Source organism: Callospermophilus lateralis, chromosome 10, assembly GCF_048772815.1.
Source record: "Callospermophilus lateralis isolate mCalLat2 chromosome 10, mCalLat2.hap1, whole genome shotgun sequence".
Lineage (NCBI taxonomy): Eukaryota > Metazoa > Chordata > Mammalia > Rodentia > Sciuridae > Callospermophilus > Callospermophilus lateralis.
In genome coordinates this window covers 102,749,454-102,821,542 of record NC_135314.1, presented here as the reverse complement: position 1 = coordinate 102,821,542, position 72,089 = coordinate 102,749,454, and the positions used below count along the sequence as shown (strand labels likewise).

The 72,089-nt window shown below is 37.5% G+C and overlaps 1 long non-coding RNA gene and 1 pseudogene across 1 annotated transcript; both read left to right on the top strand.

Moving 5' to 3' along the window:
* The first annotated feature begins 35,414 nt into the window (after positions 1 to 35,414).
* LOC143408639 (uncharacterized) lies at positions 35,415 to 69,613 on the top strand. The gene is made up of 3 exons (XR_013092509.1): positions 35,415 to 35,511; positions 61,062 to 61,165; positions 69,532 to 69,613. It is a non-coding gene; the product is annotated as an uncharacterized LOC143408639 (long non-coding RNA).
* Positions 65,134 to 65,696, top strand: LOC143408698 (glutathione S-transferase Mu 1 pseudogene; annotated as a pseudogene).
* Positions 69,614 to 72,089: the final 2,476 nt, after the last annotated feature.

Here is a 72,089-nt window from a genome sequence, read left to right as displayed (position 1 = left end):
AAATTGCTTTTAGAGGTAAAACAATGAACAAAACTACAATACTATCATGAATTTAAGTCACTTGAAGTTATTTTTGAAAAGTCATTAATCTAAACTCAAAGAAGCATAATTGTAGTAGTCAAGAGGTGGAAGCAACCCAAATATCCTCCATAAAATGAATCAATAAAGGATGAGATCACACACACACACACACACACACACACACACAGAGAGAAATATATTCATCCTTGAAAAAGAAGGAAATTCCATCACATGTTACAACATGGATAAATCTTGTTGAAGTGAAATAAACTACTCACAAAAGAAAAATGCTATGTGACTTTACTTTCATGAGGTATCGAGAATTGCTAAACCCATGGACACAGAAAGTAGAATGGTGGTTACCTGGGCCTGAGTTTGGGGAAATATAGAGTTGTCATTTAATAGGATGGAATTTGGGTTCTGCACAACGATGAAGTTCTAGAGACTGGTTGCACAGCAATGCGAATATACTTAACACTCCTGAACTGTACACCTGGGGATGGTTAAGATGGCAAATTTTATGCTATATGTTTTTTTTAAAATGTCAATGAATAAATCCTAACATCAAGAAGGCCAGAAATTTAAAAATAAACTTTAAAATAGTCAGAGCAACATTTCAAAAAAAGAGTCATGAACATTGAGAGTTTCAAGCTGAAGTGGAGCTTTACGAGTTTAATGAAATCACGTGGATATGCCATCCACAGCTGACTAAACACTCCCAAAGTCTTCAAATAATAATGGCTGTCAAGTCCCAACTGGGGTTCCTTTCTTGGCTGTCAGAAGGTGAGGAAAACTCAAAACTGTAAAACTCCATAGAACCTTCTGAGAAGAGTTGACATGTTTACGTTTATTTTTGGCATAAGAGAAATTTTAGTAACTGTATCTCCTACAGTACTTGTGGGAATTGTACATCCTAAAATAGGCTTCTCTGCTTTTGCAAAGAGGGTTCCTCAGATCTCAACACCTAGAGCACTTAAGCTTTCAACTCAAGCTATTGTCCATCCTACTATCCTCGCAAATCCCTCACCAGCTGAGCCTCAGGACACTTCTGCCCTTTTCTTCTCTTCCCCAGCTCTTCCATTGCCATCAAACCCAGACTTACGTCAAGAACCCAGTTACTGTTTGTTTCCAAGGACTCTGTCTGTCTTAGTAGCTAGAAACTTGACCATGAAAAATAAAGCCTTTACCTCATCCTTACCAATCATTATTACACTTGAGGACTCTTCAGAAGCTAAACGCTTATCCAAGGAACAATTTGAGGGTGAAGGTACATTACTGCAATATCGATTTGTCAAGAGTACAACCACTCAACCCTAGTTCCAGGAGTTCTGCGAAAGGGAAACTGGTTGTGTAGGTAGCTGGTCAGTTGAGACCTTTCCAGTAAGATTTTCTATACTTAAAGTGTGTTTTCTTTGCACATTTTTTTTTTGGCAGAGGTAATACTGAACAGGTGTGCTTATAAAACATTTTTTATTTTTGCTTTCTGGTCTCTTCCCCCACCCCCTTCTTCCCCTGCTTCTTCTTTTGGCTTCTTTATTTCTTATTACACAGTCTGGAAAGCTTTGGAGAATGAGCTCAGCGATTTTCTTATTATGGTGGACAGCAACATTGAATTTTCATAGATTTGATTTTTGCGCCAGTAATGATACATCCTGCTGCCCTCACACTGCCCTTGGTGACTCAAGTTTGCATCTCAGTTGTTACTGCTTTTTAGAAAGTAGAGTAATAAATGGAAAGCCAGGCTGACTCCAAAGGTCATGGTGATAGACACAGTGTTGTTGAGGTTCTCTCTCAGCCAATCCCCAGACAGTTCTTGGTTACATTGGTGACACTGTGGGGTGAAGGTGAGAAGGAAAAAAGGCAGGAGTTTATAGATAAGACCAAAACATCTTGCTGCTTTTAGACAACAGAATTATACTAATTAGATTTATATATATATATATATATATATATATATATATATATATATATATGTAAAGATATAAAGTCTTGCTAACAATTTAGCCAAGTATCTTTCTCTTTTTCCTGGGGAGAGCAGTGTGGACATATCAATGCAGCTTCACCCTCCTCCTTGAGTTACCCATTGTGTGGATGTTTGCATTTTCCTAGTGAAAAGGGGAAGGCTAGTGAGCTCAAGTTTTTTTTTTTTTTTCTTTAAAATAGTTAACAATTATTCATTTCCAAAGAACTCTGTTGATTCTCAGAGAAATGTGATGAAGCTAAGGGCAACTGGGCATTTAAAAAATATATGTATTTTCAATGAACATATTTTGTAGGCACTTTAACTATAAGCCTACACTGTGTAAGGGGAAGCATTCTACTCTTTGAAGACACATGGGTTTGATGTCAGGAAAAATACCAGAAGAATCTCTCCCAGACATAAACATATTTAGATTAAAGATATTGTAGTAGGGTGGATGGTGGCCACCAAAGAGATATGTCTATGTCCTGAAAGCAGCAAATGTGACTTTATGTAGAAGGAGGGTCTAAAAATGTAATTAAGGATCTTGACCAGAGAGTATCCTGGATTACCCAGGTTAGCTTTAAATCTAATGATGACTGTCCTAAAAGAGACACAGAGAGAGGGCCGTGTGAAGACAGAGTCAGAGTCATGCCACCACAAACCAAGGAACCATAAGCTGGCAAGGAAGAATTCTCCCAATGGCCTTTGGAGGAAGCACAACCCTGCCAACACCTTGATTTCAGACTTCTACTTCCAGAACTGTCATCTTGGAGTCCAGTGTGCAAGCTATGCCTACAGTCTTAAATTACCTACAGTCTTAAATTATGCCTATTTCAAAGGTGAAGGAATTAATGTCCAAGGTCTTGTGGTGGTCACATGGGAACTGGAAGAGAATCCTGCTGAGGGCTGGAGTGGTAGAGTGGTTGCATACTTGGGTGCTGGGTCTCGTCTGGGGTTGAATGCCACCCTCTGTCCTTACAAACTGTGTTGCCCTTGCTAAGGTACCCAACTGCTCTTAACCTCAATTTCTTTAACTGGAAAACAGAAATGATAATAGAAATTTACATACACTTGCCGGGAAGATTAGAAAGGATAAAACATTTAGACTGGGCATGGTGGTGCATGCCTATAATCCCAGTTACTCAGGAGGCTAAGGTAGGGGGATTGTCGAGTTTGAGGCTAGCCTGGGCAATTTAGCAAAACCCTGTCTCAAAAAATACATACATAAATAAATAAAGGCTGGTTTGAAGAGTTCAATCTCTAGTACCAACAACAACAACAACAACAACAAAAAGGAAGAGGTAAATGAATATTCGCTATTATGATTATTACCACCTTATACTGATATATGATTGCCAGATTAGGAAGACCAGACAAAGAATAAAGGAGAATGAGAAAATTTTCTAAGGCAGAGCATGTGACCTTTATCACCTACTAAATCAGAAGCCAGGTTTGGAAAGATTATTCTTGAGAATGTTCAATTCGGGCATGGCTGCCAGAAGGGAGAACAGAGGCCTCAGCTACTTCTATAACCTCTGTTATTTGCTGAGCACCTCACATGCGCAACTAACTATTCTGAGCATTTTCAATGAACCACTTCATTTCAAAGACAGGAAACCGAGGCATGAAAAGTTTTGTGCCTTGCTTATTTTCAGAAGCCAAGCTGGAAACCACATTGGGAGGCTATCTAGGATTCTCTTGCTCCGAAGTGTTCCTTCTGTCCCATCAACTACCCCTAACAAATGCTAAGCGTCCAACAAGTATTTTTTTGAATAGGCAAAATCAAGCCTCATTATCAATACCTTTTCAGTAATACTGGAATTCCTCATGACATTGTAAAATAAGGAAATGGAGATTTCAGCACCATAAATCTCCTGAAACATCATAGCAAAAAGGAAAGGTTTAGGGAACAACCATTTACAAGATAAATCTATTTCTCTTTGTCCACATTTTTACCCCTTTTCTACTAGCTGATAGGGTGCCCTTACTGTAGATGTAATAAGAGTGGGCAGACAGCTGCCAGGCATGGTGGTGATACACCCTGTAATCCCAAGTGACTATGGAGACTGAGGCAGGAGGAGTGCAGGATCAAGGCCAGCCGGGCCAATTCAGTGAGACCTCATCTCAAAACAGAAAATAAAATTTAAAAAAAAGGGCTGGGATGTAGCTCTGTGGTAGAGCACCTCTGGGTTCAATCCCCAGTATCACATAAAAATATTAATAATAATAAAGAAAAGTGGGCAGGCAGCTAGTGAGCTAGTGGGTCTAGGTTTCTTATCATTCTACTTCCTGTTCTTTCTAAAGACTTAGAATAAACAAAACAAACAAACAAAAAAACTAGAAAGAAAATAAAATGTCCTAATATGAACACTGACCATCCTTACTGTTTTAGTTAACATTGTTGCAAGACAATGTCTTCATTTTACTGTACTTTTCTCCCAAATTGTCCTACTTGGTTAATTAAATGCTTATTTAAACCATATATTCTTCTCTGGTACCAAAGACCTTCCAGGATAAAAAGCTGTTCCATCTAAATAAAAGATGAAGGATGTCGAAACAAGAGCAGTCTTTAAAAGCAGACCTATAAATAAGGCAGTAGCTGGTGCTATGTGATTCTTGCCTTGGCACTTGTGCTGGGATTGGCTTCTAGGTCAAAGGATTCTTCACCCAGAGGCCAAGGACTTGGTTGGGGGAGGGGGTTGGCATGTATGAAACCCCAGCAATTTATACAAAGTTTGCATAGATGAACATTTTTCTGCATGTTTCAAAGGACACTTTGATACTCATGTCTGTAAGCTGAGATCGAGTATTTTGAAGCCTTGTACTAAAGCCCATCGCCACATTTTGCTCCTTTATATCATCTTCAGTGCCAATATAATGCCCAGTATATTATACATGTGTGTTGGTAGCTTACAAGAGAACTAGAAGCTTCATCTTGCTAAAAATGTCATTTCATAGTCAAAAGGGTAGGATTTCTAAAAGTGAGATTCCATGATACAATCAGAGGAGTTTACCTTCTCAGGAGCAGCCAGGTCTGGTTCTGAGCTTTTCTCCTCTTTGGAATGATCCTGTTAAGGTTACTTCTCCTCTCTGGGTTACTGTTTCTTCATCTGTGAAATAAAGATTTAAAAAAATAAAGATGCCTTCAAACTTTAAAACAATTCTGTTCCATGTAAAATATCATTAAACCATTGGGCCAGATAATCTCCCACAAGAGTCTAGAATGTATTATAAAAACAAGGGATAAGCTGGCCTTACTTTAAAAATCATTTTTTAGAGAAGTCACAGTTAAGAACATGGCATTGGCTGGTGATTTCCCAGTCGTAGTCTGAGAAGTATAAGATGCCACAGGTTCCAGGGTTGAAGGGAGGCCCAAGGGAGGCCTACAAGAGAGAGTCTGTGAACACCCTCTCCCTACTTCTGTCAGGACAGCCTGCTTTTACTCTGCATAGTGCATTTGGCTTCTGGGTTTATTTGTAGAAAATATTTCTTGATTTTAATTGTCTATATTAATGTCATGGGACAAAAGAAGGAAAAAGAGAGCTGGGTGTGATGGTGCACACCTATAATCCTAGCAGTTTGGGAGGCTGAGGCAAGAGGATGGCAAGGTCAAAGCCAGCCTCAGCAATTTATCGAGGCCCTAAACAGGTTAGAGAGACCCTGCCTCAGAATTAAAAAAAATATATAAAAGGCTGGGGATGTGGTTCAATGGTTAAGCACCTCTGGGTTCAACCCTCAGTACTGGAAAAAAAAAAAAAGGCAAAAGCGATTAGGTAAATTTTTGCATTTAAAAATCTGTCCTTGGGGACTGGGGGCATAGCTCAGTGGTAGTATATGTGCAAAGGCCCCGTGTTCAATCCCCAGCATCAAAAATAAATAAGAAAAAATTAATAAAAATCTCTTTGAAAACTCACTGACAACAGAAGCCCTAAATCTTGTTTCCTATTTTGTCATTTATTAGCTCTTTCACATCAGGCAGGTCATATAGTTTTTTTTTTTTTTTTTTTTTTGTCTTCCTCTTCACATGTAGTACAATAATTGCATTGGTAATTGAGATAATCAAAAGAGATAACATTAGGGAAAGTGTTTTGTAATTGAGGAGGCACCATAAAGATGGTTAATGATTCTTCAATAGTGTGCCCAGGGCTTGACATTTTTCTTAACCATTATAGAAATTTTTCCCCCCACTTGAATTAAGTCATAGAGAGCATGGATGATCAAATTTGCAGATGACTTCAGGTTACAGGACGAAAGTGTCAGAGACAGAAGTCTGCAGTGTTCAAGAACATCTAAGGGTAAAATTGAGAAAAAGAAAAGGTCTTGTTCTTTAGTTCAAAAAATTAATTGCTCAAGACTAAGATGGGGGGGAAATTTGGCTTCAGCAGATCAAGTAAAAAAAAAAAAGATAAGGGATTTTTCTGGAATTCAAGTTTATGATCACCAACAGTCTTGTGATATGACTGATAAGTAAATAAATAGGTGATTCAATATGCTTGGAGAAGGCCTAGAAGGTTTCATTGGGAAGCTTTGAAACATTTTCAGGGGAGGAACCTGAGTACTTAAAAGACCCAGTGTTCTCAAATAAAGTTACAGACTCTCATGGAGGAGAAGGTTTAGAGTTCGTTCTTTGTCGTCAGAGGTGAATCTCAGAAAAAAATTGGACAATAATTGTTGCCTATAGAAGGATCGGGGTGTAGCTCAGTGGTAGCATGCTTGTCTGGCGTGTGCCAGGCCCCGGGCTCAATCCCTAACCCCACTAAATAAATAAATAATAAAGGAATGGGTTTGTTGGAGAGTCTTTGAAAGCTTCATTAGGAAAATAGTTCAAATAGAGACTAGACAAGGCCTTCTGCAGTTTGCCATGAATCAGGAGGAAGATTTAAAAAAAAAATTTCACCAACTTCAAGATCATATTTCTACAGTAAAATTAAGTGTCTCATGGGAAGGATAGTTTAATTTATTAAAAGCCTTTTTTGTTTTGCCTTACTAAAAGGGTGTGGATTTTGAAATTGGCAAACTGGAACTTGCTCTTGTATGATTTTTCAGGATGCTATCTAACCTTTCTGAACATCATCAGTTATGTCATCAGTAACATGGAGGTGACTCATTGTCTCTGCACTGTTGTAAAGAGGAAGCTACACAACATTGGCAAAGGATGTTTAATTGTGCCTGATCTAAGTAAGGACCCAGAGATAATAATTTTTTATCCCAATTATTATTATGTTTCTCCTATTTTTTTTCATGCATTTTATTTCCTCCCCCCCCCCCCCACAAGAGATTCCTTTCAGGTGACTATTGAACCCCTCAGAGACATGATGTAAGTGAGTAAAGTGGTGACTTTCATGAGTCTGGGAGGAGCAATTTACCTGGAAGAAGTTAGTAGGTCAGGTGGTACAGAATCTTGTTTCATGTCTGCACCATGTTTGTTTCCTCCTAAATGGAGGAAACCTGTAGAACAACTTTTTTTTTTTTTTTGGTTTTAAATTATAACCTGATTTTCCTGCCCATCAAAACCAGAACTGGGCCAACCTGTTTGATTTTCTTCTTAGTTCCGAATTTTAGGCAATAAAACACCCTATTAAAATGTTAAAGCCCAATTTCACAATTGTATAGCAGATGTGGTATCCGTAGTCTTCAGAGTGAGAAGGGGAGGTAATTGGAGTACTGTGGTGAGTAATGTCTTCTTTCTAGGCCTCCTTTTTCTGGCCCCAAGTTAGTAAAATTATTCTTCAATAATGAGTTAATAAAGGAGGAGCAGTTTGCTATTCTTGGGAGAATAGGATCCTATTCTCTCAAGCGTCCTGCCCGATATTAAATGAGACTCTCCTACCCTAGATGCACTGTGTGAGAGTTAGTGTGCCACTCTCCCCACCGACCCCTTGGTAGTCTTTTGGTAAAAAGTTCACATCAAATTTCGTAAGTTTTTCACTCTGTCCTTTAACTACTTTGTTTTTTTCTAAAAATCAAATTTGTACTCCACAGCATTAACTACTCTAAATGAAGACTCTTCCCCCAAACCCAGACATATTAGAATTTTAAAATAATTCTAAAAACAAGAGACACACTAGAAACCATAACTAATCAAAATTGATAAACATTAGAGTGGGGATGATCATTCCAATGCTTAACTTTTAAGCATTGCCTTATTATGATCAAAGATAACTATATGAATAGGTTCCAAGACCGGTTGGTAAATAATTTATTTAAAACACTATAAGAGAAACTAGAACTATTTAACATATATTATTACAAATTCCATGAAAAATGAGTAAGCATTTTTCAAAGCATATAATTTAGTGATGAGTATTGATAATATGTGTGATTATTGGATGTAGAGATTGGGTCATGTTTTTTATAAGAAGTTATTGAATTTTCTATTATACTGTATGGTACTAATAGTAATATATACAAATATTTATTTATGTACATATATACATACATATATACATACATGCAATAAGGTGGTATATAAATTTTTATTTTAAAGAAACAGAATTAATTTATTTTATAGTTTTTAAATAATAAATCAGTGAGGTATGTTTCTTGGAGTTTATGACTGCTAAATACTAGATAAGAAGGCTTTTATTTATTTATAAATTTTGTGTTTACTATAGTTTCAGGCAATATGCTTAGCTTAAGAGCTATTAGGAGAGAACAAATGTGAAATTTTTTAGAAAAAACACTTCTTTATCATTTAACCTTACTAAAGAGATATAGGTCTTCATTATGTGACAAATAATGCTCCTCCCTCAACAGTAATACTTTTAAAAAATTAATAAGACTTTCACAACTGACAAATATTAAATTTTATATATAAATTCAATATTAGTGAAGGAAGGTAAAATAAAGATAGTAGCTAAGTTGGAAGAGTTTGTTGACAACTTTAAGAGAAATATTGTTACTATACAAATTGTCTTTGGTTTTAAGTAAAAGGAAAAATGTGTTTGTTTATTAATGTTCTTGACCACTGTTGAAACCATATTTGCTGTTATGAAAATAAAATATCCCCCTGAAATGTCCCAATAAAAACTTATAAAATAATAATATAAAAAATAGACATCCATGATTTTACCATCTTAAAAAAATGTGTATGTATAGTTGGCATTTTGGATATTTCTTTGCATTTTTAAACATTTGATTGTAATCATAGTATGTGTTTAATTCTGTATTCTGACCTTTAAAAAATAAATTGTCATTATATAGTTTTTTAAAACCACCTTTCTAATGATTGCATTAGCCTAATTTTAAGTTACCAAGATTTATTCAAGATTTATTCAATGCTTACCACAAATATTTGTTGAGCTGCACCATGCTAGGCGCTGACAAATACCTATGCAGACTATGGGAGAATGGCGGAGGATGTGCATACAGTGTATGAAAAAAATTGAAATCTTGGTACTATTATTACCCTAGAATCGAGCACTTAGGTGTGTTGTTCATTTGGTTGCTAATTATCAGCTGAGGCAGGTAAGGGAATATGTCTATGTATTTGTGTAGATACTATGCCAGGTTTAAATCTATTAAAGTTAAAAAAGCTTTTTTAAAATTCTCTCTCCAAACAGATATGTAGTGGTCAAGTCCTAGTGGTAACAACAGAAAATTTTGAGACAAAAGAAAGTTTCTTCCTAGTTAATCAGAGGAGCTTCCATTTATTGTGGACCTGGGCTTGTGTGCCAGGATCCATTCTGGATACTGACACACTTTCTGTCATGTCTGATTGCTGCCAACTTGAGCTCCCAGAGTCATCAGAGGCTTCAGTCTGAGTAATTAATTATTATTATTATTATTATTTTAGTAAGACATTCCCTATAGCATACCTTTAGTTAGGGAGGAACCCAAGGGTATTGTCTCTGACAGAAGTACAGGGAAGCATTAAAGGTACTAGATTTTCATATGACCACAGGTTAGCTTTTCGTGTCATTTAGAAGGTAATAGATGGGTCTATATTAGGAGTCACATGATAATTCTGACTAAAGGTCTTACACAGAGAAGATTATTAGATTTTCAAAAGAAGCAAGAAGGCAATTCAATACCTTTAGTTTTGGATAAGTCTCAATTTCAAATAGGATTTGTTTTCCCTTCACTTTCTTCTACATCAGTGAACATTCACTGACGCTTATTGGGCATGACATTCTGTGAGGCACAATGAGTATGTTCCAGAACTTAAGCACGAATTGGTGCTTTGTATATCCATGGGGGTGGGGTGGGGATAGATGTGAGAGCAATCAGGGTTTTATTGCCCCAGAAAAGTTGCTTTGGACATATCATCTTGAGTTTTTTCCTTCCCTTTTCTTGTCCTTTTAATTTTCTTGTTCAATATGCTGCTTTTATTTATTCCCCAAATTTCTTTTAATCTTTTCACAGATCTTGAACCCAATGTGATGACTTTAGCTTAGAATTACTGACATCCCTTTGATCTTATAATGGAGCTGAAAGGGCTGAGATGCAATACTTGAATAGCAAATTGTCACCCTGGAAGCTGTTATTCTATACTGATAATAGTGTAGATATTTATTGAGCCACTTATGTTCCAGAACTTTGCAAGGCACTTTGTATGTATTTCCTCATGGAGTCCACTTAAAAGAAGGATCATTTCCATACCTATTTTATCAATAAAGAAACTGAGGCATTGGGAAATTTTTTTTAAATGCCCCAAACTTTCATAATAAATACAGAGCACACATTGTTAACAATCTGCCAGGCTGCTTTTCTCTGCAAAGAATTCTGACCACAACCTGGCAGATCATCCATCTGTCTGTCCATCTGTTTATCTTTTCATCTCTCCATCCATCCATCCATCCATCTATCCATCCATCCATCCATCCATCCAGATACCTGGACATCTAGCCATTCAATCAAGTATTTAGCAAGGATGATGGAGGGATATAAATTTTAGTAAAACAGACCTTCACTGTCCTCGGGCCACTTTCTAGAGGAGAAAGGATAATTAAGTGGGCATCCCTGTGTAGTTAGTGCCATGACAGGGAATTTCTGGGTACTCTGAGGGCATAGAAGAAGGATTGTATAGAAGAAGGAGGTGTCAGGACCAGGATAGCAGGTTAGAAAGTTTTTACTCTTATCCCCATCTTCTTCAGCTATTTTGTAGCAAAGGCATATTATGTAACCTCTAAAAAAAAAAAAAAAGTCTTTGAAACTCAATCTTCTTTTGTCTTGTTCCCCCAGTGTCTGGCACATAGCTGCTTATTTAAAATTTGTTGAATAAATGAATGAGAATCCTATTGCTCCACTCTAACAGTGGGTCTTTTGACTTCTTCTATTTTTGCTCTGAACATTCTTAAACACTTCTCTTCCAGCCTTGAAATGAATGCTCCCTTTTGACTTAAAACCTACTCCCGGCTCCTTTTAAGCCATTATCTAAAAAACTGTATTCCAGGAAAGCGGCCACACCCATTATATTTTACTAGAACAAGGCCTTGTTGGGTACCTTTTAAATGAGGTGCCGAGTCGAAACTCTGGGGCCATCTGGTGAAGTGGAGGGTCTCTGGTTGCTTTTCTCCCTCATCCCCCACTCCATTTGTTCCGCTCACTCTGTATTTCTGAAAGATTTGTTCTCCTTTCACCTTTCCCACATGGCTCTTACATTTTTCTTCTCAATTTCTCTTTCATTCTCACTCTTCAAAAGATGTTAGCTTTGGAGAATCGGATTTTAATTGTTTATACACCATCCCCTGGAAGACTCCAAAAATCCATGGAAAAGTTGGAGAAAAAGGGCAAAAGGAAACTGAAAGCCTAGACTGATTTCCCCGAGTGAGAATATTTGTTCTCATGAGGTAGTCTTCTATTTAGGTTGTAATTCTTCAGAGCAGGTGTTAGGTAGGCTAGGGCTTCCTTGTGTCTGCTTGGAATGTTTTGGAGATAACGCAATGTTTTACTTAATGAAACCATGGAATATCTAGGGAGAAAAATAATGCTGGAAGTTGAAGCCAATGGGAAGGGAACACTGAAGCTTTGGGGGAAGACAGAAGTTCATTTGGAAGTGGCAATCCTTGTCGCCTGAGACACAGAGGCCAGCTTTGTGCATGATCTTCATATTATATTATTATAGAATCTTTATTTCCTAGCCTGATCCCATAGTTCAAAATTGTATCTCAATTTTTTTTCTCTTTTATTGGTTCCAGAGTTCTTTTTTCTTTCTCATATACTTATATTCACTTAATATTATTGTTATTATTAATGTCTGAAGCCCCTGCTCTCATTTAAGCTCCTTCAAGTAAGGAGTTTTTGTCTGTTATGTATAGTACTTACCCAGGGCCTAAAACTATCCTGGTACAGTGTAGATAAGCAATAAATATTTGTTAAATAAATAAATTATTAATCATGATGAAGGCAATATCAGCATGGTACACTCTTCAGAGCATAGGTACAGAAGGATAAGCCTGTGCTGGTGAGAATGGAAAATCCTCAAAGTTTCCTGAGCAGGTAAACTGAATCCCTAAAGCTAAGAGCCTGGTTTGATTCAGTTTACTCATAACTATTCTGCAAACATGCTTCCCACCTCGGTGGGACTCTGAGACATATTGACTTTATACTGCTATTTCTGAACAAAGCCTTATCATCCAATTTGATGATTTTTAATGCAGGATCAGGAAGCTTGGGGAAGCTCAAAACATAAAGGATGTATAGAGGAATGAATTAATTATTTAGGGGCTTCCCCTGCATTTGAGATTATCATGATCACAGCAGATTCTTTACAGCAGGGACATGGCAGAATGGATGCTCCCCTGGCTCTTCCAAGATTCCAGCTTTCAAGATCAATCTAGTGTAAGCAAAACTGGGCTCATTTGCATGGAAGATAAGTTCACTTTTTGCTGAGATTCAGGTAACTCCCTCTCTCACACAACACAACATGGGCCATAACAAACTCAACAATTGACTTAAAGAACTGATAAAGGACTAGAGTTTTCTAAAAGCAGGAGGAGCAACTGGCTTCACAGGTCCTAGATTAATATAATGAATGGGTGAGTCCAAAAAGATTTGACATTGCAAGCAAATTCTCTATCGGAATAAAGTAATGACATCTGACTTATTTCCAAATAGAAGAAAGCATGGGCAGGTGTGTAAACATAAGCAAATCATATAGCTATGCAACACCTGTGCTACTTTTAATTATTTCATATATTTTAATGTGGCCCTTTGGGGGGAAAGAAATCCTCAAGTAAACTATTGGTCTAGTAGTACACAAAGATTTATGAACTTCAAGTTTAAACTATTGGTCTAGTAGTGCACACAGATTTATGAACTTCAAGTTATAAACTTATTTGTTCTTTTTATTTCCTGGACAAAATTTTAAACTGCTTTATTGAGATATAATTTACCTAAACTCAATGGTTTTTAGTAGTATGGCATTCACAATTACACAAACCATCACCATAGTCGATTTTAGATCATTTTCATCATCCCCCAAACACACCCTGTACCCTTTAGTATCACTTCCCATTCTCCCCAACACTGGAGTGAGAGGAATCAGAACCACAAAGAAATACCACTTTGAAGTGGTAAAAGTGGTATTTCATTGTGGTTTTGATTTTCTTTGGATTTCTCCCCCACTGGAGTGGGAGGAATCCCACTCTCGCCCTCAGCAATAAGTAATCTACTTTTCATCTCTATAGATTTACTGAGTTTGAATGTGTTATGTAAATTAAATATACAATACGTGATCTTCCTTCACTTAGCATAATCTTTTCACTATTTAGCAATGCAGCAGCATGAATCAGCTACATCTTTTTTATTGCTGAATAATATTCCATCGTTCCATTCCATACCGTATTTCATTTATCTATTCATCACTCAATGGATGCTAGAGGTGTTTCCACTTTCTGTCCTACTATGAACAATGCTGCTGTGAGCATTTGTGTGTAATTCTTGTATAGATACAACTTTTCAGTTCTCTTGCATATATGCTGGGGAGAGGAATTGCTGTGTAATTTGATAAATTTATGTGCAATTTTTTGAGGAACTGCTGAACTATCTTCCACAGAAACTGTATCATTTTACATTCCCACCAGCAATATATGACAGTTCCATTTTCTTTACATTTTTTTTTAATTTTTATTTTTCCCCCTTGTACAAGGGGTTGAACCCATGGTCCTGTATATACTGGGCATGTGGTCTACCTTTGAGCTATATTCCTAGCCCAATTTCTCTAACACTTGCTTTTACATATCTTTTTGATTATAACCATTCTGTTTGGTGTGAAGTGGTATTTAGTTGTGGCTTTGATTTTCATTTTCCTAACAACTAATGATAGTAAGGACCTTTTCATAAATTTATTGGCCATTTGTATATCTTCTTTAGGGAAATGTTGATTTGAATCCTTCGCCCATTTTAAAATGGGTTATTTGCCTTTCTGTTGTTGAGTTCTTTGTCTTCTGCTGTAAGAGTGGGGTGGGAAGAAAGAAAGTCTCAGACTTCTTAGTTGGTCTTTCCTGAAATAAAGCTTGTACAACAACTGCCGAGAGGAATGCATATGGCCTGCTTCTCCTTGGGATGTACTGCAGCTCTAGACTTGGTTCTAGGTTGTGAGAGAGCCCCATGTTCTTTACCAGAGTAAAGCACCATCCAGCCAGCACCATCAAACCCAGCTGGAGAAGGGTAGGGAAATGGGCTGACAATGGGCTCTGCTTCAGATGTTATAAACTCTTGTCTTTCTTACTGAAATGCTAGAGATTGTCTTGAATGGTTATTTCTTTATTTGCTATTTTCCATCAGGCTAATACTGAGATAATTTTTATCAGTTACTTTATAAGGAGTGGGTTCACCTATCTTTTCACACCACTATTCTGGAGATTGAGTCTCATTTGGATACTTTTAAATGAAGATTCTGCTTCTTATATACCTGGTGATCAAATAGATACAGAAGAAACAAAATTTGCTATAGAATGATAAAGGACAGTTTTTATAAAATATTTGCAAATTTATAAATAGCAGATTAGGAAAACCTATGGAAGTTGAGGACTTGTTGACTTTCGGCTTCATATCCACTAAAGTTTTAAACAGTTTGGTTTGACAAACCATTCTTAATTTGTGGTTATTGAATAGTTGTAGAGAAATATTTGAATAAGGAGACCATATGCATTTCATACTAAAGTTTGTTAGTGGTGGTCTAATGATCTACGTACAAATCATCATGGCTGTTGAAAGTCATGAACATGAAGGTTATCTTCACAAGCATAGGAATAATTAAGATGCATACAACAAGTTATTAAAACTTCAAGATTGGGCTGGGGTTGCGGCTCAGTGGTAGAGCTCTTGCCTAGCATGTGTGAGGTGCTGGGTTTGATCCTCAGCACCACATAAAAACAAATAAATAAAATAAAGGTATTGTGTCTACCTACAACTTAATATATATATATATATTTAAAAATTCAAGATTTATATAAAAATTTTAAAAACTCACAAAAATATCATGCATTTCTTAATTTTTGTTTAATTTAAAATGACTACTGCACCATAAAGTCTTTTATAAAAATGACCTTCCTGACTTCCCTGATGCATTTATTTGGACTTTGGAGACTAAGATGTAAATGTTACATTTAACAATTTCTCAAATGCTTTCTTTGAGCATGGACTGGGCTCATCTGTGAATTGACAACCAGTTGAATGCCATTTTAGTTGAAATGAGTCTAGAAACTTCTTCATATTTAAAACTCTTCTCTGTCTAGCCTCATTCCCTTTTCCCACCCTAAGGCAAAGTTAATCATATAGTTCTTCCTGGGCTTTGAAGTTTGTTTACTTATGAATGCTTACTTATGCATCTTTGAGACAATATAATACTGCTTGAAAATCATAAGAAAATGTTAAAATGCATTCCTTTTTGGAAATTCTTCACCGTTTGACAGTTGACTTATTTTTGCTATTGCCTAAAGTAGCTTACTGGCCAAAAAGGAAAAAAAAAAAAAAGTACTATATAGGAGCATGAAACTAGAAAGATGAATATTTAAGAAGGAAACTGCACACCCCAAAGATATTTCCCTGAATCGTTACTAATGAATCAGGCAAAGATAAATAATGAAAAACAATTTTATTTTGGCTGGGAAAGTTTCAATATTAAAGTTCAGCTTCTGTTGAGTGACACATCTTAGTTGCCAACATAGTAAAAGGCAAGTGGAAAAACCCATCCAATTCTTAAGATTGTAATGATGTTAAATAATAAACTGATAAACTGCGTTCAAACTCACGATTACGTCCCCGCTCCCCGCAATAAAGACAGAAATTCTATCCTACTAACTACTTTCCAGTCCAAGTAGATATTTTGGAAGATGCTTACCTCCCAGTCCCCAGTCGGGTGTACCTCCCTGCGGCTTTAGGTGAGCTCGGATGCTTTGGCTCCTCCCCAGCTGCTGCGAGCTTCCCTCTGCGCGGGGCGCCGCCGAGGCTCCGGGAGTTAGGTGTTCAGCCCCGCCCTCTGCACTATTGCTAAAACTCCAATTCTGCCAGACTGATTCCGGTGATTAATTATTGACAAAAGGAAAACACTCTTACGCAAACTTAGGTCCAACCGCACCGGCTCCCAGCGACTCCTTCCAGAAGAGAATGCCGGTGGCACCACTCCCCTCCCCCCCCCTTGCTCTATGGTCCCAACTTCCCAAACGCTGCCACTCTGTCCTGGGAGATTAGGCTCGTCCTCCGAGGAATGCAACCCAGAGACTTCTACATTTTAGAATTTGGTTTTCTGTAGCTCTTTCGCACTTCTCCTGGGACTAGCCTCCCCGGAGAGGGCGCTTTCCCAGTGCAGGGGAAACCGGGGCTCCGAGAGCAACAGAGGAGGCTAAGGCGTCGCTGTCACCTCCCGGCTGCTGCAGTAAAACCCCGAGCTGAGGGAGGGATGGGGAGGAGGGGATTGGGAGGCGCCCTCCCCCTCGCTCGGTCTGGGAGCCCCGACACTACCAAAGGGGCACGTCCTTCGGTGGTGGTGGGATGGTGATGGTGGTTGGAGAAGGGTGGGGAGTGATGGGGATGAGGAGGAGGAGGAAGATAAACGGGAGGTGCAAAGGTGAGAGCTCTGGGGCTTTTTAACCGAAGGCCACGTTAAATCGTTCAGGGAAAAGCCTGCGCCCCGCATCCACCCGTCTGCGGACTTCGACAAGAGGTCGAAGAACCCCGGGTGTCGGTTCAGCAGGACTGCGGTCTGAAACTCTGCATCAGGCTGTGAAGTGAGCCCAGGACTTGGGCCGGGGAAGCAGTAGGCATCCCATTGCATCTGTTTGTCAAAACCGAGAGAAGAGAACCCTTTTAGAATTGGCAGCTAATTTTGGTGCCTTTGAACTGGCAAAACGCCTCTCCCCGCCCCACTCGCTCCATCCTGCCACCTTCCCCCAGGTGGCTGGGAGGTTAATGGTTGAAAAGCTCCCCCCCCCCCCCAATCTCCCCGGGGAAATGGAAGGATCGTGCCTGGGGAACTTGTGTGTGCTCACTCACAAGTGCAGAGAATTAATTTGGGCCTGACTGCGGCAGGAGGGCAAATTGACAAAGAGGGCCCGGAGCTGCCGGGTGGTGCAGAGACGCTCGGCGCCAGCTCCCGCGGCTCCCGGGGCCGCGGAACCCGGAGGAGCATCTTCCCTGGAAATCCGCATTCAGAATACCATCGATTCCTTCTCTACCGAGGGCAATGCTTAAATTTGACCCCGCGGCTGCCTCCTACGGGCTCAGAGGACGTGGAGACTCCTCATCCTATATTTCCGGGGCCGAAATTCTTTCTGTCCAAGGCCTAGGAGGTTCTGGGGGGCGAAAGCCTCCTTTGATTAATGAGCATTTGGGTAGCATCTGCCATTCAGCCTCCACTGCTGAAGGAGGAGGCATTGCACATGCTCCGCCAGGGCTGATTGTGATGAAGCGCGAATTTGAGCTGCGGGCAGGTTTTTGCTGGTTCTCAGAATACACTTTCATCAGGTTCCAAGCTGCCAGTGCTACGAAGAGGGAGGCTCACGTTATTGGACGGTGGTGTCTCAGTGCTGGAGGGAGGGTGTTCCCAAAGGGAGCTGAAGGTAGTTGGAGCAGGGAAGGGAGCCAATAGAAAGAGCACCTGCTTGGAGCCTGGGTTAGCCATTTTACATAATTATCGTTTTTTCTTCAGCTCCTATGTATGTTAGCAACCACTGCTCCTTTTTTCTTTTTTTTAAATTTATTTCTTTATCACTTTATGTTGGCCACATTCCTTATCTCTTGGCTTCCCCGACACACCTTGGAATGTTGGCAGAGCAGATATGACTACCCAGGGCATTTGATAGAGGAGGAAATAGAAGCACTGAAAAAGGACTTGTCTAGGGTCACCAAGCCCATCTGTGTGGTAAGGCCAATACAATTTATACTAGTTTCTAGATCTTATTATTCATTATCTAGTTTCTCCACTGGATTATGACATATACCCCACCCCCAACTGTGATTGTACATCTGTGGAATGTACTAATCAGAAGTAGATCTTCCTGCTAAAGGTTTGTGAAATGGGTAGGAGATCTTGCAACTACTCCAACTAGAGGTTGGGGAAAACTGTATTTAGATTATTGAACATAATCTTAAGTAGCATATATGAGATTTAAACACACATAGGCTTACCTTTATGTATATATTTGCACCCCCAAATGGAGAATAGATGCTATTTGTTTTTCATACAAAAAACTAAGTCACAAAATAAAGGTCAACACAACTTAAAAGGCAGAATCATACTACATCACTCATCAAAATATTATGATAAAATTAACAACAAAATTTATGCTCATTGCAATACAGTTGGAAATTTAAAAATGCTTTAAATATGGATTAAACAGCCACGTGGGGTGGTACATACCTGTAATATCGGTGACTTGGGAGGCTGAGCAAGAGAATTACAAGTTTGAGGTCAACTTTAGCAAGTTAGCAACGTCCTGACTCAAAAATAAAAAGGGCTGGGGATTCAGCTCAGTGGTAGAGCATCCTGGTTTAATCTGCACTATAAGCAAAAACAAAAAACCAAACCAAGCCAAACAAACAGACAAAAAAACACCACACACAAATGGGAAATTACAAATACTTTTGAAAATCAATATTTTTAAAAAGATTTTTTATATTTATTTTTTAGTTGTAGTTGGACACAATACCTTTATTTTGTTTATTTTTATGTGGTGCTGAGGATCGAACCCAGGGCCATGCATGTGCTAGGCGAGTGGTAGAGTGCTGAGCCACAACCCCAGCCCCCCAAATATTATTTTAATTGTACAATTTTATAATTTGATTCATATATACAGTGTGTTAAGATCAAATTGGGGTGGTTGACATTTCCATCTCCTTAAACAATTAAAAAAAATCTTTGATTAACACATAATCGCACATATTTATGGGGGATAGGAATGCACACTCTTTAGAAAAAGAAAAAAAGCAAAAAATTCCTATTTGACAAAACTGTGAAACTGAACAGTTCAGAAAAACTGAATCCATAAAGTCTTTTTTTGGGGGGAGGGGGAGGCTCAGGGGTGCTCAACCACTGATTCACATCCCCAACCCTATTTCATATTTTATTTAGAGACAGAGTCTCACTGAATTACTTAGTACCTCTCTGAGGCTGAGGCTGGCTTTGAACTTGCCAGCTTCCTGTCTCAGCCTTCTGTGCTTCTGGGATTACTGGTGTGCCCTATGGTGCCTTGCTGAATCCATACAATTTTATATGTTTTTATAATATATTCATTGCAGGCCGGGCACAGTGGGGCACGCGGCTCAGCAGGCTGAGTGAGGCAGGACGATCCTGAGTTCAAAGCCAGGCTCAGCAACAGGCAAGGCACTAAGCAACTCAGTGAGACCCTGTCTCTAAATAAAATACAAAATAGGGTTGGGAATGTGGCTCAGTGGCCGAGTGCCCCTGAGTTCAATTCCCAGTACCAACCAACAAATAAAAACCAAACAAACATTTATTACAAAACATTGTACAAAACAAGAGACTTTGGAAAGACTGCAAAAGAATTATGTTAATAAATAAAAATAAAAGCAGAAACTAGCCAAATAGGAAAACTTATAAACCCAGGCAACTTGATAAATTTAAAAAACAAAAATTAAAAAAATTAAAGTAATCAAAACTTTACTCTCTGTAGAGACCAAGAAATAGATCAAGAAAAGATCGTGAAACAGAGAAGACATATACATTAGAAAGGAAAGATGACATACAGCCACAGATAAGGAGGATATTTAAAAAATGATAACCCTCAACTATTCATTTTTGCCCATGAAAAATATTCTCCCTTGGTTCTGGTTACTAGAACTTGTGAGATATCAAGAGATTAATACCATGGCTTTGAGGAGGGGAATAAGATTTGAAGAATCTGGTGGAATCATTTAGAGTATAATAGTATAAGAATATAAAGTAATGATAATTGCATCAACTGAACATTTTGAGCCAAGTCTTTCATCATCATTATCCCAGAGCAGCTGTTGAATAAAGGACACATGCTACTGGAGTAGGAAACTTTTAAAAGTCATAATCACTAGAAAGATATTCCTTCAGGTAAACTGAACTTTAGGGGCAGACATTACAGGAAAGGGAAAGCTATTTTAGGACTCAGAAAGATTGTTTGGAATTCCTTTGGAGCTTAGAATTCCAGGAAAGGGAAAGGAGTTGATGTGAAAATCCATTTGAAATGACCTAAGGTCATGAACTGGTCTTATAAGCTTCTGCTAAGGATGGTCTTACTCCTGGGGGACCAAAGTCTGAGCAATGTGAGTTTTCCACAGGCTTCTAGACTTGTCAATGGTTGTATGGTGGAAAGAATGTAGACTCTGGGGCCACAGCTCTGGTTTCAAGTCTCAGTTCTTTCTCCTGTTCGTTCCTGTACTTGGTTTTCTCAATCATAAAAAGGGAAAATATTGACATAATAGGGTTCATTTGAAGATTAAATGAAATGCCATTTACTATTTGTAGTATTTTCTCTCCTTCTTCTTCACTGTTCCTTCCTCATTATGTCTTCCCCAAATACCAACTTTTGAAGGAACTTCTGTCCATTCACATTTCTCCTATTTTGTTAATTGAACTTTACCTTCCTTCCCTTCCTTAAAGTCACCTACCACCTACTGATACTTCTGGTTACCCTCACATGTTGAAGTATAACATTAGAGAAGCAAGCCTATAAAGTTGAGGCAAGCCTATAAAGCAGGGTTTATTTAAAAAGGGGTAACATAAAATTCTCCCGGGAGGGAGAACAGGGCCGTAGCTGGTATCCTGGTATTCCAAGGAGCAAGGCGTTCTGCCTTCTTCTTCTTTTTTTTTTAATGTCTTAGACTTCCTTTGTTCCCCTTTTCCCACTACCTGACTAGGCCCAGGAGAGGCTGGATGGGATGCCCAAAAGGTGAGAAGCAGCTGGACTGGGGAAGAGCCTGATGGAGCAGCCCAGGACACATTAATTAACAACTTTATAACTCCCTGTAGGAAGGGGCAAAATCCTGGGACAGGTTACTTTAGAAACACGTTGGCACAGGGCAGTTTATCTTGATAGGGAAGGGCTCTGAAGGAATTAACATTTCGATTCCTCCATTCTCTGCATCTGACCCATGCCTATCTGCCTATCTGCCTATCTGCCTGTCTAATTCTGGCTTCATTACCCTGCCACTTTTCAAGAATCAGAGAAACCCATGCTTCAAAACTGAATACTGAAAGGACACTCACAGAGTCCACACGAAGTCCAAGGACCCACACCACACACCAGATCCCATTCGAGAGATTTGTTGTCAGAGCATGGAACAAACCCATGAAGCTGTCCCCCCAAGGAGAGCAGCAGCCTGTTGGCACTCATAGAGCAGCTTTATAGCCCACAGGAGGAATTTCATAAACATGCATAGGGGTTACATCACGGGCTGGGGTGGGGTCAGCCCTATAGCAGCCACATGTTCTTACAGGAGGATAAGCAGCATTGACTCAGGATCTCAGATAAAATGACTCCTAAATCGAAACCTGAAAGTCCCTGAATAAAATGGCTCCTAATTCTAAACTTAGGAGTCCCTAGATAAAAATGGGTCCTAAACTAAAATAGTGGATCTGATATCAAAATTGATCTGATGCCAATAAATACTCCTGGGATGCTTTGGAAAAACCCCCCTCCCCTTCAAAAAGTAACTCAGTGCCTCAATTATCATGTGATAGATTAGGTAGGCAAAATCAGGCCTGCCTCTTTCTCCTTCCCTTCTCCCCATCTTCCTTCCTTGCTCCTTCCTCCCTTCTTTACCTAACACATATTTTGAGTTCCTATGAGGCTATTCATGAATAACATTTCTCTAACGCTTTGATTCCAATTTCACAGATATGCATAAATTTAGGATGAAGTCTTTCATTGGATGTAAGCCCTAACCCTTAAACATTCCAAAATTTAATATTAGAATAAAGATCATACTAATAATGAGAGTAGTAGTTTGTCCTAAAATTGGAAAACCAGCATTCCATTAAGATACTAATGTGACTCTCTCTTGTCAATCATTTATAGTCATGAAAGATTGTCATAATAGCACAATTCTTGCCCTTAAACGACTACTCCCATTTTAGCAATAGAAACTCCAGGAGCAGCAGGGTGAGACAGTTTAACAAGAGATTTCCTGGAGCATAAATTATCAAGCAACCTCTAAAACTATCTTTATATACAACATCAGTTTTTGAGTAAGCCATGTCTCTATAGGCAAGCTAAGGAAGACAGTGGAAAGTCAACAAAATACAAGAAAAGAATGAAGATCCTCTTAACTATATCACCAACACCTCCCCTTACTCATAAACTTTTATTGTCTTATTGTCAGAAAAGAAAGAAAACTAGTAATAGGTGTGGATATTAAAAAGGCAAATTTTATTTTTTCTGGTTTGTCTTCTTTATGTGGAGATTAACCCTTTCTTTTTTCTTTAAAACCTTGACATATCTGTACCATTTATATTTGTGATGGTTTAAAGATACCATTACTCTTTCAAAGAATAGAATTCTCCATAGCACTTAGTGGGATTCTTAAAGTATCTGCAGGGATTGTAATCTGTTAAACTTTCAATCTTCTTCGAGTCACTAACTAGTTATGCACCACTGATGCAAACAGTTAATGATAAACCCAACTTAAGTCTATCCTAAGATTGGGAGCCATCTTGTCACAAAGTTATGAAAAGTTCATTTCTGTTTTATTAAGATTTCTATTTGGCCTGACCACACTCTGAGGGCTAATCTTGTTGGAATTCCTGCTGGTGCTCTAAACTCACCCATGCCTAGCTCTCCTTGACCAGATAACAGCCCTCCCTAAAACCTTAGCAGCCCCTCATAAATTCTGATATTGGAATCTCAATTTACTCCCTACCTTGAAATGTTAAGCCATGTAGATTGTTAACCTGCTATCTGCCTTTGTATTATGCTTGCCAGAACCTGTCAGCTGTAAGTTCCTAAGACACCCCTCTTTGTAACTTTTTGTGCTATAAAACCTTTTTCCTGGAAACTGGGGTACTCTTCTCTAGCCTGGCTTTGGGTGAGACAGCCGCTGGCCAGCTCTCTTGTGTAAACAATATAAGCATGCTTTAATTCGGCTTAAAATTGAAGTCAGTGGTCTTTTCTTTGCATTGTGGTTCAACACCAACTTCTCTAAGTCTGGATTTTGGTGATTGCACTGGTTTCTAACTTTCTGTAATCCCCCTGTTACCATATCCACTATTGATCTTTATATCACAAGTAGTTGTGTCTATATTTCTGCCAATCTAAAATCACCTGTAGTATACATGTGCTATGAAAGAGTATCCAAAGCCACCAGATAAATATTATACCTTTTGTTGAACTCTCAATCTTGCTATATGATTTGGAGACTAAAACCCAAATTATTTCACATTTGAATCATGTAAATCATTACATATATATACTTAGCAATTACATTGTATTATGAAGCATTCATTCGTTTATTCTAGACAGATTACTTAAGCATCTCCCATGTACCAGGCATGTTGTTAAGTACTCTGACAAATTATAATGATTACCATAGCTTTTGTGATTAGAAATTTAGAAAATAAAAGGATTTTGACCTGAAGAAGGCTGCTTCCAAATCCTTTTTGAAAGTATTTGGTTAAGTCAATGAAAATGTCAAAGGTATAATGGAAGAACATATATTTTCCATTGCAACATGGAAATTCTGAATATGTTCTGAATACATTCTGAATATGTTTGTCCTTATGGCTGATTTTGTTATAGCTTTAGTTTTAACTTTGTTTTATTCATCCCTCCATGCTTGACTGATGATATCCACCTTTCCCAGTCATTGACAAAAAAAATTATGATATTCCTCTAATTTCTAACTGGAATTAGAGTTTGAGCTGTTAGAAATGTGAAAGATTTCTTGAATAGATATTTATGGTTGAATTGGTGAAACTTGAAAATGAATACAGCATAGAACATTTCCTCATTAATTTGGAATTTCATAGTCAGGTTTGACTTCCTGAACAGCAGAAGAGTAAAATGCCCATCTTGACAACAAAAAAAATGTTGAAACCATATTTTATTCCTAAATTATATATTTTTTTCTTTATTGGAACAGATTGTACCATTACTCCAATGTCAATGTGATTTAAATAAATAAATTATTTCTGATTATTAAAACAACATAAAATTTGAGAACAACAGAAATATTTTGAAAGAAAATAAGTCAGTCGTAACTTTACCATTCAGAGAGAATCATTGTTAATGATCAAATATACTATGTTTTACATAAAGGAGATCATGCTTTACATAAAATTTTATATCTTGCCTTGTTATTTCAGCATTGTTTGAATGGTTGTGTAGGATTCTATCAAAGTGTTATGGTAATTTACCTACTCATTCCCATATGGTTGCAAATATTAAAGTTGTTTACTTTTTTCTATTATAAATCATGCAATATTAAATTTTGGAACCAACCTAGATGCCCTTCAATAGATGAATGGGTAAAGAAACTGTGGTATATATACACAATGGAATATTAGTCAGCAATAAGAGATAATAAAATTATGGCATTTATAAGTAAATGGATGGAGTTGGAGAATATCATGCTAAGCGAAGTAAGCCAATCCCCAAAAAACCCAAAAGCCGAATGTTTTCTCTGATAAGTGGATGCTAGTCTATAATGAGGGTCATGGAATGGGTGAAGGAACTTTGGGTTGGGCAAAGACAAGGGAGGGAAAGGGAGGTGCATGTGGAAAGGAAAGATGGTGGAATGAGACAGACATCATTACCCTAGATACATATATGATCGCATGAATGGTGTGACTCTATTTTGTGTACAACCAGGGAAGTGAAAAATTGTGCTTTATTTGTGGACAATGAATCAAAGAGCATTCTGCTGTCATGTATAACTGATTAGAACAAATAAATAAAAAATTTTAAAGAAGATCAAATGATAATTTAAAACTGAAATGGAGATGTACAATTTGATTCAATTTAAGTTTTAAGTGGATAACAATACATAAACTATTAATCTATTCTGTGTATCAATAATTGGATATCAAATTGAAAGTCATTGCTTCTATTATTGTATTGAATAGGATCCCTTTACTAAACAAATCAATTTTTTCCGTGTCCTCTGAAACACTGATTAATGGCTGCAACACACTTAGGGTCCACTGGTTATCCTTAACATACTTAAAAACTCATCTTGTTTAGTTACCAGAAACTCATAAATAAAAGTCTATCCCCTTCCCCAGAAAACAAAAACAAAAAGTACTGAAACATGAGGGAGATATAATTTCATACTTAACAAACATCGAATTTCATACTTAACAAACATCTGAAAATGATTTACTATAGAAATCAGAAGAAAATGTTACTTTCCCATTGCTGTAAAATGTAGGTGCGCCTTAGAGGAGATTTGAATTGCAAATCCTCAAAATCAAAGCAGTTGATCTTTCTGCTTTTTCTTCTGTGCAGAAGCATAAACTTTTTCTGCTTCTCTTTTTATGTCTACTTCATTCATTCTCTTTTCTGCTCTATGAAACTTATATATATAATGAAAAGAAACAATGGGCTAAGGTAGTAGCATTAAAGATAATCAAATAACTAAGGTAGAAATCAAACGTAAGAAGCAACCTCAAATTTATGAAGTAGGGGGAAAAAGAAAATCTTTGAAAGAACTTGACACATAAGAAAATAAGACAATGAAGATCAAACCTATTAATTATATATGTTCCCCGAAGAGAAAATGTGAATGATTGGAATAGAAGCAGAAATCATGGATGAAGAATACATTCTATCACTAGTTTAAAAAATGATGAGTATACTTACCAAAAGTGTCAAGATCACACTGTCACACTGTCACAAATTGGAGGATACTAGGAAGCAAAAGAACTAAATGTACTGGATCCTGGAAGAGAAAAAAGGAATATTGGAATAACTGGTGAAATTATAAAGTTGGCAATGATTCTGTAATAATGTTAATTTCTTAATTTTAAAAAATGTGTCATGGCTATATAAGGTGTTTGCATTAGGTAAAGCTGGACAAAGACTATATGTGGAAACTCTCTGTACTATCTTGCACCTCTTAAATTTACAATGAGTTAAACATAAAAACAAATTAAATAATTAAAAAAAATTGATAGTGATGCTCATGTCAAATTATTCACACTTATATTGCATTTTTTGTGTGATGTCATTTTTTTATTGTGGTACAATTCACATTATTTAAAATTGACCATCTTATCCATTATAAAATATGCAAATCAATAGCATTAAATATATTATAATGTGCAACTATCACTACTATCATCTTTATATTTCTTCTCATTTGTAAAACTGAAACTCTGTACCCATTAAAGAATAAATTCCTCTTTCTACCTCCCTGCAGCAACCACCATCCTACTTTTTGTTTCTATGATTTTGATTATTATATTAGTATAATTACACAGTGTTTGTTTCTGGGGTAGTTTTAATTCACTGAGCAAAATATCTTCTAAGTTCATCCATGTTGTAGTATATCCTAAGGCTGGATAATATTCCATTTTATGTGCATACCTCATTTTGCTTATCCATTCTTCTGTTGATTAACATTATGATATACTTTTCTGTCCAGTAATGTGTCAGTAAATGTGGTTGTTACTTGGGGTTAGAAGTTGTTCCAGATAGCTGCAAAACTGAAGCATATGATGGTTAAACCCAGAATCTTGAATAAATTACTGGGATACATCCATCATATAAAGGAACTCATCTCAATTAATCTTACATTTATCTTGTTTTCTCAAAATAAGTGAACCATTCTATTTTCTGTAAAATGGATGGAAAACATTTCCCCCTCATTGTACTTTCTATGAACATTTCTTTTAGGAAAATCATTGTTCTAGACCAAGGGAAAAATTTTTTAATTATTTATTTATTTATGTATAACATGGAACGCATTATAATTCTTATTACATATATAGAACTCAATTTTTCATATCTCTGGCCGTATACATAGTATACTCACACCCATTCATGTCTTCATACATGTACTTTGGATAATAATGATCATCACATTCAACCATCATTAATTACCCTATGTTCCCTTTTTCCCCCTTTCACCCCTCTGCCTTATCTAGAGTTTCCTCTATTTCTCCCATGCTCCCTCTCCCTATTCAACTGTGAATCAGCTTCCTTATATCAAAGAAAACATTCAGCATTTGGTTTTTTGGTAATGGCTAACTTCACTTAGCATTGTCTTCTCTAACTCCATCCATTTACCTGCAAATGCCATGATTTTGTTCTCTTTTATTGCTTAGTAATATTCCATTGTGTATATATGCCACATTTTCTTTATCCATTCATCTACTGAAGGACATCTAGGTTGGTTCCACAGTTTAGCTATTGTGAATTATGTTGCAATAAACATTGATATGGCTGTGTCCCTATAGTATGCTATTTTGAAGTCCTTTGGGTATAGACCAAAAAGTGGGATAGCTGGGTCCAAATGTGGTTCCATTTCCAGTTTTCCAAGGAATTTCCATACTGCTTCCATATTGGCTACACCATTTTGCAGTCCCACCAGCAATGTATGAGTGTGCCTTTTTCCTCACATCCTTGACAACACTGTTGTTTGTATTCTTAATTGCTGCCATCCTGACTGGAGTGAGATAAAATCTTAGAGTAGTTTTGATTTGCATTTCTCTAGTTTCTAGAGATGTTGACCATTTTTTCATATATTTATTGATTGATTGTACATCACCTTCTGAGAAGTGACTGTTTGGTTCCTTTGCTCATTTATTAATTGGGTTATTATTATTATTATTATTTTTTGGAGTTTAGCTTTTTGAGTTCTTTATATACCCTGGAGATTAGTGCTCTAATTGATGAAATTTGCTCCTAAAATGTAGGCTCTCTATTCACCTCACTGATTGTTTCTTTTGCTGAGAAGAAGTTTTTTTTTAGTTTGAATACATCCCATTTATTAATTCTTGATTTTAATTCTTGCACTATAGGAGTCTTGTTAAGGAAGTAGGGGTCTAATCCAATATGATGGGTATGTGAGCCTACTTTTTCTTCTATTAGATGCAGGGTCTCTGGTTTAATTCCTAGGTCCTTGATCCACTTTGAGTTAAGTTTTGTGAATGGTGAGAGATAGAGGTTTAATTTCATTTTGTTGCATATGGATTTGCAGTTTTCCCACTACCATTTGTTGGTAGGTTTTTGGCACCTTTGTCTAATATAAGATAACTGTAATTATGTGGGTTAGTCTCTGTGTCCTCTATTCTGTACCATTGGTCTACCTGTCTATTTTGGTGCCTATACTATGCTGTTTTTGTGACTATTGCTCTGTAGTAGTTTAAGGTCTGGTATCGTGATGCCAACTGCTTCACTCTTCTTGCTAAGGATTGATTTAGCTATTCTGCATCTCTTTTTTCCAGATGAATTTCATGATTGATTTTTCTATTTCTATGAAGAATGTTATTGGGATTTTGATTGGAATTGCATTAAATCACACAGCACTTTCTCTTTAAAAGACTTTTACTAAACAAAAGTTGATTAAAAAACAAAACAAAACAATAATCTTCAGGGTATTGAAGTAGAAATTAGAAAAAAAGAAATTCCGAGAGAGAGACTCCAGAAGAGATTAATGATAATACAGAACTCTCAAAATCTTATATATAGATTTGGTCTAAAGTGCTCAGAATTTTGAATAATGCAACCATTTTATTTTAGGTTTTGGTATATAATCTGTTCTACCCAGAACAAACCTTCCTCAGCTATGCTTTGCTAATTGATTTATTGCTTCTTGGAAGGCTTTTGATTTAGCAATCAACTTCCTTGACTAATTTTCTTTCTTTCTTTCTTTTTTTTTTTTTTTTTTGGTACCAGCGATCGAACTCAGGGGCGCTCAACAACTGAGCCACATCACCAGCCGTATTTTTTCTTTTAATTTAGAGACAGTGTTTCATTGAGTTGCTTAGTGCCTTGCTGTTGTTGAGGCTGGGATTGAACTCGAGACCCTCCTGCCTCAGTCTCCAAAGCTGTTGGGATAATAGACCTGCATTGCCACAGTGCCTGGCCCTTGACAAGTTTTCTTATCCTTCATCAATTGGTTTAAGACTCTTCCAAGGTAATGAAAGGCTGTGAAACAAGAAAGGAGGGAATCCAGCCGCGCTGTCTCCCACTCCCACTAAAAGAGTTGTCATTCATCTTTAACAAAACATCTTTCTCTGACTCTTGTGTACTATGAAAATTCATAGCTACTCCAGTGTCATGACATTTTTCAGTGGAGAATTTGGCAGTTATTGTAAAGGCATTATTTTAATTCCTGTCAAATTAAACTTCCAGATCAGGGTTACTATTAAGGATGAAAAGAGTAAACACAAAGTGAAACTAAGAAATAGCAAAACTAGGCGATAAGACAATTTAGATGTCAAGATGAAACAACAGAAAACGAACTTCATGGAAACACATTGGCAATGGGTAGTTCTGTCCCAGACTTTAATTTCTGATCTAATGAATATTCTAAATTTACATAACAGGTGTGTGGGAGGCGTCAGGGGAATTTGGTACAACATCTCATAGACACATAATAATTACCTGAGAAGTTCTTCCCAGCAGGACTAGACTTTTAAAAATCAGGGAGATCACAATATGCCCTTAACCTGTGTAAACTAAAACAAAATCTCACCACAACCAGCAACCAAGAGTTGATACTAATCTCCAGTTTTTAATCTTGTAAATGGCTGTCTTACTCTTCTAACTATTATACTCTTTTAAAACAATGCTGTTGACATATAATTAAATATGCAATTCACTCTTTTATAAGGTACAGCTCAGTGGTTTTGAAACAGTTCTCAGAACTGTTAATCATCATCACTATCTAATTCCAGAACATTTTCACAACCCAAAAGAAAACTCATGCTTGTTAGCCATCATGTCCCATTCCTCTACACCCACTTCTGACCCTAGGCAACCATGAATTTTTTCCTTTGTGTATGAATTTGTCTATTCTGGATATTTTACATAAATAAAAGCATATGATATGTAATCTTTTGTGAATGATTTCTTTCACTTAACATTTTTGAGGTTCTTCACATCATAGTGTATATCCAAATTTCCTTTTTTTATATTGCTGAATAACATCCTACTAAGTGGCTGTACTACATTTTGTTCATCCACTTCATCAGTTAATTCACATTTGGATTGTTTCTATTTGGGGGTTATTAAGAACAATGCTGCTATCAACATTCATGTACAAGTTTTTGTGTGGACATATTTTCATTTCTCTTAGGTATATATCTAGGAAAGAATTAATGGGCCATATGATAAATCTCTGATTTTTTGAAGTACTTCCAATTTTCGAAGATGGTTGCATTATTTTACATTCTCACAAATAATATGAGACATTTTAATTTCTACATATCTTGGCTAACACTTGTTGTTTGTATCTATGATTTTTAGCCATTCTGGTGAGTCTGTGGTTTGGTTTGTATTTTCCTAATGAATAATTACATTGAGCAGCTTTTTATGTGTTTATTGGTAATTTGTACATGTTTGGAGAAATGTCTATTCAAATTATTTACCAATTTTTAAATTGGGTTATTTGTCTTTTCATTGTTGACTTGTAAAAATCCTTTACATAGTGTAAGTATTTTGGATACAAGTTCCTTGTCAGACACATAATTTGTAAAGGTTTTTCTTTTTCCCCATCTTGTGGGCTATCTGATCATTTTTTTTTTTTTGATAGTATCATTTGAAGCACACAAGTTGTTCATTTCTTTCTTTCTTTTTTTTTTTTCATTTTCGTTTCTTTTTTTCTTTTCTTTCTTTCTTTTTTCTTTTTGCAGTACTGGGGTTTGAATCCAGGGGTACATTACCCCACCCCTTTTTTACTTTTTAATTTTAAGACAGGGTCTTGCTAAGTTGCCCAGATTGGTCTCAGACTTGCAATCCTCTTGCCTTGGCCTCCTGAGTAGCTGTAATTACAGAAGTGTGCTACACCATTGCAAGTTAAGTTTTGTAAAATCTAATTTATCTCTTTTTTCTTTTGTCTCTTGTGCATTTAGTGTTGTATGCAAGAAACCATCGCCTAACCTAAGTTTGCAAAGACTTACCTTCTATGTTTTCTTCTAGGAGTTTTAGACATTTAGCTCTTATGTTTAGGTATATGATCCATTTTAAGTTAATTTTTGTATGTATCCAAATTGTTCTTTTGCAAACTGTCCAAGCACCATTTGCTGAAAAGACTATTCTTTCTCTGTTGAATTGCCTTAATACCCTTACCAAAATCAGTTGGCCATAAACATAAGGGGTTATTTCTGGACACTCAATTCTATTCAGTTGGTCCACAGACCTTGCTTTATGCCAGTGCCATATTGTTTTATTTTTTCCACATTTTTTATTGGTGCATTATAGTTGTACATAAAGATGGGATTTCTTGTTACATATTTGTATGTGCACACAATGTAACAATATAAATTGGCCAATATCATTCCCTAGCACTTTTCCCTTCCCTCCCACCTCTTGGTCCTTTTTCTCTACTGATATCCCTTTGATTTTTAGGAAATCCACTGCCACCTTTGTTTTCCTTTTTCCTCTTTAGCTTCCTTATTCAAGAAAAAACTTAACCCTTTTAACCTTCTGAATTTGACTCATTCAACATGATGGTCTCTAGTTCCATCCATTTTCCTCAAAATGCTATGATTTCATTTTTTTGATATCTGAATAAAACTCTATTATGTATATATACCACATTTTCTTCATCTGTTCATCCATTGATGGACCCTTAGGCTGGTTCCATAGTTTGGCTATTTTGAATTGTGCTGCTATAAACATGGACCCATACTGTTTTAATTACTGTAGCTTTAATGTGATATATTTTGAAATTGGGAAGTGTTGGTTCTCCAATTTTGATCTTGTCATTTAGGATTGCTTTGGCTCTTCTTGATCCTTGGCGTATAACTTTTATAATTGATTTGTCATTTTTTGTGAAAAAGGCAGTTGGAATCTTGATTAAGTTCTGGTATCCCTTTCTACAGATTGTATCTATAGATTAATCTGGGGAGTATGCCATCTAAACAATATGAGCTGTTCTGATCCTTGAACATTTTTAAAAACAGAATTTTGTAGTTTTTAGTGCAAAAGTCTTGACCTTCTTTTGTTAAACTTTTGTTTTAAGCCCTAAATGTGAATGAAGTTTAGCAATATCCAGGGACTATGTCCTGGTCAACCCTGCATCCCTCCTACCAATATCAATATCTCACTTAGTATCTTGAATTGTGGTTGCAATCTCTGTGCCTGTTAAAGTGAACTGGAAAAATATCTTGCAGAAAGGTCACAGTATCATTTCCTTTTTTTTTTTTTAATAAGGAGAAGGGATTGAATACAAGGGTGCTTTACCACTGAGCTACATCCCCAATCCTTTACATTTTTAATTTTGAAATAGGGTCTTCCTAAGTTGACAGGCTGGCCTTGAACTTGCAATCCTCCTGTCTTGGCCTCCAGAGTCACTAGGATTACAGGTGAGCTGACTGCTTTCATCTTTATTTCCTTAAACTATACCATATGATTAAGAAACAAAAATAAACACTAATCCCATTTAATAAGAAAGTTTACCGATGGGTAATATTTTAAGGCCAAGAAGGTTAATTTACATGGCCAACAGCATTCAATGTCAAATAAAAAAAATAGACTACAATTCAACATTTTCCCCTAGGAATGTATCAATTCTAAAAGATTTTAAAACAAGAAGGACATGGAGAAGATTAAGAGGATAAACAGGGGTAGCAATAAGTTATTTTTTTTGAGTTACATTAAAAATGTATATTGTCATATCATCCAGATCCTTTAGGGCTAAAAGAAAGGTTTAACTTAGAATAGTATTTCTTTCTTGAACTTTTAAATTAGAAAAGTGTTTGGAATGGAGGCTTAGAATTTTCTTTGTACCATAGTTCACTGATATTGATGTGAGGATACAAGAGTCTTCCCTTAATGAAAATTAAAGTCTGACTTGCAGAGATAAAGTTAAAGAGGTAGCATACTTTGTAGACTCTCTTTTCAATTTGCATTTGAAAAGTATGGACTTCTTTATGAGTTTATACCTACCAGAATATATTATCTCTGCTCAGGCTTTAGAACTGAGAGTCCAGTTAAGCATCTGGTTGAGCATTTGATAGAAAATCTAAGGAGTGGATGAAACAGGTGTAATTACCATGACTGACAGGAAAGCAGGGTATCAGTGTCTAGCGTTGACCGAGAACACTTACTAACCAGAAAGACATTGTCAAGGTGGGGTGACTGGGTGGACCACGAAGAGAGTGCCACACTGGGTAGATGTTACTGATTACACATACAACTCTTGTTAATAAGGGGAAAGGAAGTCTACTGAGATTTTCTTGATGACGAAAACAGAAGGAGCAGTAAGAGACATTCTTGGCATCAAGGAAATTAGCCATTGTGGCCTAGAGAGAACCACTGTGACTAATGCCTTTCAGGTTTGAACTGGATGAATGATGATAGTTACTTAGATCTAAGAAGGAGAAAAATTTTCAAATATAAATGATTAAAAATATATAACCTTATGCCCAAAAAAGTCAAAAACCTGTGACTTTTTTATTTTTATTTTTTGGTGTTTTGGACCTGAGCCCAGGAGTGCTCTGTTGCTGAGACACATTGAGGTATGTTCCCAATCCTTTTTTAATTTTTATTTTGAGACACGAATCTCACTAAGTTGCCTAGGTTAGCCTCAAACTTGCCACCATCCTGCCTCAGCTTGCCAAGTGTCTAGGTTTACAGATGATAATTCCTATTTTGTAGGAAAAAGCAGGTAGAGGGAAGAGGATTTCTGAAATAGGAGAGAGGATTTCTGAAATAAAAGAACATGCAGAAGAAAATGTAAGTTGAAGTGCTCTTTATCATATATTTATTGTCTTATCAATTGAGAGTGGACTTAATTAAGTAATAGGGCCATGAAATAGTCCCTTGGAACATGTGGATGTAACTAACATTTGTGGGTCTCCTATATTCAAAGCATTCTAGAGGTCCATAAAATTTTTAAGTTTGTAGAAGTACAAGCTTGAATTCTGAATTTGAGGTTGGAATGGTCAAGTTGCTTAGTTAGGAAGTCATCAAGCTAATGAATGATAATCATATATAAGTTTTGCATTTGCTTTTAATCTGCCAGCAGCGCTGGGGAAGTTAGGAGGTAACATGGGCAATTAAAGTAAAGCATTTGACTTACTTAGGTTTTATTTCACATTGTCCTCGTCTCCCACTAACATTGATAATTGAATTTACTTGGATGAGAGAGAGAGCAGTTCCAATTTCTATTTAGAAGTTTCTTGTAGAAGTGGCAAACAGTGGGAAGAATGGCTTTGTTATGAAGCTGCATTTGCCAAGTAGGTATCCAAATTTAATTCAGGAGAAAATTAAATAAAAATGAGAAGGTATTATGTTTTCAATTTAGTTTTAAGTAGGCTCATAACTTCTTTGCTAAGGAAAGTTAAGATAAGATTTTGAGTCACAGGCTGTCTAGACATTCCTCAAACTATTGAATAAATAGATGAACAATTCCAGGTTATAGCTTTCAATTTTGGGGGGGCAAGAACTATTTTCTGCAGTGGCTACTTAAATACAGCATATTTTGTGGAGGGCATACTTAGATTTCTCCGTGAGAGATCTTTAGAGAGACAGAGTGAAAACCCAAACTTAAATCCTTTTGAGGACAAAGGATTTTTCAAATCCCAGGAGAATAGAGTAAGAGTGAACCTCAGTGGGTTTAGCAATAGAGTACCTGATTTTGAAGCCCAATTAGCCAAATCCTGAATTTTGACCCATGATAGGACCTGATAGTGGTTCTGAACCTGTGAGGAATCTTGGAGCACAATTTTTGTTCTTTGATATTTATAAGAAGGGCAAATACTTTCACTCAGCAGTTTATCAGCATTTGTGCCCTCTCTCTAGAGGCATTTGGCTCTCTGAGGTTGTCTCTAAGTTTAGAAGCTGCAGAGGCAAGAGAATACTATCCTTTTCCTCTCTGTCAGCTTCAACTCCCTGTAGGCATTTGAGGGACAAACAAATGAAGAAATGGTGAGCCCTCCTTCTGATTTTGAAATCAATAATAACAAAGGAAGGAGCGATTAAGAGGTAGGTCAATACTTGAACTGAAATGAATGCTAGGGATAGAATTTCTCTTTACCTTTGGAAAAAAATGTCCTTATATTAAGATAAATTGTGTTTTTTCTATTTCTTTTATATTAAGATAAATTGTGTTGTTATTGTTCTGCTTCAGGTTTTCATTCTCTATCCTGAAACAATATAATTGAGAATGATATATAACATAATGTAAAATAATATAATATGATATTATACATAATATCTCAGTGATAATACGTTTTATTTGCTCCAAATGTTCTATATTGGAATTTTTTTATTATGTCTTTTTTTGACTTATTAATCGTCTTTACAGGTGGATAAGAATTTCGAGGTACATATTCTTTTGTAGTGTGTATTCTTTCTCCAGGGCTGAAAAAAAAATTATGCTTTTCATGAGTCTATCATAAGATTACCCTTAATGGAGTCTTAGCATGTGTTTTATTAGATTTCAAGACAATTATATTAATTATAAAATCTTGAAGTTTTAATTTTTATCTATTTATATCATCTATTATCTGTTTATTTATTATTTAGTGGTATTGGGGATCCAATCCAGGAATGCTTTACCACTGAGCTACATCCCCAGTCATTTTTTTTTGTTTGTTTTTTACTTTTTATTTTGAAACAGGGTCTAGCTAAGTTGTCCAGACCGGCCTCAATTTTGATTCCTCCTGCCTCAGAACTCCAGAGTCACAGGGATTACGGGCATCTGCCACCATGCTGACAAAACCTTGAAGTTTTAAGTAGAGGTGAAGCACATCAGAAAAAATAAGGCATTCTTATGGGAGAACCATAAAATTCTCTAACAAGCATTTGTGTCCTCTCTTTAGCAGCATTGGGCTCTAAAATAAATTTGAGGACTAAATTTCTATCTATATTTTGATTACCGGGGAGGAAAGAGAGGGAGGAATTAAAGGAAAGGAATGAGGATGGGAACATTGAAAAGACGCGGAGAGACAAAAACCAGACATCTTCCCTCCAAAATGAAAAGAGGAATAAGATGTGGCTGAGCTAGGGAGAGATACAACATAGAAAATGAGAGGCTGGAGAGAGGATTTAACAGCCAGTGTGCTCAGGTGGTACTTGCTTTTCGGTCATTCTGGTAAATGTTTTTATTTGAGGCCTCCTATACTTGGAGAAGTATTAGACTTCCTGGCCTCTTGTGAAGAGTGGAATGACAGTCCTTAGCCTCTCCAAAGTCTTCCAAACCATTACTTGCCATCTTTTGGTTGACTTTCATGGGTGAGGAAATAATCCACATCCAGTGTCCTACTTAAGTCACAGGATATTCCTAACTAACCTAGGAATTATCCTTCTTAGTCTCATCTGCTAAAGTCAATTTTTGTTTTCTGCAGTTCTTGCCATTTAACAAATGTAGGGAGACTTTTGCTAGGTGTTAGAAATTTACTTTTCAACTTTATAACTGTCATGTTATTTAATTTAAATTTAACATTGAAGTTATTTGATAGGCCAAGTGTGCTGGTACATGCCTATAATCCCAGCCATTCAGGAGGTTGAGGCAGGAGGATCACAAATTTGAGGCTAGACTGAGCAATTTAGGGAGACCCTATCTCAAAATAATAAATAAAAAGAAATGGGCATGTAACTTAGTGGTAGAGTACTCTGGAACTCAAATACTCAGTACAAAAAATGAAGTTACCTGATTAGGTTTTTTTAAAAAATAATATCCATGTGGATTACCTGGATATAGCACCTACTGATGCCATGATTCAGGTGATGTTTGTAGAAGAGTCTTTCCCATTGCCTTGTATAGAGTAGGTACACAGTGGTTATTAGGTTTCTTCCTTATTAGTAAAGTTGATAAAGAGTTATTTTTTCAAAAGAGTGGGAAAATGACAATTTAGGCCTAACACCTACCACTTAACACACTTTTTCTTCTATATTGAAATGTTTCTTTGGTGTCACTAGTAAGCATTTTATGTGTAAAACACTATTCCTTTTGGTCTCAAACTAAAACTCTTTACAGCCTCATGGGACTCTCAGCAATAGAACACAACATATAGGGTAAATTATGAATATACTACTACAGTGTGAATATCCACGGTGGCCTGATGATTAATTTATCCAAGAAGCATTTATTGAAACTCATCTTCAACTGTGCCTAATCTGACATACAGTGGCAACAAGCGCAGCTAATTTATTTTATTTTTATGATGGTCAGTTATTTAGTTGAGCTGTCTTGACTCCTTCCAAGACTGCTGTAGTTACCATAGTCTGAAAGGATTCATTTGAAATAACAATCATGTCCCATATGGAGTAGGTCAGAGAGCCAGGTAAGGTTTCTCTCACAGGGTAGTCCTGAAGATCTCTGTCTTCATTTCCATCTTGAAGACTGTCATATTCACCTCTCCTAGAATGTTCTAAAAAAGAGTTCAGAATGGTGTTGCAAGCCTGTAGTCCCAGCTACTTGGGAGGCTGAGGTGGGAGGATCATTTGAGCCCTCATGAAACAGAGCCCCTTTGAAATTAAAAACGCTGAATAGTTTAGCTCCTGAACTTTCTCATGCTGAGAATGGAAACTAAAACCACCCGCTGGCCCCTATAGACACCAAGGAAATTGAAACTAATGTGTTCTCTGGTTGGCACTACCTGGCTAAATCTACATATATGTATCTCCTGGTTTTGTTTTTCCTTCCCCAGGACCCACAGAGAAACAATCTAATTGTATCTCCCCAGTTTGATTAAACTGTATTAATTCATCTTTCCCTTTTTATATAGTTCATTTATCTCTTATGCAGAGATCAAGGGTGGTACCCTAACTTTGCTATCAATAATATGCAAGTTTAAGACTGAGACCAGCCTAGGCAACATAGTGGGATGCCATCTCAAAACAAAACAAAAAACAGAAAAGATTTTTCCAACATAGGCCAATGGGAAATTAAACCATGAGATTCCTAAGGCCTTTTTCCTATAGGATTTATAGTTTTTCTAACCAATGGAGGGGAGGATCTCTTAAACAACCCCAGAAAAACACAAAAAGCCCCTAAAAAGTACCACTTGGCTTAGTAACTTGTAGTGAGCTCTAATGAGCAAGTAGGCATGGTCTGTGTCTACCACGCTATTGACCTCTGCTCATCCTTAATCACTTGTGCAAAGAAAGTCTGGAGACTAACAGAAACGCATTATGGAGCTTTTATTGATCTCTGTTCTGACTGTGAACTGGAGCTAGAGACTTGTTAAACTAAATGAGCTCAACTGAGACTCAGGCTGTCAACATTTATGCAGAACCTGCATATTTGCTCTGGGTCTGCAGGAGTTTTCTTCTGATGAGGCATAAACATTGTGCATGGGCAATTTTGAACTTAGCTTTCTGGTAGTTTAAAAAAGAAGAGCCTGCCTTTTTGTATTTAGTGAAATATACCTATTTCTGTTGTTTTTATTTTATAATAACATGTTTAGAATTTATTATTAAAAAGAGTTTTTATGCTTGACATCGATAGCATTTTCTCATTGTCAGTAAATGAAATAAGAGCTTCCTGCTTGGTTTAGTGGGCAGTGTTAATTCTGCTTCATTGTCCCTTGTGGTTGGAGGTATTTAAACAGGGGCTATGTAGGGATTAATATTATAAGGTGATGGTTCTCAATATGTGGGCTTTAGGCCAGCAGTATTAACCTCACCTGGTAACTTGATAGAAATCCCACCACTCCAGATGATTTTGTCACGTGCAAAAATCTGAGAACCCTGTGATAGAAATATGAGTCTTAGATCAGTAATCTCTAAGAGGAGGAAGAGGATGGAGAGTATCAGAAACACATGGGTTTCTTCTTCAAGCTCAGTCTTTCTTCCCTCTGCTATACTCCTCCTTGTACTCCTCCTTCTACACAGTGAGCCTTTACCTTGGGAATCTGACATTTTTTGGAGGTGTTGGTGTGACCCACTGGACTAGAAGAATGAAATTTTTAAGAGATGGTCCATTATCAAGGAGCCATGTCTGACCTTGTGAACTTTCTAGATACTTGTTAATAAAAAAATATATAAATTTCTGTTATCATTATATTTACTATAGTTATAGCATAGTCCCTACTGCTCTTAGGAGTGAGAAGTAAAAGAAGATGTAGGTTTCTTTTCTTTCTTTTTTTTAGTACTAGGATTGAACCCTCAAGTGCTTTACCATTGAGCAACATCCCCAAACTTTTGATTTAATTATTTACTTTTTAAAATTTTGAGACATAGTTTTGCTATGTTGTTGAAGCTTGTTTGAATTTGTGATCCTCCTGCCTTTGCTGCCCAAGCCACTGTGCCCAGAAGATGTGTGTCATTTTACAATCTAGGACCAGCCACTGTTACAGATCTTTCCTAGGAAATCTGAAAATGTTTCTAGTCTTTTCTGGAAGTAAGATTTTAATCCTGTTGTATGATGCTTTTCATTTTGAGTTTTCAGAGATAAGCCACCTGGTAAGGTACAACTGAGGTAGGATAGAAGAAAACAGGATGTATAGAAAGGAGACAACTGGAAGGAAAGAATCTAAAAATCTTAAAACTCCATAACTGCCCTGACCTTCACTATCCCAGGCCGAGGCCTAAATTTTTGAAAGGTTCAATAAATCTTAGAGTATTGCAGATCCATTTAATTCATACCTATATACCTCTTTTGCTTCCCAAACATATCTTTAGACTAATTAAAAGAAACCTAGACAAAGACAGTGCACGTTAGAGACATATAATATGGGAATAGTCAAGAGCTGCCTATTAACTAGAAAACATTAGCAGCCTGAAGATTCGGAGAAGAATGAGACCACTGTGGCCTACTCTGTGCTCTGTGATCAAAAGGCTTGCTGTCATTAGGCTGATACCACGCCACACTTCTTCATGTTCACCATTTACAAAATTTCCTTTGAAAGAAGAAAACTAAGACCCCTAAAGCATGGCTCACTCACTCACTCTTCAGGACTCAGACTCCCTCTCCCTTTGAGTGCCCTATTCTATTGTTTGCTTTTCTGGATAAATCTCTACTTGTGCATTTTTAATGCATCCTGACATTTCAGTCTGTGGTTTAAGATAAGAACATGCCAGGGCTGAGGTGAGGTCCCCCTTTCTCTCTGGAAACCTCCTCAGACCCCATCCAGGGACACAATGGTTGTAATGGTTGTTTGGCCTTCCAATCTAGGCTTCCTGGGCATAAATCCAGCCTCTGCTGGGCTATGTGTATGACCTTGGGAAACTTTCTTTACATCTCTTAGTTTCTTCATTTGTATAAATTTGGGCTGGTGATAATGCCTACCTCTTAGCTTGGTTTAAGCATTTAATAAATTAATGCATGTTAAGTGACTGACAGTTGATAAAGGCTCAATAAATATTAGATATTACTATTAATAATTATTGTGTAATGAGATTTAATTACATACTACTGTGTAGGTAACTAATTGGAACACTAAGTGGGTAACTTTACCCAGAAACTATGAAGTTAGACACATACAGGTTTGAATTCCTGGTATGTATCTTAACTCCAAGTAATTTAGCCACTCCTGAGTCTTGTTTTACTTATCTTTGAAATGGAGACAATCCTGTGTGCTTTACAGGGCTGTTGTGAGCAGAAAGAGAAACATTTGGAAGAGTTTTGTGCACCCAATACAAATGGCTATTATTCTTTTTATTGCTACTCACTTTTCTTGAACTAAATTTTAAATAGAAACTTCCCTTTCCTATGGAAATTGAGGGAGTCTGATTTAGAGGAAGTGTATATGCTGTGGAATGGTCCATATGCCACTTTGCTATTAGAATGTGACTCATTATTTCTAAACTTAGTATTGCTTTATTTATGTGCTCTTTGCTTTTCTCAGAAATCCCTATATTTGGATCCAATCATAAGCTCTGGATAATAAAAGACAGCAACTACAATTAAGTGCATCTTTCTGAGCCACCACAAGTCACTCCTTTGAGGTTTTCTGACCAACCTGACCAATATAAAGAGAACTAATATTTCAGGGGGCAACTATGGCATTTTACAGTTGTATAGAGTTCTCCTATTTACAAAAATTTATGAATTTCAACATCTTCTTTAATTGAGGTACCATTTACATATGGTGAAATATGTAGAGGTTAGTGATAATTCCTTATGTCTATCAAGATATAGAATCACCCAGAAAGTTTCCTCATATCCTTTCTCAATCAGCTCCTTACTCTGATCTCATGAAATCATTATCCTGATTTCTATCACCACAGGTTTGCTTTTCTTGCTGTAGAACATCATATAAATGGAATTCTGCAGTCTTCATCTGCCCTGTTTTCCTTAGCATAATGCTTTCAAGATTCTTCTGTCTAGTCTCATGTAATTTGTTCCTTTTTGTTTTTGAGTAATATTCTATTGTACAGATATGTCATACTTTGTTTATTCACTTTTCGGATAGGAATCACTTGGGCCATCTCCATTGTTTCTTTTCATCATTATGATAAAGCTGTTGGAAAGTCAGAAATTTCAACTATTGTTTTTGGCAGTCCAGCCAAGGAATCTGCATGGATCCTTTCTGACTGAATTTGGCCATCCATCTACATTAGAAAAAGGCAAACTATGTCCTTTTTATAGCCAGTTGGGATCCAGGCAGTTGCCCTTGTTTGCTAACAGAATGGTTCATTCCTTCTCTCCAGTTTGATCAGACCTGCATAAAATTAATTTCTCCCTTTTTCATGATTTTGTAAAGGTAGGTGACTAAATGTGGTCATATCAGGCAAATTCCCTGGCTTGGCTGCTGGTAACACTATCTCCATTTTTCCTTATTCCTTATTCTCCATTTTCATTTCTCCATTAACACTATCTCCATTAAGAAGCTGGGGCTCAGGAAAGTGAGGCAACTCAACATCCAGATGCTGGCAAATGAGGAACTTGGGAGCAGTACCTAGTCTTCTAGCTCCAGATCCTCTGCTTCTCTCACTTCCCATTTTCTGAGGCCAGTTTTCTTTTGGTCCTGACTTGTCTTGCATCAAGGTTTGATCTGTGCCTGGCTCATCCTTGATGACGAAAGATCTAGTACCACAAAAGTCAGAAATCTGGCCCCACTCTGGAGTAACACTTGGTATGCCTTATTGTCGAAGGAGGAGTAGATAGGTTTCTGAGGCTGGGTCAAGGGTCGAATTGGAGCAGAGAGGATCTGGATGACATTGAGTTAGATTATATCTGAAGAGACATCTGAAGAGATTACAAAACTTCTGAAGAGAAGCTTTGCTTATCCTAGTGATAAAGGGCAAATAGGATGAACCGGAAATAGATAAGACCATCAATTCAGCACTGCCACATCATCAGCTGTGTGAACTTAGGCATCCCAACCTGAGTCTATTTCTCCATCTGTAAAACAAGGTGAGTGATGCTTACCTCTCAGGTCTTAGAAGTTCCTAACATAGAAACTGTCCTTCCTGACATCCCTTATTCTGAATGCTGATTAGACTGCATGGTTAAATAAGGCCTGTAGGAAAACCAGAAGGATGTACCTCAGGCAGTATACCTCAGTATTTTGATGTAAAATTCAATAAGTTCATTTTTTCCAATAATTTATGTGAATGCAAAGATTTATTTTAAAAAGTATATATATATATATATATATATATATATATATATATATATGATGTAAAATATGCTATCCACAAAAATCTTCTAACATGAGAAGATTGCTATGGAAATGACTTAATAATAGAGTCTATAAAACTCTGGTCATACAAGAATTAAGAGTGAAAGGAAAGTGACCACAACACTAGGAGCGACCAAGAGATCTTTATTGCAGCAGTGCAACAAAGGAGAAAAGAAAGAAAGAGAGAGAGAGAGAAGAAAGAGAGAGCAAGAGCAAGAGGGAGAGCAAGAGAGAGAGCAAGAGCAAGAGAGATAGCAAGAGAGAGAGGGGACCAGCGGGAGGGTGTTTTTGTAGCCCAAATCTGATGAGGTCTCTGGGTCTGCAAGCTGCCTTGTTGGCACAAGGGGGAGTTAAGTGTTCAGCCTTGAGCAGGGGCTTGAGTGTTCAGCCTTGAGCGGGGGCTTGGGCATTGGGCTTGAAGCAAATAGTTGATAAAGAACCAGACACAGGGTTTGAGAGGCCAGGTCATCCTGCAGCTAACTTTGTTTGGCATGCCCTGCAGACAGCTTACTCAGCCTGTCCTGCACCTAACAAAGAGGAGTCTTAGAAAAAAAACTAGGCCTGGATGGGATGATGAGCTAGATTGGTAAGACCTTCTAAAGGTAATTTCAGAGTTCAAGACATCACTGACTTTTCTCAACCAAGATTGAAAAAAGCTGATAGCAAATGACTGAAAGAGCATTTACTGATCTGCAAAGCAATTTTGTTTGCTATCATTGCCTTTAATGGTTTCCAAGGAAAGAACATACTTCTAAACACTCAATGCCTGTACCCAGAGAAGAGAAATAATCCCCACAGTCTGGAAATCAGAATGCTTGAAAAGCATTTCACTTATGACTTTCCATAATTGATCTTTGGGCACAGTCAGGGCCTGACTTGGATTTCAGTGAAACACATCTTTTGTATGCAGGAGGAGGGAAGAATGAATATGTCTTTGAGGGTGGAGTGTCCTCTTTTAAGAATCCTTGAGAGGAAAGAGGTGACCCATGGGAAAAGATAAAAGAAGTTAAAAGAAGTAACAGAAGATAGAGAAAAAGACATTTATGCAGTTGATGTCTCTGTGACATCAACTTATTTTGGACTTTTTGTTGGGAAACATTTTCTTTTGGAAATCATTTTATATATCACTCTAAGTGTATTGTATATTTTCTTATCTTTAGATGTATGTCTCTTCTTCCAAGCATAAAGAAAAAACACTTTGAATTTCAGGTGACAATAAAGCATATGATTTTCAACACTTGTTCAAAAGTTAACATGTATGGAGTGTTTTTCTACCTGCCAGCCTCTAGAATCTTCATTTTTACATATATTACTTTGATTCTCATAACAACCAAATAAGAAAAGTATGGGTTTTATTCTTATGATGTCAGAGATGAGGAAACTGAGGACAAGAAGTTGTCAAGTTTGGATAATTGGTAAGTAGTACATGTCAAGGACAGTGGTGGCTATCAAAGCTATGGCTTTATACTACTATCTTGAGCTTCTTGATGGGGGAGGTCCTGTTAAATCCATCTTCAGCACTCAGCTTGTAATAGTTCTTTGACTCATTCATAGAAACAAAACATTTAAAAGGAACTTTTGCAAATGACTGGTATCCGACACCTCCCCTTTTCTCATGCATAACATCAAGATGTAGAAACGACTAAGGGAAAATTTGGTGTTCCCTTTTGGACATATTACCTTTGACACCTAGATTTTGATTAAATAATTACATTTATGGGGCCAAAACCCAAGGGAGAAATCAGGGCTGGAGATAAAAATATGGTTTTTAGCAATGAATAGGTAACATTTAAAATCATGTCCCAGCAGAGAGCTATGTTGGGATGGGGCATGGGTGTGAGGGAAGTTGGCAAAGGGAAGGTTGAAGACATATTCATTAGGCTTCTACACATAGCAGTTGGGCATAGAAGAAATAAAGTGAGTTGGGATTGTAAAACTAGGATGAGGAGATATGTTTGCTGAGAGGAAAAGTGATTTGGGGAGATGTGTGGGCAACTGGGTCAAAATGGAGCAAGAAGGCAGGTGGGATGAGGACAAAGTCTTGACCATCAGGTATGGTGTGGTTGAAGATCTTTGGTAAGGGTTGTAACACAGGTGTGATGGATGGTAGATATTAGTGTGGGTTGGAGAGAGAGCTAAGAATGGAGCAAGAGCTGAATGGGGACAGAGGGCCAAGGGAAAGGGTATTTTGTGGCAGTACTGGGGAGTGGATTTATGGTCACTTTATCACTGAGCTACATTCCCAGTCTTTTTATTTTATTTTTTTTCATTTTGAGACAAGATCTTGCTAAGTTACCTAGGCTAACCTCGAATCTGCAACCCTCCTGTCTCAGCCTCCTGAATCTCTAAGATTGCAGGCCCAGCTGTCGTTTTTAATAGGTGATATTAGAACATATTTTATGCTTAATGGAATAATCCAGTAGTGGGGGAGAAAATGAAGATGCAGGAGAGAGAGGGGAGAATCCTGGTATGTTGTTCTTTAGAAGACACAAAATGGGGGGGGAGCAGTGCTCCAGTGGGAGGGACACTCCCTCCATCATTCAGGAAAGAAGGCAGGATACAGGGCACTATGTATCCTTCCATTCATATTCTTATACTCTCACAATTTATGGATTTTGCAAATGTCAAATGATACCAGTTAATTCTTCTGAGCAAATACGTACAAAAATATTTAATCAGAAGCTCATGAAAGAATAAGGTAAAATTTAATAGCCAAAGGTAATTTCATGGTCAGATCAACATTTAAGGCTGAACTTTAAACTACTTGCTATTTCCATAGCTGCTAAGATTAAAGAAAGAATTTATCAGAAAAAAATTAATTCAACAAAATCCTTTTGTTTTGTTTTGGTACTGGGGTTGAACCCAGGAGTGCTTTATCCCTGAGCTATATCCTCAGCCTTTTGTTTTTATTTTTGAGACAGGATCTTGCTAAGTTGCCAAGACTGGACTTGCATTTACAATCCTCCTGCCTCAGCCTCCCAAGTATCTGAGATGATAAGGGTGCAACACCACAACCAGCGGCAAAATCTTTAATAAAATGGTAAACTATGAAAATTTTGAAATCAAGAATTATGTCTTCTGGTTTTGGTCAAAGAATTTAAATATTTGCAGAGATAATAGGACTAATGAGGTATATAATTAATTATAACTTATATATACTAAAAACTTACCATATTCCCATTACTTTTGAAACATTTGTGTTATTTTTTACAACAAAACAAAATAGTTTTATTAAAGTTTGACAAGTGAGAATTTTGCCACTGGTGTTCTGCAAGCTTTAATAATTTTCTCAAGATTATCCAGCTGTTTTAAATTAAAAGCTTATTCTGGATTCAGAGTTGCTTTTCTTTTCTTCTCTTTCTTCTTCTTTCCTCTTCCTCTGCTCTTTTTCCCCTGCAGCAGTGAGGATGGAACCCAGGGGCATTCTACCACTGGGCTGCACTCCAAGTCCTTTTATATTTTGAGACAGGGTCTTTGCTAGGTTGCTGAAGCTGGCCTCAAACTTGTGATCCTCCTGCCTCAGCTTCTGGAGTGCCCATAGAATGGAACTACAGGTGTGCGCCACTACTGAGTTGCTTTTCTTATACCTGTCTTATTATATTATTATTATATATTATTATATACCTGTATTACTTATTGACATAAATAATACTTCTAACATGTGGAAAACTTTTGGCTGCATTTTGAAGGGCAAAATGCAGAAAACTTTTTTTTTCAGCTTTCTTTACAACTTTCACTCACTCACTTGACAGATTCAGAAGTGAGCAATTGGTAGAGGGTAGAGCCAAGTGCAGATCATTTTGCTGGCAAGGGTTGTAACCCTGGCTTCCAGTTTGGGCAGGTGTCAGTGGTTTCAAGGTAAGGCTCCTGGCACTGGCACAGAAGAGACTTGATTCCTTATCAGGCCAGGTCTGTAGAATAGTTTTGGTATTTTTCTTAGGAGTTTACACTTGAAACTGCTTCTCTAACCCTTCTAATGATTCTGTGGGCACCTAACATCTTTCTGAAAAACCTTTGCTTCCAAATAATATCTTGAGCAGATGCATGCTGTTTTAGTCAGCTTTTTTTGCTGCTATGACTAAAGGATCTGACCAGAACAATTTTAAAGGAGAAAAAATTTATTTGAGGTCTCACAGTTGGTTTCAGAGACCATTGAAGATTGACTCCATTCCTTGGGGTTCGAGGTGAGGCTGAACATCATGGCAGAAGAGTGCGGCTGAGGAAACCACCTCTGATCAGGAAGCAGAAAGAGAGTTCTCCATTTGACAGATACAATATATACCCTTAAGCCATGCTCCAATTCCTACCTCCTCCAACTACACCCTACCACTTCTGTTACCTCTCAGTTAATCCCTACCAGAGGATTAATTCACTAATTGGGTTAAGACTCTTACAACCCAATCATTTCTCCTCTGAACCTTCTTGCACTGTCTCACGCATGAGCTTTTGGGGGACACCTCACATCCAAACCATAACATATGCCCTCTAGTTTATCTTCTAAAATAAAACCAGCTCAGTCTTCTAGGAACATAAGTCTGCTCTTATGTCCCTTGCAATCATTAGTCACCGTCTTTCCATTGCTCTTATAGTACCACATTGTATAGGACAGGGCATTGCATCTTTTGAAAGGCACACATTGTTCTAGGGACCACCACCTTCACTGGGGTGGGGATTGATTCCTGGCTAATCTTGCTTCATCTCCTTTGTTTCATTCCCCTACCTCCTCTCCCTGGCTACTAAATTATTTTGAAGCAAATCCCAGATATCCTATCAGGTATACATCAATATTTCCATGTATATTTCTAAAAGATAAAAAATTTAAATATGACCTTAATACTTAGTATTCAAATCATCCCAAATGTTTTGTGAATGCTTTTTATAATCAATCCACTTCAATCCAGGCAAAAGCCACATGGTGTAGTATTATTTCTGAAATCTCTCTCTCTCTCTCTCTCTCTCTCTCTTTGTGATGCTGGGCATTGAACCCAGGCCTTGTGCATTCGAAGCAGGCACTCTAAGAAATTTCTTTTAATGTATAGCTTCTAAGTAATCCTTTTGTCTTTCCTTGTGCAATTTATTTGTTATTTGTCCTATATTGTTCCTAGAGTCTTGATTTTGCTGATTGTCTCACTGGGCTTTGGTTTAACATGTTTCTCTGATTTGATGTTTCTTAGAAATTGATTGACACTTGATCAGATTCTGCAGTAAAAAAGCAGGCATGTGTAACACATCTCAATATTTTAAAGTTATAAAGCTGTCTCTATAGTCATCTGGTCATTACCATTCAGAGTTGTGCCCCTGGGGAACAAGTAACGCCCCAACTGTGACTAGCTGAAGACACCGTTGTTGCTGTGGCAACAAAAGTTGTGGCCAGTCACAAAAGTCCTAGAAATCAGTCGGAAGAGCTGCTAAACTCTGGGAAAATCTATGCTCATCTTGGCTTATATGAAGTAGAAGACTGAGGTTAATATAATAGAAAACATCAAAAACTAATGTTACTCCAAGCTGGCTGGACTAGGTACTAGACTTGTCAGAGGACCCAGGTGGGATCCTGGGTATGCTTACCATGCAAGCTTATTGTTATTACCCTCACCCCCATTCTTTATCAGTGAGCAAAAGAATAGACTTTAGGCAAAAGGTAAAGGTTATTTGTGGGCCCTCTTTTTACCATCAGGGTAGAAGACCAGCCTAAGACCTGGGTACATGATGAGAGCAAGAACCAGAGGGGCCACCCAGGATCTCTAGCTGCAGATATTTTTTAGACCTGCCCATTCAAGACAGAGGACCCAAAGGCATAGCCTGGCTTATCTGGAAAGTGCTCCAATTGGGGGCAGAAGTTTTATGTAAATTGCCTGTCACATCTTCCTGAATGTGAAAGATATAAATAAGAAGTCAATTGATGAAATCATGAAATGTCCTTGTAGCCTAATGACAAGAAAGGACTTTTTAAAGCTAGTCTTCATAATCACATATCAATGGCAAATGTGTGTGTGTGTGTGTGTGTGTGTGTGTGTGTGTGTCTGTCTGTCTTATATAGGCCCATAAAAGGCACATATATCAGGATATTTCAGTGTTATTCAGTCCATGAGGACAACATTTGGGGTAGTTAAGTGTGGCAAAGTCACTCCATGGAATATTAGGCAGCCAATACACACCATGGACTATGAGAAGCAAGATGCACAAACACACAGCCGCATGGATGGATCTTAAAATCGCAGTTCTTGCTGGGCATGGTGGTGCACGCCTTCCAGTGACCAGGTGAAGGGAATGGAAGTTGAGCACAAGGATAAAGATTATACCAATCAATCAGTTAACTGAGTGAGTAGGGGCAGCAGAATGGAATGCAGAAATCTCATTCTTTTCTTATCATAATTTTACACTGCCTAACTAATCTCTTCTTTTTATTTTATTTAATTTTTATCTTCACACATTTTTTATTGGTTACTATAGTTGTACATATGATGGGATTTGTTACATATTTCTATATGGACACAGCATAACAATATTATTTGACCAATATGGCTTCTAAGCCCTTTCCCCCTCCCTTCCTGCTTTCCCCCCTTTTCTCTACTGATCCCCACCCTTCTCCCTTTGTTTTCCTTTCTAGCTTCCACATATAAGAAAAAACATACCACCATTGACCTCTGAGTTTAGCTTATTTTGCTTAACATGATGGTTTCTAGTTCCACCCATTTTCCTGGAAATGACATAATTTCATTTTTTTAATCACTGAATAAAATTCCATTGTGTATATATACTTTTTTAATCCATTCATCCATTGATACACACCTAAGCTGGTTCTGTAGTTTGACTCTTGTGAATTGTGCTGCTATAAATGGGTATGCATGTATAATTATAGCATGATGATTTTAATCCTTTAGGATAAATACTAAGAAGTAGAAGAGCTGGGTCGAATGGTGGTTCCATGCCCAGTCTTTTGAGGAGCCTCTGTATGGATTTCCTTAATGGTCATAGTAATTTACAATCCCACTGACAGTGTAAAAACGTTCCTTTTTGTCTACATCCTTTCCAGCACTTATTTGTATTCTTGTTGATTGCCATTCTGACTAGTGTGAGATGAAATCTCAGTGTAGTTTTGATTTACATTTCCCTAATTGTTAATAATGTTGAATATTTTTTAAATGTATTTGTTGGCCATTTGTATTTCTTCTTTTGAGCAGTATCTGTTTAATTCATTTGCCCACTTATTAATTGGGTTATTTGATTTTTGGTGTAAAGTTTTTTGAGGTCTTTATATATTCTAGATATTAATCCTCTGTCAGAAGAGTAGCTCGCAAAGATTTTCTCCCTTTCTGGGTGTTCTTTTTTTTTCACATTTCTAATTGTTTCTTTTGCTGTGCAGAAGCTTTTTAATTTTATGCTGTCCCATTTATTAACTCTTGGCATTATTTCCTGAGCTTTAGGGGTCCTATTGAGAAAACTAGAGTATTGACTCTACATTTTCTTCTAGGAGTTTCATTGTTTCTGGTCTAATTCTGAGCTCTTTGATTCATGTTTGAGTTGATTTTTTGTTCAGGAGAAGAGATAAGGATCTAGTTTCATTCTTGTACATATGGATGACCAGTTGTCCCAGCATTATTTGTTAAAAAGACTTTCTTTTCTCCAATGTATATTTTGTTACTTTTGTCAAAGATCAGATGACTGGAGATATGTGGGTTTGTCTCTGTGTCTTCTATTTTATCCCACTGGTCTATATGTCTGTTTTTAGGCCAGTACCAGGCAGTTTTTGTTACTATAGCTATGTAGTATAATTTGAAGTTAGCTAAATTTCTATATTAGAGAAAGTTAAAATAACTATTGATTTAAACAATATTATGTTTATTCTTTTAAATCCATCATCTTTATGGATGCTTTCAGTATTGCTTCTTTGGCTTAGAATTGTTTCTATTATTCTGGGTCTTTTATTCTTTCAAAAGAATTTTAGCACTTTTTCCCCTAGTTCTGTAAAGAATGTCATTGATATTTTGATGGAGATTGCATTGAATCTGTATATTGCTTTTGGTAATATGGCCATTTTAACAATACTAATTCTGTCTATCCATGATCACGAGGAGTCTTTCCTTATTCTAGGGTCTTCTTCAATTTCTCTCTTCAATGTCCTTTAGTTTTCATTTTAGAGGTCTTTTACTCCTTGGTTAGATTTATTCCTCGTTTTTTTTTTTTTTTTTTGGCTACTGTGAATGGGCTTGTTTTCCTGATTTCTTTCTTAGCAGATTCATTGTTAGTATATATGATAGCTATTGATTTTATAAGCCGCTACTTTGCTGATTTTAAAAAATTAGATCTAGCAGTTTTCTGGTGGAGTTCTTTGGATCTTCTAACTGTAGGTTGATGAAAGCTGACCCATAAAAATATAATCAGATGTGATCTCCTGACAGTTCTTTATTTCCTGCACAATCTCATGTGAAGATGTGTTTATCTGTGAGTGTTTTCGTTGGATATTTCCTGCAATTCTGCCTAAACTTGTCAAGTCTTTAGAGAGTTAGATATTTAGTATATAGTCAATATCATCATTTCTCATTGAAAGAAATTGTGGGAACAAGCTCACATTTATACTGACACTTAGGAAATTCTTTGTTTTGCAAGGGCTGGGACTACTGTCTGTGTAGGCATCCTCTTTATCTAAGAGTGAGGAGGAAGGGCCTTTTTCTAGTGCTTACTCTGGCATTGAAGATTCAGTGCTATTGAAGTTACAGGAGTGAGAGCTAAATTATAAGAAGAAAACATAATACAAATGAAGGAGGTAAGAAGTACCAGAGATTTAGTCAGAAAGTGACTTATTTAATGAAAAACCTCTTTCTGTAATTCTTAACAGTGGGGCCTCACCAGGTTGTTTCTTGAAGTCTGTCTCAAGATATTATAGTATTTATTAAATAAATAAATTTTAAAGAAGCTGTCAAAATAAAAGGTAGGGAAAGGATAATGTGTGTTAACAGTCAGTATTATTTTAGATGTCTTCTTAATTTCCATTATATTAATCATGTTGGAAATAAAAATTCTGTATTCTTTTCTTGGCTTCTATTTGTTTATGGTTAATTTTCAATTTAAATTAACTATCAAATAAAAATTGAATCTTGATTTTTTAAAAACATATTTTTAGTTGTAGATGGACACAATACCTTTATTTTATTTGTTTTTATTTCTATGTGGTGCCGGGGATCAAACCCAGTAGCCTCATGCATGCTAGGCAAGCGCTCTACCACTGAGCCACAACCCTGGCCCAGGATCTTGGTTTCTTTGCAAGTAAAGAAAGAAACCAAAACATAGAACTTTCTGTTCACATTCCAAGATCTTTGAAGAGTAATAAAGTTTCTGTCTTCCAGTTTTACTTTCATAGTCATCAAGACACCCCACTCCCAGGAGAAGACTTCATGTGACATATGAGGCTTGATTATAATCAGTTTCTATGCTAAAATGTCTTGAAAAATCTTTGGAGAGGAAAGACCTTTTTCATCAAAGTTAAACTGATTGATTTATAAATGTGAAATATGAGAAATTGGGGTAGGAATGGGGAAAGTAGAAGTGCAATGATAAAAAAATATCAGTAGCACTTGAAAAATATGTTGGCACCATGCTGTGGGTCATTGTAAACCATTTTCAAGTCTTTATCTGAAATAAGAATCTTTGACAACAAGAACAAGCTTTCAGGAGTATTTCAGAAAGGCCAAAGCTAAATCACTAGATTAGAGAAAAGTAAAATAACTATTGATTTGAATATTATTATGTTTACTCTTTTAAATCCATCACCTTTATCAGCAAAAATTCATACAGCTTGAACCAGGTTTTCTCATTTCAGTTTAAGAGATCGAAAGCCACTCTTATGTCTAGATTTATCTATGGTTACCATGGAAATGACTCGCTTTGTGTCAAGATGTACGCAGACATCCCAGAAGGGCAAAAAAAGTTCGGCTATTGAATTCTTCAAAGTCCCTGTGAGGTAAAGGGAGACCTAAAGCTCCTGACATTTTGGTTCAGATGGGGCTGTGATGCTTGGATGCGAAGGGGAGGGGTTGCCTGTCTGCATGTGATGACACTCCTTTGCACTGTTGCTTTCACCTTATACACACATTAGTGTCAGCTGCTGGGCAGTCATTCTATTCAATTTCCAATAGCTTTCTCCAATTTCCAATAGCTATTATAACCTGTATACAGTAGTCTCAGAATTCTAAAGCACATATAAGTTTACTAAAAGTAAATGTAGGGAGAAATGAGAGGAAATAAAAATATATACTGATGCCTGGGAAGGCTGAGTTTTTGGATCTCATTAAATGGTTCAGGATTTTTCTTTTTACCCTAAGGTATGCATGCACTCAGCATGGTTCCCCTGCTTTTCCCTGGAGCGCATCACAAAATCTCTATATTTCCCTTCTTCTGCCTTCTCACCCAGTCTCTTTCATGTACTCTCAAACACCCCAGCACTAAATTTATATTTAAAATGAAAAATTTGTGCCAAATTTATATTCTATTAGATAATGTATTTGATGTAAGGGTTTTAATGTAAAGTATGTGAATCAATAGATTATCTCAAACCTTTAAGTAAAATAGATGCTACAAAATAATATGCCCTGTTACATATGGCTCTGAGTGCAGCATAGGATACTTTCTTGTACTACTGGTGGTGTATAGAATTCTAAAAAAAATACCTAAAAATTCTACTTTTAGCAGAGCAGTGAAGGACCATTGTCTCTGGTCCTTTGTGATGTCTGAAACTATCACTTGAAATAATGTTCTTTCAGCTCTGTGTCCTCTTTGTGTTCTGCCTAGCTAGAAATGGGATCATAATAGATCTTTATACCACAGCTAGTGAAGGCTCTAAGAGAGCATGCACTTACATAATATTTTGCCAGATACTGTTATGGGAGGAATCACCAATGAATATGGAGTGACAATTCTTTATTTTAGAAAAGGAAAACCAGATTAATTATGTATATATAGTCATAGAACTAGTTGATGGATTCCTGGAGGATCTGGACGTTATCTAACTATTTCTGTCTTCCTAGCATATTAAATTACTAAATAAATTCTTTAGTGAATGAACTGGGGAAAGTAAGGCTCAAATTTTAGACCACTATTATTTCTGTTTGGGGGAAAATAGAGCTTCTCAGCTCCTTTGTAATAAACATACATTAAATCAAAGGATTTCTGTTCCTGGTGCCACTCTTGAACCTGGAACCAGGGTGTGAAGCCTCACTTTTATTGCAATTGTACATTCCCTGTCCTGATCTTATGGCTTCTTGTGCAAGGTTTTTGTATTTCTAAGTTTCCTGTGCCCTTCTCTGGTTTAGGCCCTGTTGATTTCTTTGCTGGAAAATTATATTAGCGTGTCCAGGTTTTAAATAGTTAAATAAAAATTATGAGATGCTGTTCTTTTGGTCTGAGCTCTTGCACCAGGCCTCACTAGACCATACCCAACCAGAGCAGAGTCACTCATGTGAGGTGCCTCATAACCACACTGAGCTCAGAAATAGGAGATTCTTTCAAATAATAGGAGATTCACAGCAAAGTATCTCAGTCAAACTAAATCAGTATGTTAAAAAAATTCTCCTGCTTTAGCCCTGTAAGGAAAGAAACCTTGAAATGATCAATTCACTTTATGTTTCTTGTTTTTTGCTTTCTTCTTGTTCTGTTTCCCCTACAAAGCCCACCCTCTCTGCTTACTTACCAAAGTGTCATTCAATTTCATAGACGGGATGTAGCCTGATTCATGAATTACTAAAGCAAAACAAAAATAAAACAAACAGCAACAACAACAACAACAAAAAAAAAAACAAACCAATTAGATCTTTAAACATAATTTGTTGAATTTTATTCTTTTGACAAAGCTGATCATTCTGCTTTCAGACAATTCTCATGCTATTGGGCTATTACTATATAATGCATTAATTATACTATGCTTGCAGAAAAGCCTTGATCTAATGGTCTTTGACCCATTGGATCCAGTTGAACTTCTTTCCTTGGCATTACAAACCTCCTGTTCTCCTCTAACCAACTTTTCTGGGCTTATCTATAGACACTAACATAAAACCTACATTCTCGACAAGCTAGTTGTTTAATAGCATTTCCTCATGCCTGAGGAGATGGTATGAGAAATTTTGTTAGATTGTGAGCTTCTCTTCACCACCTGAAGATGGAGATGTATCTTGTACACACTGGAACTGATTCCTCAACACAGTCAATACTCCCGTGGAGATGCTCACCAGAACGCCAATTTCTGTTCCTTAATGGTGTGCATGCAGGATTTGGTTGTAGAACTATCCCTGATGCTGAAGCCTGGGGCAAGAGGATGTGAAAAGAGGACCAAGGCATGAAAGTGGTGGGGAAGCATGAGAAAGTTTGTGCTGAAGGCATATTTTATCTGTTTAAACTTTCTGGAAAGGTCAGTTGCTGTGTGTAATCCTGATGTTTGCTGGGTTAGTGAAATGGCATGTTTGCAATTTGACATACGATGGGAGAGAAATGCAACCAGGGTTCAAACTAACGACAAGGAGAGGACTCAGGTAGGTGGAACCCATTGAAAAGTAGCACACAGGTGACCAGGTTGAAAGATGGGAGACATGAACCAGGCCGATGACCAGCTTTCCTGGAAGGGAGATAAGGATACTGCTCGCTATGGTCTGAATGTTTCCCCCCAAATCACATGTTGAAACTTAATCTTCGTTGTGGTGGTATTAGTAGATGGGGCCTTTTAGAAAGTGATTAAATCAGGAGGGCTCTGCCTTCACAAATGGATTAATGCCTAATTAAAAGGATGATGGGAACTAGCTTAGATCCCTTTTGTTCCTCCTCTCTTGGCCATGTGAGATCACAGGATTCATTTCCTTTTTTGTCATTCTGTCTCTTCCACTATGTGAGGACATGTAAATGGCACCATCTATGAGGAGAAGGATTTCACCAGACACTGTACCTGACAGTGTCTTGTTCTGGGACTGCTCAGCTTCTAGATGGCAAAAAATAAGTTTCCATTCTTTATACATTTCCCATTATCAGCTATTTTGTCATAGCAACACAAATGAACCAAGACAGATACTTTGATAGAATACAGAGGCTTGTCAGGGATTGCAGGAGGCTAAGGCCTCAACCATGGGCAAAAACTGGTCTTAAAATTTTTACATATGAGTTAAATTATCTCAGGGTCTGAGGAAGTTTGACCATTGCTTTCACAAGTATGTGTATGTTTCTTTAGAAGTAGACTAAACGAAGAAGGTTGTAGATGATGCTGTGTCTTTCTCCAGCCATACACTAAAGCGCCTTATAAAAAGGGGCTACTAATTCTAGGGCCACAACTGTAAGTCCATGACAGCTCTGATTTCAAACATGCTGTTGATTCTCCCTGAAATTGCATTCACATTTGCAATGGCTTGTGCTTTTATTTGTGGTGCCCAAAACATACCTGCTTTCTATTATAGCACTGTCCTAGAATTTTCTTTGAATACAAATAGAGCTCTTCTCCTTCACCTTCTCTCATTCTCTCTCTCTCTCTCTCTCTTTTTTTTTTTTTTGCTACTTTTCACATTGCTTCTTGAGAACTTCTCTCTCTCTCTCTCTCTCTCTCTCTCTCTCTCTCTCTCTCTCTCTTTCCACTTTGCCAGGGGGTCAGCCCTCAGAATCAAATAAAAAGTGAAGCTTCCTGCAGGGCTCTGGGACTCAGAGGCATAAGAATTCTTTTATTTTCAGCTAAGGGTTTCATACCACAATTGTAAGAAGCTTTAAATGTAGGAATTCAAATGTCTCCGGAGAAATTTTCATTTATGGTGGAAGGAATGTCAGGAGGTATCAAATAGTTGTCACTAAGAATAGCATATTTTCTAGCTCTAAAAATTCTTTTCAAAGCAAATATGTACATTTGATACCTGCAAGTTTTGAATGTGCAAATATTGACTCAACAGATGGATGAGCCCAACTTGAACATGCTGGTTTTTTTTTTTTTTTTTCCTCAAGGGTGGGTCTATTATTACTGTGACTAAGGGTTATGTGTTTTTTTCCTCCCCAGCTGGTGAATTTTCTAGAATGGAATGGTTTCATGCTCTTGTCTCCAGAATACATAATATTTGTATTCACAAATTTTTATCACCCAGGACCCCCTTTTGCAAGTTTTATGGCTTAAGCTCAATACTTGGTCTTACCTTTGTGATTTCTTTAATGACAAGGACTTCTTAAGTTCTATTGATGACTTATACTAGGTCAATTCGATGGGAATCTCCAAGTTGTTTTATTTATTTGCTTTTCAGTATTTTTTCATTTTAGAGCTGGTGACAAAACTGCCCTTGTGTCAGCAAAGAACCTTGACTGATGGAATTTCAAAATGCTTTCAGAGTTATTTCTGGAGATAAACAAATAAGGAGAAAATGTCTGTTGAATCCTAAACTGTAAAACTAGTATACCTGCATGAAGTCACAAACTCTAATTCAGTAAACAGTTGTTCTTTAGTAGGATGTATGAAACAAGGTTCTCATGGTTAAATCATTTACATCAATTGTCATTATCGGGAGTGCTATGACAGAAAAACACAAAGTTGCTACCTTTAAGACAAAGAGCAGACAAATCAGTAGTACAGCATAATTTTCGACAAAGACCATAAAAATTATCTTCAAAAATATTAATTACATTCTGAGGCATCTTTAAATGCAAGATTTTAATCTATGTTGTATTCATGTTATTGGTACTAGTTATGTATACAGGCTATCAGTTTCTTGAAACTCACAAGAAACTCCCTCATCTCTGAAAGAGCTTGGCCACAAGGCCCCACAGGTTTTGAGTGATGTCTCTGTGATTCCCTAAAAGCTGCATCCCTGCCAGGGGAAGATACTGTTGAGTGAGTTTTAGCAGAGGTGTTGATGTCCTTGTACATCTGGGTCATAGGGACTGGCACTGCACACATTTCCTGGTTTATGCTTCTAAAACATATTTTGTCTTGAAGATCTTGGGTCCAAACAGGTAATAGCAATCTATTTGAATTAGTTGTGTTTTTAATCAAATTTTAAAGATATTATGTGTGCAAATACAGGATTACAAGAAACCTGTACCTGCCCTCCATGGTAAGCAACACTGTGGTATTAGCCTCCTTTTACAGATGTACACAGGGAGACCAGAAGAGACTAAGGGATTTTGCTCAAGGTCAAACTTCAGTTTTTACATTTCTTATTTCTTCTGATGGTTAGCTATGATTGTCATGGGAAGGTTTCTCAGAGCTTGGAATTCCTGGCAGTGATTCTTAAAATCAATTCCTGGAATATTATTTTTGGAATGAACTGGGGCTGTGGAAATTTTGGAGGTTAAAGAGAGGAACTGCAGTTTATTGAAATGATGTCTTACCTATGTGACAGCCTCATGTTGCCCCCTTATGGAATGTCTGGTATTTACAGATTTTTTTTTTTTTTTTTTTTGCTGAATTAGGCTTTCATTAAACCAAGACAAATAAAACAAAATTTATCACTTTAGCTTTTCACAGGAAAACATGTTATTTTACCGCTTTTATATATTATTGAAATTTAGGCAAACTGAAGGAAAATTGATTATAAACAGAAAATTTGGGGGCGGGGTAGGCTGGCGCTGGGTGCAGTGGTGCATTCCTGTTATCCCAGCAACTAGAGAGGCTGAGGTAGGAGGATCACAAGTTTGAAACTAGCCTCAACAGTGTAATGAGACACTCAGCAACTTAGTGAGACTCTGTCTTAAAAAATAAAAAGGACTGGGGTAGTGATAAAGCACCCCTGAGTTCCTTCTCAGTATCAAAAACAAAAACAAAAACAATAAAAGAAAAAAAAAGGAAAACTTTTCTATGCATATTTATTTCTACACTTCATAGCTTCCTTCACTCACATCCATAGCACTGACAGGTCTGCACAGTTAAAGTGAAATGTATCTAACAAAGTGGGATGATGGTCTTTTAATTTTCATGTGTGAAATGTTTAAAAATTTGCTTAAGTATTTTTTTAAAGTGGGTTTGGATTTCAGCTCTGCTACTTGGTGGCTGTATTACCTCAGGTAAGACTCCTAATTCTCTGAGTCTCAGTATCTTCCTTTGTAAAATTGTGGAGCTTTTGAACCAATTCCTGGTATAGAGGATGTCTGCAAAATAAAAGTAGTGATAGTAACCAGTGGGTTTTAAGTCCTCAGTGTTTAAGTGAGGAGATTGTACTAATGAGCTCAGAGGCCCTCTCACGTCCTTCCATCTCTCCCATCAAAGCAGGACACAGGAAGGAACATGCATCATGGACAGTGTTTTCATTGCCTCCGTCGTGGGAAGTTCTTTCCTTCCCACAGCACCTGTTAGGAGCAAGCACTTTGCTAACTGGTGTTGCTGGTTTGGGCCACAGTTTCTGAGAACTCTGGGGAGATAAATGCAAGGGGAGGTGGGCAGCAGGGGTTCTTGTTAGCAGACCCTTTCCAGCGGTGTGAAACTGGTCTGCCCTTAGGTACAGTAAGGACCACATGCCCCAGAGGTGCTCACACTCTGAAGACAGACTGAACAGGGGAATAGGAGCTGGTAGTATGCAGTGAAAAGCAATTGCAGGGAGATATGGAGGTAGGACACTAACCAGTGGTTAAGAATGGCCTGGGAATTCTGTCTATTTAACAGGCTCAACTTCACTCTCACCAGACTCTTTGATGAACAAAGCAGGACATTAGTTAAAGTGGTTAAAACAGATTTTATTCATAACTACTAATAGTAAAGAGCTGAGCTTTCCAATTTGTGCAAAAATGACTGGGTGTTTTAATCTTATATTTTTCCAACAAGTTCTTATGGTTTATGTCTAAAAGTTACCTATGAAATCTTGCAATATGTTTACATTGTCTATGAAGTATTTTATAGCCCTATTGAGGTATAACTGATATATAAAATTTCACACATATAGTGTGTGTATGTCTTTAATGAGTTTGAATATATGATACATCCATGGTACCATCATCACATTAAATACATTCATCTCCTCAAAGGGAGAGAGTGGGGAAGGGGAAAGAAGGAAAAGAGAGTGAGAGCGAGAGAGAGGGAGGGAGAGAGAGAGAGAGAGAGAGAGAGAGAGAGAGAGAGAGATTAGAATGGGGCTCAAATGAAAATTTGTGGAAGGTTGGTCAATGCAAAGGTAACTAGGCCAGCTGTGTCCACTAGCTGGCCATTATTAAAGTTAGGCTTCTATCCTGATGATTGCATTTCAAAGGATGTCTTTTAGGTGTTTGAAAAAGAAAGATCCTCCTGAGTTGTGGAAGAGACAAATACATCAAAAGATTCACAACAGTAAGCCATTTTTGATAAAAGAATAAGGACTCATAATGCTAAGCCATTTTTAGTAAAAACGCTAAGAAAATGAGGTCAGAAAGCACAGAAAATTCTCCTGGTGGTGTTGAGCTTTTTTGCCAGGCATTTTAGTGGGGGCTGGAGGTATCATAGAAATGCAGGCTTATATTTCTAGGAGCCAAACCAGAATTTGGTTCTCTAGGAGTGGAGAGTTGTCTAGTTTTTACCATGAGGCCCACTCTGACAATATAACCCTCAGAGGTCTCATTTGTCAGCTTTGTCGGCATTTAGAAATTTGTAGAAAGTGAATAGTTTCATTTACTTGTTTCACACTTATTCATTGGGAGCCTTCAAGATTCAGGGAAACCTAGGGCTGTTTGTATTATTCCCTAGTTGTTTTATTTATCTTAGCTTAATTCAATAGTTAACTTCTTTGAGATGAGACATTTATTCTTTTGTCTTCCATACAGTATGTAATTTAGCACAACCCAATAAATACTCAGTTAAAGTTTTAAAATATAATTGAACAATAAAAATAAGAAAGGTAAAGAAAAATACTTTGAAATACAATTTGAGAAATTTGGACGTTGAGTGGAGACGAAAAGGAAAATGTCATTTTATCTTTTATTATGGGTTCTGGAAAATTTGATTTTAAAAAATCACTTATTAAAAATGAAAGTTTGAGGAAACTATCATTTTTGTAGGTTCAGAGAGGTAAATTCAAACAACGATCTTCTCCTGGAATTAATCGTGGAGGATAATTAAGTTGAAGTGGACAGAGTTGTAACTTCCAAGGCTCAATCAGAAGGTATGTACTTCTGTCACAAAAGAGGTGTCTCTGAAGAAGGGTCTGAGGAGTTTCTGGAGAGAAGGAGGACCAGCGGGATTCTTTTTTTTTTTTTTATTAGTTGTTCAAAACATTACAAAGTTCTCAACATATCATATTTTATACATTTGATTCAAGCGGATTATGAACTCCCATTTTTACCCTATATACATATTGCAGATTCACATCGGTTACACATCCACTTTTTTACATACTGCCATACTAGTGTCTGTTGTATTCTGCTACCTTTCCTATCTTCTACTATCCTCCCTCTCCTTCCCTCCCCTCCCCTCCCTTCCCATCTTCTCTCCCTACCCTATCTACTGTAATTCATTTCTCTCTCTTGTTTGTTTTTTCCCCTTTCCCCTCACTTCCTCTTATCTGTAATTTTGTATAACAATGAGGGTCTCCTTCCTTTACCATGCAATTTCCCTTCTCTCTCTTTCCCTCCCCCCCTCTCATCCCTGTTTAGTGGTGATCTTCAGAAGACATAAAGGAGGAAATCAAAAAATTCTTAGAGACAAATGAAAATACAGACACAACATATCGGAATCTATGGGACACAATGAGACCAGCGGGATTCTTGTTTTACATGACAGAAAACACTTTCAAAGCATGTGCCAGTCAGAAGTCTAGATTGAGTTTTATTTGGGAAAGTAGACACTTATTCAAGGGAAAATGGGGGCATTCTCAAGAGAGATGCCTTTGAGGGCAAAGCAAGAAATACACATTCAAGAGAGAACATAGACCAGCTCCAGAAAGAGAGATGAGGTTTTGGGGTTCCAGGTTCTATTTTAAAGAAAACTTGGTGAATTGCGGGTATGGAAAGGCAAGTAGGAATGATGTCAGTCCAGTGATCTCAAGACAGTTTTTGGTGTACTGATCATTCTCAGGATACTCGGACTGTAGGGTCTCCATTGTCTGATCAGTAGGTGGTACAGGAAAGGCCCCTAAATTATAGGTTTCTCAAGATATCTCTATTTAATCCATCTATTTGAGGATTAATTAACAGTGCACAGGTATATTTACAGATTGCCCAAGAATATGGGAGTAACAGGTCTGCATGGGAGACCGGTTAGGGAGGAAGAGGCTGGAAAATTATGCAGAACTTCTGACTTAAAATATTTTCCCCTTGTTCTTCCTTTCTGTTTTCTTATTTCTTCTATCATGCCTTACTTCCTGGTCTGGAACTTAAGTCCTTTGATTTCAGAGGAGCAAGTCAAAAGAGGTCTCCAAAGTGGGAAGTCTGGACTGGAGCCCCAGTGCATAAGATGAGGTTTGAGGACAAATCTTTGAAGGTCCAGATCTCTACCCTTCAGGGACTGAGACTTTGATACCAGAAGACATATTTCACCGGCTTGTATTTATTTTTTTGGTTCCCAGGAGGAAGTAACTATAATTCACCCTATGGGCCATGTTAATATCTCCTTATAATTTTGAAGTCTTCTAAAAATATTTGTTGTTTGCTCCTTAAAGCACTAGAAAGGAATGAATCTGGGATGCAACTGGAGAGGTGACATTAAAACTTTTTTTCTGTGTCTGATTTAACATAACTGAAAATAGTAAAAATTTCTACTAGTTTAACCTGTACCCAAAGCCCAAAAATAGGTACAAAGAATTTTATTCCTGGATGCCAGGAATATTCTGAGATCCTGCCAGCTCTGCGGCAAACGGAGGGGGTGGTTCTTGGATGACAGGCTCCTCTGGAGGGAGGCCAGGCTGCAGCTGGCTGAGTTGTAATGTTTTCATCTGAGGTGTTGGCATGAGGACTTCCACCACTGTTCCTCACTGCTATTTTTCTAAAGGAAGGCCAAGGTTGGATAAGGGTCAAAGCTGGCACAGTACTGATGTTAGAAGCGGTAAGACACAGGGATGCTTTTACAAAGATGCATGCATTTTATTTAGCAGTCTTTCTCCCTAAAATATTCCTATTATGTCTTCTATTTCAGTGGTTCGACATCCATCTATTCCATCCTGCCCCCCACACTCCCAAAGTAATTTTAGCAATATCAGGAGGCATTTTTGATTGTCCCAATTAAGGGAGGGAATGCTATTGGAATCAAGTGGGTAGGGGCAAGGGTTGCTGCCAAGCATCTTACAATGCACAGGCAGCCCCTCACAGCAAAGAATTATCCAGCTCAAAATGTCAACAGTTCCAAAGTTGGGAAGCCCCATTTTTGTATTCAAAGAGAAGAAAATCAGTTCCTTGCTCTGTGCACCAATGGATATCTTGCTATTCAATGAGTGGTTCCCAGACTCCAGCATCACTTGGTAGTTTGTGAAAAATAGACTTTCAGGCCCCACTCTAGCCACATGGGATCAGAATCTGGGATAGTAGGGGATAGGAAAGGTAGCAGAATACAACAGTCACTAATATGCCATTATGTAAAAAGGTGAGTGTGTAACCGATGTGATTCTGCAATATGTATTTGGGGTAAAAATGGGAGTTCATAACCCAATTGAGTCAAATGTATGAAAGATGATTTATCATGAGCTTTGTAATGTTTGGAACAACCAATAAAAAAAAAAAAAAAGAATCTGCATTTTACCGAGGTCTCCAGATGATTCCTATGCATGTTCAATTCTGAGAAGTACCAATACCATTTGGTGAGAATTATTTGAGACAAGGCAGGGAGACTATCAGGTGACCACATCAATAGGATACAGTCCTGGCCAGACTGGATGTGTTTAAATTCACAAAAACTCACTTGTTCTCTATTTGGTCCCACATTTTCATTGAAGTTTCTTGCACTTTTTTTGTTATCTTTCCCTCTCTCCCTCCCTCCCTCTCTTTCTGCCTGCCTGGCTTCCTTTCTTCCTCTCCCAGTTTCTTTACTATATCAAATCTGTATCCATTTACCTTCATCCCATATGTGCATAGCTTTTTTCTAGGTTTTTAATTTAGAGTCCCCTCATGATACACCGCCCCAAGAGGCAACACTTACCTCTTTAATTAAAGGAAATTGCCCTAGAGGGAAAAGTGGGTAGAATCTGGAAGGAAAGCCATACTTTCTGAAACCTGATAACACAATTAAATTCAACCTTCCTGCACTGAGCTTTCAGTGGTAAGATATTAAAAAGGAAGGCAATAAAACTCATCCAATACTAATTTAATCAGAAGCCTATGCAATCAGTCTCTTTGATATACCTTTTGTCAACACAGCTTTGGGTTTTGAATAGGCAATCTAAAATCCTGGGAATTTACCATATTGACATCAGCAAATTTTCTGCTGAACTTAGGTATAATAATAAAACTGATTAAAAATAAAATTTAGGCTACACACCATGTCAATGTATTGTAAATTTTTGAAGTCCTTTAGATATTTTATTTAGCCATCTTCTCTCTCTCTTTTTTTAAAATCTTTTGCTTGTATTGGGTTCACCATCTGTTAGCTCCATGTTTTTTTTTTTTTTCTACAGAAAATATGAGCTAAAATTTTCAAGTATTAAAACAAACTTTAATTCAACTTGATAAACATTTACCAAACATCTATTGCCTATGAAATGCTGGAATAAGAAGTTTAGAAGATAAAAAAGATCCAGATATAATTTTGCCTTCCTTTGTGGTCTGGGATATATGAGTCTATGTGTGTGTGTGTGTTTCCACGCATTTGTGCATTTGAATATGGTACGATATATGAAAATTTGCAAAAGTTTGTTCCTGGCAAGTATATAAAATAGGTATCAAAAAGAGCTATAGGAAATTATAGAGAAATATTCATTTCTTTATTGTATAAAATAAGATTTTGAAATAAAAAGAAAACGATTGGGAAGTTTCTAGGTGCTGAAAAGCCATGGTTTTCTCAGTGATAGTTTACATCTTGGTTAACACTTCCATTAGGTTGAGTCAGCTCATCTGCAACATTAGTACCATGCCCATGATACTGGGTTGTTGTGTATTCCATGTGTATCAGGATACATGTGTATTAAACTATGTTAAGAGACACAGGATGGGGGACACTCCTGACTATAACAGAAGCCAGTGGCTAAATGAGAAATTCAAGCTGGGCTTGGACTTTCCCAATTTGCCCTACTTAATTGACAAGGCTTACTAAATCACCCAGAGCAATGCCACCCTGGGCTGCATTACCTGCAAGCACAGCCTATATGGGGAAACTGAAGAGCAGAACCAGGCTATGGGCATCTCCAATCAGCTGTCCAGAGTCTGCTGTAGCCCAGATTTTGAGACACTGAGGCCAGAGTGCTTGGAGGGCCTCCCAGAGAAGATGAAAGGAAGGCAATAAAACTCATCCCATACTAATTTAACAGTCCCTAGGGAAGTGGCCATGGTTTGTTGGTGACAGGATCACCTGTGTTTTCTCACTTATGATATCCTTGATGTGCACCATATATTTTACCCCAAGTGCCTGGATGAGTTTTGAACATTTTGGACATTAGTTCCCTCTTTGAGAGCTTGAAGAATATCTCTGCCTATATGAAGTCCAGCTGCTTCCTCCCAAGACCTATATACTCAAAGGTGGCCACTTGGGGCAACAGGTCAGGCCAGGAGTGAGGAGTCTGTTCTCTTCCTGCTGCCCAAGGTCCTGGGGAGTGGCCAGACCTCGTGAAGCTCTTCATTCTTTCTCCTTCTTTCCAGTTCTGCATCACATCCAAGGCCTTATTGCCCTCTTTTCTCCCACTAATCCTGAGAAAGGAATTTGGAGATACAGAAAAAGAAAGAGTGACTGAGTCCTCACAAGAGAAGCCCTAAAATACCCATGAGGCTTTGAAATCCAAAATGAGTACTCCTGAGCAACTCAGCCCACGTCCTTTACCCATTCCAATGACCCAGCCTCTCGCCTGCAGATAGTCACATGAGAGAAATGCACAATTGCTAGAGAAATTGATATGAAATTGTGTAACTCTATCCTGGCTCCATATCTAGTCCAGCCCCTAGCTATGATTCCTCTATAAATATTCATACCATATACCAAGGGGCTGCTGTCTGTCCCTCTGGAGATGACATGTGTCCTCCCTTGAATGTGTACTCCTTGCTTTCCTCCAAAAGCTTCTCATGCTCAAGATGGTTGACATTTTCCATTTAATGTGTATTTCTTACTTTACTCCCACACATGTTTCTCTTGAGATATCCTGCATTCCCCCATGAATGTGTATCTGCTTTCCTAAATAAATATGTTTGTGTCTCTGAAAAAATTACACCAGGTTTAAGGGATGTTTATATAAGAGGCTTCAGTAGGCCTGAGAATCTGAGAAAATTACCTCTTCTATGTTTGTTTCCCCAGAATTTCTTTGGTACCAACAGCTTTTTAAACTCATCTGATCTTTCCATAATAACACTTTCTTTTTTCCCCTTTGAAATTCTAGTGGTGCCAAAGCAGAGATTTATTCTTAGTGTGGATCTAAGTCATACATGGAAGACAATGAAACTGTTATGCACGTGTTGAAAAGAACCTGCTAAAAACAAGATGTAATGGGTACTTTATCAATTTAGGTGAATAAATTTTATCTTGCTTAGAAAAGACTTTTTAAAATAATGCTTCTAAAAGTCATTATGCAAATTTCTTCACCTGAAATCTACTTGAGGGTTTAATAATAAGACTTTAGAAATAAGCTCCAACTTTCCCCTGAGATCTAATCAATATGCAAAAAGACACACACTATTTTGAAATGACAAATAATGGGGAAGTTATTCTTTTTGCTCATTCTCTGTGACCTTGCAAATGACTATTTGTGCCAAAAATTACGTAATTATTTGGATGACTTCCTAAAGAAATTAAAATGAAATTGAGTCATACTAAAGCCTTATTCAATTAGGCAATTGTACTTACAGATTCATTTTTAAAAGAAGCTAGATAAAACTGGTTTTATGTGATAAGTTTTATAGGGCAGGGCTCATCTTTTGAAACTGAGGGTGTATCCCTCCTATATGATGTTAAAGATTATTCATATAATTAAGGATGGGTGCTAACTATCACATAAAACAATTCTACTTTATTAATAGTGCTTGCCTTGGATTTTCCAAACATACTTTTATTTGCCCCAAATTCTGTGAGTCATTGGCTTTCTGAATTGAATACTCTGCACACTTCCTCACCCATGGCTTTTCTACAGCCTCCAGTCCCATACTGCAGTCTTGCTTTAAGGTTGATAATAAAACTTGGAGACATGGTTAGGTGATTGTTTTATTTGTGTATGAGATAATTAAAAGACTTCTTTGGGATGCTGAAGGTGTACTGATAATTTAGGGGGGTAAGTTCCTCTTAAAAAGGAGTTCAAAAATTCTTTTTTTGAGAAAATAGACATAAAGAAATAATATTTTAGAAAATACTGAAGAGATATATTCTGGTTTTTTTTTTTTTTTTTTTAACCAAGGATTGAACTAAGGAGTTCTTAACCACTGAGCTACATCCCCAGCCCTTTTTTGGATTTTATTTAGAGACAGGGTTTCCTGAGTTCCTTATGTCCTAGCTAAGTTGCTGAGGCTGGGTTTGAACTCACAATCCTTCTGCCTCAGCCTCCTGAGTTGCTGGATTATAGAGTGTGCCACTATGCCCGGTTAAGAGATGTATTTTTGTTTTGTTATGGTATCTATCATGTTTTCTTCTTCTTCTAGTTGGCTTCAAGCTTGAATCACAAACCCTGAGGTCAAATTCTGTAGGGAAGAAGAGAGTGGTTCCCATCAGGACAGAGAAGTTAGTAGCACCCTACCTGGGCTGGTGTATCACTAGCATTCTGCTAGGTTAGTCCTGGCTAGAAAAAAATGATAAAGAGGAGAGGTTATCCTTGTGGGAAGAAGGAGGTAAGAGAATCAGAGAGAGCAGATGGTGAGATGAGATGTCTACATGTACCTCATTAGACCAAAGTGCTGAAAGTGAAGATATTTGAGGTAGGGTGAGGTTACAGGGGAAAGAAGAGTGCCTTTGGCTTTACTTCCTTCTTTAGAGGAAGAAATCTCCCAGAGAGATTCTCACCATAACAATGTGGGCAACCTCAAGATCAGATGAGGTTGAGGACCTAATTCCTCAGAATACCCTCTAGAGTCTTCTAGATGTTTCTTCAATACTATAGAAAACCATTTAGATAGCTAATGGTACTGGTGGGTGAACTTATAGGATTCATATTAATGTATGTGGGACAGAGCAAAGTAACATTCCAAGCAAAAACAGTGCAAATAGAATGGAAATTGATTTGGTATCAATAAGGCTGACAAACTCCTGATCCATCTGAGAAAAACTTGACAGTTCCTTAGGCCTACACTGAACATCAGATACCAGCTGGGGGTTCCAGTGACCAGGGAGAGAAGCTAGAAAGCAAGGAATGTGGAATGTGTATCTGGCACCCACTGCCATTCTCTCAGCTGCCATCTTGAAGAGAAGCCGGAGAAATGGAGAAAATGTAGAAAGCTTAGCCTTCCTAGAAAGCCTGGATTACCAAAGATGCTTTTGTTAAATGGAGTGTGCAAATTGGATTGTATTTGTACTTTTTTTTTTTTTTTGAGGAGTGTGATCCACAAGAAATATAAAGAGTTGTGGAAAATGGGCAGAGGAGTTTCTATGCACAACTGAGCGCTGGGAGGTGAGACTAAAAGGAGGCCATGCAGTGTGGCGCACTTCTTTGGGGCCTCTGGATGTCATGGACATAACTAAGTTCTTTTTAGAGTTTCAAGAATTTCTTCCTCGGGCTGGGGATGTGGCTCAAGTGGTAGCGCGCTCGTCTGGCATGCGTGTGGCCTGGGCTCGATCCTCAGCACCACATACAAACAAAGATGTTGTTTCTGCCAAAAACTAAAAAATAAATATTAAAAAATTCTCTCTCTCTCTCTTTACAAAAAAAAAAAAAAAAAAAAAAGAATTTCTTTCTTTTATATTTTCTTTGTTTTTACCCAGGGATTGAATCCAGTGGCACTTAACCAAGGAGCCACATCTTCAGCCCTTTATTGTATTTTATTTAGAGACAGGGACTTGATAAGTCGCTGAGGGCCTTGGTAAATTGCTGAGGCTGGCTTTGAACTCAAGATCCTTCTGCTTTGGCCCCCCACCGAGCCGCTGGGATTACAGGCGTGAAACACTGTGCCCAGCTTTGAGTTTCAAGAATTTCCAAGTTGAAACCATATAGTAAATTTAGAATGGTAGATGATAAGTATACCATAATTGTATGATTGCCTTTAATTAAGAGTTTTGCCATAAAAAGCTCTGTTCTGTAAGCTTGGGGAGCCAACTCCCTGTGATAGGATGATGAAGATGCTGCATGGATTTGGGGTTCCTTAAATGAAGCCTTAAAAAGAGCTGGAGAAGCTGCCCTGGCTCCTCCGCTATCCTCTGCAGCATGCTTGCTATCTGTCTCATTCTGTCTCCGAGCTGACTCTTGCTCCCTTCTCTTGTGTTCAGGGGCCCTTTGTTCCTGGTCAGAGCAGCTGATGGGACTGCTTGGACCTGGTGACCCAGACAAGGACCTCTTGGATGAATTGTCTAACATGTAAGTTGCTGCAATCATCCTTGACCAGAGCTCTAACCACTTCCCAAGAGGAAAGTCTATTTCTTCTATTATACCTGCCCCAAGAGTCAAGAGGGTTATCAAAGTCAGAACAAATGATTTTCATTTGTTCCTTTCAGTTTGTTCTTCAATGATGCATTGGAAAGCCACATGTCCAGTTTTCCAGGGAACTGTCATTTCTCTCTCCTTCTAAATGATTTTCACTTTTCTATTATTAAGGATAAGAATGGAAACACAGTATATTTCATTCTGGACTGAAAGTTCGTTTGGTGGGCCAGAGTCTGTGGCAAGGAAGTGCTCCTGGATCAGATGCACTTCCCTGCCCGTTCCTCAAGACCTTGACTAGAGGCTCCTTGGATACTGTTAGAAGTCAGGGCTGGGAGGTGACTGGTGGCCTAGGGAAGGGTGGGGCCTCACTCCAGCTCTGCCTTGCGCAGTTTTTCAGAATCAGTTCTGTGGACATTTGGGCTGGATTATCCTCTTTCTTGGGGACAGTCCTGTGCATTGTGTGATATTGAGTAGCATCTCTGGTCTCCACTCAATCAGTGCCAATAACACCTTCTTAGTGGCGACAATAAAAAATATCTCCAGATGCCCAAGTGCTGTCCCCATGTGAGAAATTCTGGCCTAAGTGAACAGATGCCTACGTCTGCTCACTTCTCCATTTGTTTTGACATGTGGAGAATGGAAGATTGCATTGCCCTATGGGAACAGTGGCAGGTGGGTGGGGGACAAAGATGGAAGAAATCTGTGGGGCTGGGGATCAAACCTAGGGCCTTGTACCTGCTGGGCTTGCATGTGCTAGCCAAATTCTCTACCACTGAGCTACACCCCCAGCCTCTAAACAAAACTTCTGGAGGAATTACTGTTCACTGTTTTTCAGTGTTGTAGTTATGTTTGTTAAAGTACTTTTGATGTGTTCAGTACCTTCATTGTTAGAGATGTAAGATATTAATAATGAAGCATCTTAGTATGGGTTTTGGGGAACTCTGTACTATCTTTATTGTGTTTCTGTAAATCTAAAATTAGTCTAAAATAAAATATTTATTTTTTTAAAAACAACCTTCATGAAGGGCTTCCAAACTCCACTGTATCCTGTGAGAGATTGTTAATAAATTTATGCTATTCAAACCTCACACCTTTTTTCTTCCTCCAATGAAAGGTGTGGCATGGAATAGGTTGAAGTAACATAATGCTAACTAAATACTGCTAACTGAGCAGATAAAGATATAGATGAGAAAGAAAGGGCAGCTTTGTTGAAAAATGCCTCTTTAGAAACTCAAGGGAAAAAGAATTGCAAATGTTTGCCAGGTATAGATTGATGGCAGTGGGAATATAGGTATTTGTAATAAGAAGACATTTTACTGAGGAGGATAATAGAATATCTAAAAAATAATGCAAGTTTGTGAGCCTGTCATCTTAAGTTACACTGAGGGACTTATAAAAACAGTGAAGAAAATTCCCCTAAATAGCAGTTGGATTGAAATATCTATTTTAGGTGTAAATAAATAAATCCTTTCCACACACTCTCCTGTCCCCCAGCTGTGAAAACTAGTATCTTTCATGATTCTGAGCAAGAGTGAGCGGAGGGCATTTTTTTTGTTGTTGTTGTTGTTGTTTGTTTTGTTTTGTTTTGGTACTGGGAATTGAACCTGGTGGTGCTCTACCATTGAGCCACATCCCTAGCCCTTTTCATTTTGAGACAGGGTCTCACTAAGTTGCCCAGGCTGGCCTTGAACTTGTGATCCTCCCGCCTCAGTCTTCTGAGTAGCTGCGATTATAGGTGTCAGCCACTGTGTCTAGCTGGATGTCATTTTTAAGAAGGTAATTAATTTGTAAGATGTTGTCAATAAAAATAAGAACAAAGTGAGATATAGGATAGTTTGTCCCACTGTGGAATGACTTTTATGTGCTAAACTGTGCTTGGCACACAGCATTTAGTGAGCAAATAATTGAATCATATTTCTTCATGGTATAAGAGAGAGTTAATTTCCTGAAACAAGCCTCATTTGTTCTAACTATTTTCCTGATATATCTTGCTGTGGCTAGTTCTGTGACCTAAGTACCTATGTGGGTATACCATGGTTTGGAGTGTTTTGCCAACATTTAAAACAGTTGCCAAATGAAATATAGGATCCCTAGTTAAGTTTGAATTTCAGGTAAACAAAATTGTTTTAATATAAGTGTGTCCCAAATACTGCCAACAGCATTGCTTCTGTTCCCTTCTTCTCTGATAATCCATTCACATCAATTGATGTGCTCAACACATACTCATGGACATACTCACACACACTACCCTGTGTGCTGCTAGAAGAGTAAGCAAAACCGGCATCTTTCCTGCCCTCGTGGAGAGGCCAGAAAAATAGGCAAACATTCCACAGAATTTCAGCAAGGCAAGTGCATTGAAAAGCAAAGTAAACAAAGGAAAGAGAATGACGCTGGTGGACAGAAC